The sequence below is a fragment of the Bos taurus genome, chromosome X, assembly GCF_002263795.3.
Source record: "Bos taurus isolate L1 Dominette 01449 registration number 42190680 breed Hereford chromosome X, ARS-UCD2.0, whole genome shotgun sequence".
In the NCBI taxonomy this organism is placed as follows: Eukaryota; Metazoa; Chordata; class Mammalia; order Artiodactyla; family Bovidae; genus Bos; species Bos taurus.
The window spans coordinates 52,212,350-52,284,438 of record NC_037357.1 but is presented as its reverse complement, the minus strand read 5'-3'; the positions used below and the strand labels follow the sequence as shown (position 1 = coordinate 52,284,438).

The 72,089-nt window shown below is 40.6% G+C and overlaps 1 pseudogene; it reads right to left on the bottom strand.

The window, feature by feature from the left end:
* Window positions 1-19,577: 19,577 nt before the first annotated feature.
* On the bottom strand, window positions 19,578-20,315 carry LOC511130 (protein phosphatase 1 regulatory subunit 14B-like; annotated as a pseudogene).
* Between the last annotated feature and the right edge of the window lie 51,774 nt (window positions 20,316-72,089).

The following is a 72,089-nucleotide window of genomic DNA, read 5'->3' as shown; positions in this document are numbered from 1 at the left end:
AAAGCATAAAAACATTGATGCTAAACTTTCACCCCTGAGCATGTTTAGTGTGACTGGTCATGCAAGCATCTATAGTGCTATGCTCTTCAAGCCTATATTTTCTGATAGAAATGCCCTATTTGTCTTCCTCAGTATATAGTGTTTTTATTTTATTGAGGGTGGGATCCAATACCTGCCATTTAACAAAATGAAGACAAAATAGAAAAAAGGAAGTGTGGGGGAAAAACTAGTGCACAAGAGTTGGGCCAGTCAAGTCCAGCACCACACTGAAGTAGACTCCGTGGTTTAGGAGTGAAGAAGACTTAACTCTCGAATATTCGCTCATGCTCCCACAAAAGTCCAGCAACAAATGTTCTCAAGTTCCTCTTGCCTTGCCATGGGGACTCAGGAGTTGACCAAGAAAAACTACTTGGCCCCATGAAGAAAGGCACTGTCAGTGTCTGTCCTGAAAGGAGCCTAGTCAGGAAGCAGTCTCAAAGTATACAGTCTTGATCATCTCATGACGATGTGTGGCAAGTGGCTCTCAGGAAAGATATTAAGTTTGGATCAACCACATGGCACCTTTGCATGGGAACATGGTGGCTCTTAACTGGAACTGAACTGCCTTCTACTCACTTGACCAAAGCAATGAGACTGACCAGTATGGGTAAAGTGTGTGTGTGTGTGTGTGTGTCTGTGTGTGTGTCTGTGTGTGCGTGCGCGTGTGCCCACGTGCATGCTGAGTTGTGTCCCATTCTTTGCGACCCCATAGACTGTAGCCTGCCAGACTCCTCTGTCCATGGAATTTTCCAGGCAAGAGTACTGGAATGGGTTGCCATTTCCTACTCCAGGAGACCTTCCTGACCCAGGAATTGAATCTGTGTCTCTTGTGCATCCTGCATTTGAAGGTAGATTATTTACCATTGTGCCACCTAGGGAGCCCAAGGTAGGTTTAAAGAGAAGGAGTGTTTTCTAATTTCCTTTGTCCTTGAGGGCTCAATCTGAAGAATATGTAACCACTGCTTTAAAGGAACCAGCTCCACTTGGCTGGATTGGATCAGAGCTCATGTCATCCTAAGTCTTGAGTGCCTTTTGGTCTGGAAAAGTGGCTTGTCTCCTACTATAAGCCTACAACTACAATGTCCTACAACTGGGACATTCCCTCTGTAATCATGAATTGTTTTAAATAAACTAAAAGAGAATATCTTTGATCACTAGAGTTTATCAGTGTTGGATTGTTTCCACTATGATGTTCTGAAACTTTTTCGTCTCGAAATATTAAAGCAGCTCATGTTAGAGACACTTTATCATGAATGTTTTATAGTTGAGACATTACATATATTTTACTGTTTATAATAAATGCCATCTATACAAAAGCCTGGGTGTTAATTTTAATATTGGCACAAGATCTGTTTTCCATGATATGTTAACACCTGCAATTTCACTAACTGTTGAAGCTATTTTTTATTGAGATTCTGAAGCCAAAGGAGACTTGTGTTCCTTTTGTTCATTGTTCCTATTTCCTTGAAATAAGAGATTGTGTATGGGCTTCACTGTGAAGACTTCAGATTAATTTCTGTGTTACACTTGGTTATCTCTTAGCTATATAACTTCTGAGTGTAAATCATTGAACTCTTCAGAGAAATATTATAAGGAATAAATCATAATAGGTGTGAAGGAAAGCACAGTGTTGGGATACACCTCACTGAGCTGATGAAAGGGGTTGAGGCAACAAAGGAGGACAAAAGCCTGAGTGATCTCAGGGACGATGCAGAGATGGAACAGACTAGAACGTGGGGAGAGCTAATGAGTGGACAGAGTGTTCTGGTTAGGAATGTGACCCCAGGAGGCAGACAGGACCTCACTGGCAGATGGAGTCCATAGGACCTGGGGTCAGAGAGAAACTAAAGAGAGTGTTATGGTCTCCAGGAGGTGTGGGGGACCCCTTAGTCATGAATCCTTCTGCTTTATGCCTGCTTCATGCCTGCTTCCTACTTTAAAGGAGGCTCTGGGAACTTAGCATCAGCTCAGCTTCCCTACTGTCAGAGGACCTGGTCCTTCTCTGCCCTGTAGACCAGTGACAGACACGGGGCACTTTACTCCTTACCCACGTTGTACACCATATCAGTGTATAAAGGGGCAGTGTAGTGTCCCATGGAAGCAACTATGGTCCTTCCCCAATCAGTCCTACACCTGGATGGCCTCAGATCCCTGGAGTGTCCCATCAGTTGCCTCTGAGCCCTATCTGCTCACCTGGTACCCCCACTCTTCACTCCAGTCAGGATGGACTCCCCATCCCCTCCTTTCCATCTAGCCCCCTTAGGTCCTGCCCACTATCCCAGGCCCAGCTCCTCTCAGGAATTTCTGATGACTCCAGTGAGCCCTTCCTCCTCTTTTTAAATTAAGAGGGTTCTATAGAGGTATTGGCACCCTACTCCAGTACTCTTGCCTGGAAAATCCCATGGACGGAGGAGCCTGGTAGGCTGCAGTCCATGAGGTCGCTAAGAGTCGGACACGACTGAGTGACTTCACTTTCACTTTTCACTTTCATGCACTGGAGAAGGAAATGGCAACCCACTCCAGTATTCTTGCCTGGAAAATGCCAGGGATGGGGGAGCCTGGTGGGCTGCCGTCTATGGGGTCACACAGTCGGACACGACTGAACCGACTTAGCAGCATAGAGGTGACACTGGAGAAGAAAACGGCAACCCACTCCAGCATTCTTGGCTGGGAAATCCCATGGAAAGAGGAGCCTGACGGGCTACCTTCCACAAGGTCACGAAAGAGTCGGACACGACTGAGCGAGTAAACAAAAACACACACTTCTGCCTCTTTTGTACTTTTTATGTTTTTCTTGGGTAACCTCTTCCCTCTCCCCCAAGTTCCTCTTGTCCCTGTTCCTCAGTTATCCTTTTTTATTTTCCTATTACAAAATGGGAAGTAGTAACAATGACTACCTCACAGGGATGCTGTGAGCACTGAAAGTGACAATACATTTTATAAACCCTGGTAATGAGTAATGTTATCTATATTTATTTCTACTTATAAATCTTTATTGCAATTTCTCTCACAGTAGGCATGAAAAATATAGAATGCATTGTCTTGATTATTTACAAGAACATTTGGGGATGCTGTTAGTGAGCATATTAGCTCCTGAAGACTGTGTAACAAAACTCCACAAACTATGTTGTCTGAAATGTAAAAAATGTATTCTCTCATAATTCTGGAGACATAAAGCCCAAAATCAACGTGTTGGGCATGACCGTACTTCTTCCAAATGCTCTTGGGTAGTATCCATTCTTGCCTCTTCTTGGGTCTGAATGCTTCTGGAGCCCCTTGGTTTGTGGCAGCAGGGCCCCAATCTCCTCCTCCATCTTTACATGGCCTTCTTGCCTGTGTGACATCTCTCTCTCATTCTCTTTTTAACAGTTATTTTCATTTCCAGATTCTCAAGCTCTGCACAGTTTTAGTACTCCCTGAGAAATAAAACACTGTCATATACCTTCCATAAAAATGGGAGGAAAAGCATCAGTATATACTAATGACTGACACAAAACATTTACTAGTTTATCACAAAAATGCATTTATGGTAGGAGCATCAGAAAGAGTAACTGAAAAATTAAAATTTACCTTAAAAAAGATGTTAGAAAACTTTCAAATAAGCGGCTATATATGTAAATCCTAAATACATTACACTATTTTATATCCATTTTGGTAATGGACTACTCTAGGAAGATGTAATTACAAAACTTTAAATTCAAGGAGTCCTTAAAATGTAAAGCAAAACAGGTCTTAAAAAATATTGGTTTGATGAAAAGAGAGATTTTAGTCTATTTTAGACAAATTTGGTTAGTTTCTAACTACATTTCAGTACAATCATCACTCAGGGGACAATCATTTATGAGAAAGGGGAAATTAAAGTTTAAATTACCTTCAGAATTCTACCCATTATTACCCAATCAATACTGAAGTATATGTCATCAAGTATGCAAAATTACAGAATTTCAGTTATGAAATTTGGAGGCAAAAAGCATAATTATGTAAACACAATCTGTTTGGGTCCAGTTTTTTTTTAATTATTAAGATTTGGTTCTTGACTCAGGATATAGTCTATCTTGGTGAATGTTCTGTGTGCATTTGAAAAGAATGTGCATTCTGCTGTTTTGGGGTGCACCACTCTATGAATGTCAATTAAATCTAGTTGGTTGATGGTGGTGTTCAGTTCATCTATAACTTTGCTGATTTTTTGCCTACTAATTCTATCTATTAGTGAGAGAGGAATATTGAAGATCCTAATAATAATTGTGGATTTGTCTATTTCCCTTTCAGTTCCTTCAGTTTTGCTTCATGTATTTTAAGACTGTTGTTAGCTATAATACATATTTATAATTATTGTATCTTCCTGGTGAATTGACTGCCCCTCTTTAACCCTGGTAACTATGTTTGCTTTCAAGTTGACATTGTCGGATAATATAATTTATAGATTCTCCTGCTTTCTTCTGATCAGTGTTTGCATGGTGTGTTTTTATTCATCGTTTTACTCTTATGCTACCTATGTCACTATATTGAAGTGAGTTTCTCATAGCCAACATATATTTGCAGCATTATTTGTGTTTCTCATTATTGTTTTTTAAATCCATTCTGACAATCTAGTTCATTTAGTTATGTATTTAGGCCATTGACAATTAATTATTGGTAGTACGTTTTGATTTAGATCTACCACTATTTTTCATGTTTCGTTGGTCCTCTCTGCTTTTCTTTACCCTGTTTCCCCTTTCTTGCTTTCCTCTGGCTTATCTGAATGCCTTGGAGTACTTCATTTTAATTTTTTTACTCTGATTTTGAATATCTCTCTGTGTATAACATATTTGTGGTTACTCTGTGGATTATAAACTATCTACTTAACTTTTTACAGTCTATTCAGAATCAGTATGCTACCACTTCAATTGATATGTAGACACCTCACCTTAATAGGTTCCTGTTACTACCCCCTTTATGATATATTTGCCTTATGTATTATATATACATTGAAATGTACATAGATATCTACTATAGCTTCTTTATTGAAAACTCCATCAGTCAGTGTTATGTTTTTCTGTGGTTTTCCACTACTTACCATGCTTTTAGAAACCCACTCAGTGGCATCTTCATATTCACTTCCTCCCTAGATCTCTGTGAATCCCAAATTGGGGGAAGAGGCTGTGGGAATAAAAAATTGCCATTCATAGTGTTTTCAAATGTGTAATTATAGCATAATTTAAAAGTAATATATAGGTCATTATTCATACAAATGGCCAATTGCACATGAAAAGATACTTAACATCACTAATTATTGGAGAAATGCAGATCAAAACTACGATGTGGTATTACCTCACAGCGTTCAGAATGGCCATCATTAAAAATTCCACAAATAACAAATGCTGAAGAGGGTGTGGAGAAATGGGAACCCTCCTACACTGTGGGTGGGAATTGGTGCAGCCAAGAGGGAAAGTAATATGGAAGTTCCTTGTCGTTGTTCAGTCACTAAGTCATGTTTGACTCATTGCAAACCCACGGACTGCAGCATGCCAGGCTTCCCTGTCCTTCACTGTCTCCCAGAGTTTGCTCAAACTCATGTCCGTTGAGTCTGTGATGCCATCCAACCATCTCCTCTGTCACCCCCTTCTCCTCCTGCCCTCAAGCTTTCCCAGCATCAGGGTCTTTTCCAATGACTTGGATCTTTGCATCAAGTAGCAAAAGTATTGGAGTTTCAGCTTCAGCATCAGTCCTTCTAATGAATATTCAGGGTTGATTTCCTTTAGGATTGACTGGTTTGATTTCGTTGCTGTCCAAGGGACTCTCAAGAGTTCTCCAGCACCACAATTCAAAAGCATCAATTCTTCGGTGCTCAGCCCTCTTTATGGTCCAACTCTTACATCCGTACATGACTAGTGAAAAAAAACATAGCTTTGAATATATGAACCTTTGTCAACAAAGTGATTTCTGTGCTTAAGTTAATATGCTGTCTAGGTTTGTCATAGCTTTTCAAACAAGGACCAAATGTCTTTCAATTTTATGGTTGCAGTCACTGTTCACAGTGATTTGGGAGCCCAAGAAAATAAAGTTTGTCACTGTTTCCACTGTTTCCCCATCTATTTGCCATGAAGTGATGGGATTGGATGCCATGATCTTTGTTTTTTGAATGTTTAGTTTTAAGCCAGCTTTTTCACTCTCTTCTTTTACCTTCATCAAGAGGCTCTTTAGTTCCTTATCACTTTCTGCCATTAGAGTGGTATCATCTGCATATCCAAGGTTGTTGATACTTCTCACAGCAATCTTGATTCCTGCTTGAGCTTCATCCAGCCTGGCATTTCACATGATGTATTCTGCATAGAAGTTAAATAAGCAGGGTGACAACATACAGCCTTTTTGTACTCGGTTCCCAATTTGGAACCAGTCCGTTGTTCCATGTCTGGTTCTATTGCTTCTTGCCCTGCGTACAGGTTTCTCAGGAGACAGGTAAGGTGGTTTGGTACTCCCATATCTAAGAATTTTCCACATTTTGTTGTGATCCACACTGTCAAAGGCTTTAGTCAATGAAGCAGATTTTTTTTTAATTCCCTTGCTATTTCTATGATCCAACAGATGTTGCCAATATGATCTCTGGTTCCTCTGCCTTTTCTAAATCCAGCCTGCACATCTCGATGTTCTTGGTTCACATACTGCTGAAGCCTAGCTTGAAAGATTTGGAGCATTACCTTGCTAGCATGAGAAATAAGTGGAACTGTGTGGTAGTTTGAATATTCTTTGGCAGTGCCTTTCTTTGGGATTGGAATGAAAACTGACTTTTTCCAGTCCTGTGGTCACTGCTGAGTTTTCCAAATTTGCTAACATACTGGAAGTTCCTTAGAAAACTAAAAATAGAGTTGCCATGTGATTCAGCAATTCCACTTCTGGGCATATATCTTGAAAAAAACTCTAATTTGAAAAGATACATGCACCCCAATATTCATAGCAGCACATTTTACAGTAGCCAAGACATGGTAGCAACCTAAGCATCCATCAGCAGATGAATGGATAAAGAGTATGTGGAATATATATATATATATACACACACACAAAATAGAATGCTATTTGGCCATAAAAAAGGATAAAATAATGCCTTTTACAGCAACATGGATGGACCAAGCGATTATCACACTGAGCAAAGTAAGTCAGAAAGAGAAAGGCAAATGTCATAGGATATCACCTATATGTGGAATCTAAAATACATAAGTGACCTTATTTACAGAACAGAAACACACTCATAGACACAGAAAATGCATGTACAGTTACCAGAGGAGAAAGGGGGAGCAGGGAGGGATAAATTAGGAGTTTGGGATTAGCAGATACACACTAACATCTATAAAATAGATAAACAACAAGGACCTACTGTATAACACAGGCAACTATATTCAGTATCTTGTAATAAACCATAATGAAAAAGAATATTAAAAAGGATATATGTATATACATGCATAACTGAATCACTTTGCTCTATACTAGAAACTAACATATTTTAAATCAATTATACTTCAATGAAAAAGTAATATAGATCATTATTAACAAATTGAGCAATACCTTGGGCAGCACTGAATGCCAGTGTCAAGAGAGAAAAGAACATTTAGAGCCCTGGTAGCTCCAGGATCAGACACGACTGAGTGACTTCACTTTGACTTTTCACTTTCATGCATTGGAGAAGGAAATGGCAACCCACTCCAGTATTCTTGCCTAGAGAATCCCAGGGATGGGGGAGCCTGGTGGGCTGCCATCTATGGGGTCCCACAGGGTCGGACACGACTGAAGTGACTTAGCAGCAGCGGCAGCTTCAGGATATAATGGGAAAAGTTTTAGGGTTATTTCAAGTTCAAGTACTGTGCAGGCATTCAAAGCAGTTTCCCTGGTTTACTTCACCTCTCCTAACTTCTTACCCTTATCCGAAGTATAGGATTAAACAGGTAACTGAATAAGTGTTAAGTTTAAAGGAAATACAATTTAGAGTACCACTTGTCAACATTAATTTTGTAAATATTAATTTCCTTTAACCTCCATATCATCTTTCATAGGGGAAACATCTGTTGTTAATTCACATAATCCCCATATTCTATTCTCTTGACCTTAGGGGTAGGATTCCATTGCTTTCATCATTATCAATCATCATTACCATCATCAACACCGACAACAACAAGAGTGTTGTTGAATGAGTACCTATGGGGAATTTTAAATGACCTGTCCTTAACTCCTGATGGCCTATCACCTACGTAAGAGGACACTGTGTATATGCAGTGTTTGTCAATCTTCTTTCATTGTCAGGAGCCTTTTCAGACTTTTTTTGCCTAATAACCTCTAATCCCACTCCCCAGCAGAATGTGAAATTTTTAATACTCCAGATGTAGTTGATCTGTTTGTGTACTGTGGCTGTGGTCCTTTGGAGGTTCACAGACCATTGTGGGTTTTGTTTTGTTTTTTGGTCTTTACCACACAGCTTGTGGGATTGTAGTCCCCTGACCAGGGATGGAACCTGGGCCCTCAGCAGTAAGGGTGCAGAATCCTAACCACTGGACTGCCAAGGACTTCCCCCACAGATCATTGTAATATCTATCAAACCTGACCCTCAAGAACCCATCTTCGATCCCTTGGGCATGGTGTCATCTGTTGAGAATGCATGGTATATTGTGATTAGGGCAAAAGCTGGAATCCCATTCCTCCTACATCCACTTCTCGATTCACACTATAAAAATGTCATGATCAGATGCCAGGCCTTGATGAACCATCCATGGAGCCACCCCAAGCATTGATATGGAGCAGTGCTCAAGTCTGAACTCTTGGAGGGACCTGTAGACCTCCAGCCTCATCCCTCTCTGGGAGAAATCTCACTTTCATCTCTATTACCTGAGATCTCCTTTCTCCCTACCAGGTACAAGCAGCCTAATCATTTCCATGCATGCATGTGCCTGCTTAGTCGCTCAGTCATGTCCAACTCTTTGCAACTCCACAGACTGTAGCCTGACAGGCTCCTCTGTCGAAGGGATTATCCAGGCAACAATACTTGAGTGGGTTCCCAGGCCCTCCTCCAGGGGATCTTCCCGACTCAGGGATCAAACTGCATCTCCAGTCTCCTGCATCGCAGGTGGATTCTTTTCCATCTGAGCCCCAAGGGAAGTCCAATCATTTCCATAAGTTTTCACAAAGGACAGAAGGAACACTAGCTTCAGACAACTTCTGCTTCCAGCTCTATTATAAACCTCCCATGCAGCAAGGGGCAGAAGCCCAAGGCCTGGCTTCCTGTTGCAGGGAGGGTAAACACAGGGAGAGCAAAGATTAACCAATTCGGAAGTACATGTCCTGATACCTTTGCTAAAGCTCTGCCACCAGCAACTAAAAGTGCCCAGGCTGCCTGCTTCCACCCCTGGCTGTGGCAGTTGCCATGGGGAGCAACCTCTTGTTCATTTTTCTCTGTGCTCAGGAGCACATGCTTTGGAGTCACGCATATCCACAAAAAGATGATAATGACACCTCACTAGTAGGGTTGTTGTGATATGAAATCTAGTCACCAACATGAAGAATTTAGATCTGGGTCCCTCTAAGCAATCTATCTCATAAATAGGAGCTCTTTCCTTTGTTGACTAGAGAACTCATGTGGTCCTGACCTGCTCATTCAGTCAGGGTCCCTTACCTAGATTTCAGGCCAGAATCACCTTGGGGATCTTTTCCTAAACCCTCATATGAAATTCCCTTGTTGGTGTAAATAGGGCTTCTGTATCAAAAGCCCTTCAAGTTATTCAGCCATAATGATATGAGCCTTAAAAGATACATATGCCCATTTGGCATGAATAATGTATCAGTCAGTCAGTTCAGTCGCTCAGTCGTGTCTGACTTTTTGTGACCCCATAGACTTCAGCAGGCCAGGCGTCCCTGGCCATCACCAACTCCTGGAGTTTGCTCAAACTCATGTCCTTTGAGTCGGTGATGCCATCCAACCATCTCATCCTCTGTTGTCCCCTTCTCCTCCTGCCTTCAATCTTTCCCAGCATCAGGGTCTTTTCAAATGAGTCAGTTCTTTGAATCAGGTGGCCAAAGTATTGGAGTTTCAGCTTCAACATTAGTCCTTCCAATGAATATCCAGGACTGTTTTCCTTTAGGATGGACTGGTTGGATCTCCTTGCAGTCCAAGGGACTCTCAAAGTCTTCTCCAAAACCACAGTTCAAAAGCATCAGTTCTTTGGTGCTCAGCTTTCTTTATATCCAACTCTCACATGCATACAGGACTACTGGAAAAAGTACAGCTTAGACTAGATGGACTTTTGTCGGCAAAGTAATGTCTCTGCTTTTGAATATGCTATCTAGGTTGCTCATAACCTTTCTTCCAAGGAGTAAGCGTCTTTTAATTTCATGGCTGCAGTCACTATCTGCAGTGATTTTGGAGCCCCCAAAGATAAAGTCAGCCACTGTATCCACTGTTTCCCCATCTATTTGCCATGAAGTGATGGGACCAGATGCCATGATCTTAGTTTTCTGAATGTTGAGTTTTAAGCCAGCTTTTTCACTCTCATTTTTCACTTTCATCAAGAGGCTCTTTAGTTCTTCTTCGCTTTTTGCCTAAGGGTGGTGTCATCTGCATATCTGAGGTTATTGATATTTCTCCGGGCAATCTTGACTCCAGCTTCTGCTTCATCCAGCCCAGCGTTTCTCATGATTTACTCTGCATATAAGTTCAATAAGCAAGGTGACAATATATAGGCTTAATGTATTCCTTTCCCGATTTGGAACCAGTCTATTGTTTCATGTCCAGTTCTAATTGTTGCTTCCTGACCTGCACACAGATTTCTCAGGATGTAGGTAAGGTGGTCTACTATTCCCATGTCTTTAAGAATTTTCCACAGTTTGTGATGATCCACACAGTCAAAGGCTCTGGCATTGTCAATAAAGCAGAAATAGATATTTTTATGGAACTCTCTCGCTTTTTCTGTGATCCAATGGATGTTGGCAATTTGATTTCTGGTTCCTCTGCCTTTTATAAATCCAGCTTGAACATCTGGAAGTTCACGGTTCATGTACTGTTGAAGCCTGGCTTGGAGAATTTTAAACATTACTAAGGTGTGAGATGAGTACAACTGTAGGGTAGTTTCAGCATTCTTCGGCATTGCCTTTCTTTGGGATTAGAATGAAAACTGACCTTTTCCAGTCCTGTGGCCATTGTGAGTTTCCAAATTTGCTGGCATATTGAGTGCAGCACTTTCACAGCATCATCTTTTAGGATTTGAAATAGCTCAACTGGAATTCCATCATCTCCACTAGCTTTATTCATAGTGATGCTTCCTAAGGCCCACTCCACTTGGCATTCCAGGATGGCTGGCTCTAGGTGAGTGATCATTCCATCGTGATTATCTGGGTGGTGAAGATCTTTTTTGTACAGTTCTTCTGTGTATTTTTGCCATCTTTTCTTAATATCTTCTGCTTCTGTTAGGTCCATACCATTTCTGTCCTTTATTGTGCCCATCTCTGCATGAAATATTCTCTTGGTATCTCTAATTTTCTTGAAGAGATCTCTAGTCTTTCCCATTCTACTGTTTTCCTCTATTTCTTTGCATTAATTGCTGAGGAAGGCTTTCTTATCTCTCCTTGGTATTCTTTGGAAGTCTACATTCAAATGGGTATATCTTTCCTTTTCTCCTTTGCCTTTCGCTTCTCTTCTTTTCACAGCTATTTGTAAGGTCTCCTCAGACAGCTGTTTTGCTTTTTTGCATTTCTTTCCCTTCGGGATGGTCTTGATCCCTGTCTCCTGTACAATGCCACGAACCTCTGTCCATAGTACTTCAGGCACTCTATCAGATCTAATCCCTTGAATCTATTTGTCACTTCCACTGTATTATCGTAAGGGATTTGATTTACATCATACCTGAATGGGTTTTCCCTGCTTTCTTCAGTTTAAGTCTGAATTTGGCAATAAGGAGTTCATGATCTGAGCCACAGTCTGCTCCCAGTCTTGTTTTTGCTGACTATATAGAGTTTTTCCATCTTTGGCAGCAAAGAATATAATCAATCTGATTTCAGTATTGACCATCTGGTGATGTCCACATGTAGAGTCTTCTCTTGTGTTGGTGGAAGAGGGTCTTTGCTATGACCAGTGCTTTCTCTTGGGAAAACTCTATTAGCCTTTGCCCTGCTTCATTTTGTACTCCAAGGCCAATAGTGTATGGCAATGTCCATTTCCCCTTCATTCTACCACCATCAGTCATTAACAGCTTTTTTCTTTACTTCCAAATATGATCTCTTCATTATTCCCAGACAGGCCCCCAGTAAAGAGTCACCTCAGAAGGTCTGTCCTCAGACTTATAGGTTTACATGCTCCTTTGCTAGGGTTGCCAGATTTAGCAAGTAAACACATAGGATGCCCAGTTGTACTTAAACTTCAGATGAACAAAGAAATATTTCTTGCAACAAATTTACACTAAGAATATTTGTTGTTTATTTTAAATTCAAATTTAAATGGTTTAAATATAATCCAGTAACCCTATGCATGGAGTGAACTGGAGGAGAACCAAGATGCTCCTGTCAACAGCCCCAGCTGATTCCCCAGCAGAAGCCAGCACCAGTGCTCATCCATGTGAATGAGCTTTCTTGGATGTACTAGCCTAGTGGAGCCTCCAGCTGACAACAGCCACAGGTGAGACTCCACATGGAGCAGAAAACCACCCACAGTATCCTGAGAGATTAAAATATGGCTGTTGTTTTGGTGGTGTTTGTCAAACAGAAATGGATATCTGAGCCACATAGTTTTGGTGATTTCTCTTTTTCTACGGTTTGTAACCATTGGATAAGATACGTATTTTCTGATCTTTGAAGGTTTGGTAGGATTTTATAATTTTGGCTATAGTCTGTGTGTGGGTTTATACGTGAGGATAGGTTTTGAACATTTCCTCAATTCCTTTTTGGATTCCCAGGATAAGTTTTCATGATATATGATTTTCATCATACTCTTGGAATTTCAGAAATTTTTTCCAATCCCCTTACCCAGACAAGGCTTTGCTGCAAGTCATGTTTGTGAAGGGAAGAAGAGGGTATTGCTGCAAACTGCTCCCTGAGATGCATAGAAAGCCATATCCTCAGAAGATGGCTTTGTGAGTACACAGTCAGAACAAGCAGTGTTTACCCATTTTGAGGAGAGTTTCTCAAAGAAGGTATCCTGAAACACTTTCTCCTGCTACAAGGATAGACTTGCAAGGAAGCCACTCTTCTTGAGTATGCAAAGGATGCCTTCACTAGGATGCAGACAGATATGCATTGCAGTCCTGGTCCTTTAGGACTGTCCAGATACATCACTGCAGGGTGGATAAATCTGTGCAGTTCTGGGGTTCATGAATACGTAGCCCACTTGCCTTGTGTGAAATCTTAGGCACATTCTACACTATCAGCTTTATAAGGAACAAAGTTGATATATTTTTCTCCTTATTTTTCATATTTCTTATTTGGTTTAGAGTCAAGATGTGGAAGAATGTGTTTTCATGGCCTCTTAAAAACTCAACCATATTGGAGCAAAACCGTAAGAATAGTTTGGGAGTCAGTGAGACAGAAAAGAGAAGAGCTGTGGATCTGTTTGTAGACCCACTCCTGAGGGCAGAGGAAACATGTGCTCTATAAGGGCAGCTTGCTTCAAGAGTTTGATGGAAGAGGGCCTCTGCTGTGCAACTTGTTTGTTCATTCAACCTCACTAATCAGGGAAATGATTTTCTAGTTAAAGGAGTGAGTGTATATAGAGAGGCCTCATGGGTTTGGTCATGCCTGTTCCTCCACATATAAGATAAAATATCAGGAATGGAGGATAAAAATTCCCTAGGAAAAACCAATGTATGGTTTAAATGGCTTAGTTTTCTGCCTATTAAGTGTTTTAGGTTTGCCTCCCTGAAATGACTCTGAGATTTCTTCATTGACATTTTTCTGCATGTATCTAGATCATTCAGTCATGTGATCAGACAGTTTATTTCTTTGCAGATGGCTAACTGCTTAGTATGGACTGTGATAGCGTATGTTTACCCTCAGAGGGAGGGCTAACTCATCTCCCCAGAACCTTAGGATATTTCTCTGGGTCTCCACGTTCTAATAATACGTCCCCAGTGGTGGTTTAGTGGCTAAGTCGTGTCTGACTCTTGAGATCCCATTGTCTGTAGCCTGCCAGGCTCCTCTGTCCATGGGATTTCCCAGGTTAGAATACTGGAGTGGGTTTCCTTCTCCAGGGGATCTTCCTGACCCAGGATCAAAACCCTCCACCCTTCCCCTACATTGCAGGCAGATTCTTTTACCGCTGAGCCACCAGGGAAGCCCCCTACTGTCTCCTTAAGGCAAATGCAGTTCCTGACCACAAGTACGTAATTTGTCGCACCAAACTGGACAGAAGATTTTTGCTAGTTGCTGGGGTCCCAGTCTAGTGGCTCTAATAAGTATGTTTTCTCAGTTTCAGCCTGAAGAAATGAGGTGTTTTACTTTAAGCTAAAGACAAGGGGGTGCAGGAGGGTGGGAAGGTATTGGTGCTTAAGGTGGTGGAGGATCTGCCTGCTCCTGGCGGTTGCTATAGAAACGTGACGTCAACGAGGCGACCTTGAAGACTTTTTAATGGAGACAGAAGCGCCTGGAGAGGAGAGAAGGTTTCGGCCTTAGGTGTTTGGAACTGAGTTGGGAGAGTGAGTTCCTGCCGTGGGCGCTGGACCCCCCTGGGGCGTGGGGAGACAAAGTTATCCACACTCAAGTGGCTGCTTTCCCGCTCTGGGTCTCGGTGCCCCGCTGTCTCGTAGGTAAAGCATTGGGGTCCCGCCGGGCCCCAGTGAGTGCGGTGCGCTGCGCCAGGGCTGTCCTGGAGCCACTTTCCTCCTAAATGCAGGAGCTCGGGAAGTGAGACAGATAGCGACTCTCTCTGAGCCTCAACTTTCCCTTCTGTAAAATGGGGGTAAGAATGCTTTCCCCACAGGATCTCTGAGACCATTCAATTCTAACACATGAGTAAGCTGATGGCCCTGTGGTTATTGCGGGATCATGAATGTCTGTATGAATCCAGGCCACTTCTTACTCCTTGTCAACTTTGTTGTTAAGGGATAGATGCGAAAAGGAGAAGAAAAAGGCCACGGTGGGAAGCTCATTGTAACATCTGGTTGTTACTATCCAGTTGTTTCAGTGGCATTGTAACTACCCAGTGACTAGCATGGTTGTGGGGCACAGTTACACTGATAAACCGTGGTGATTGCTGGATGTGTCTCTCCCTGTGCAGCCCTCATGCCAGTGGCCTTTCTCATCAGGTGTCTGAAGGAGACAGCTTCTGAGGATCAGTGTCCTGTTGACTGATAGAGCTTCTACTCCAGGTTCAAGGGCAGTGGTCCTCAGGAGACCCCAGCAATTCACATCTTCAGTTGGATATGACGCCTGACTCAAGTGAGTTCATAGATCTGATAAAAGCACGTTGTGGGCTATCTCTGTAAGGTTCACAAACTAGACTAAAAGTAGCTACTTTGATCTCATCATGGAAATGAGTTTGGCAGGTGGGATTTCATTCCATCAGCTGCTACATGCTTTTTAGTAACTCTTGAGGCCCATCTGAGAGAAGACTTTTTCTTTGTGATAAGAAGCAATGGATTGTCCAATTGGGAAGGCAGTTTATCTTTAACATTCATTTGTAATAAATATAGTTAAATTAAATAAATAAACATACCATATAAATAATAATAATCAGTGATTCCCTTGTGTATCTCAGATGGGTATGCAAATATGCAGTTGTTAGATCTTCCTAACAATTTGACATTGTAATGTAGATTGTTCCCTGTTGCAAATTGGTTTTATTCCCTTTTATAATGACATGTTTTTAGAAAAACAGACAACTTCCAAGTGCTGGTTTAGAATGTCAGCCATAGAATTTATTACTTAAAAGTAAGCAGTTTTGCTTTAGAGTTTGTCCTAACATAATGATACTCAGCCACATTCCCTGAAATAACCAATTCTGCTAAATATCAATATGATTTCTGTGGGATGTAATATTTTTATTTCTATACTTCAGAAAGAAATGAACATCAACTTACCCTAAATATTTGGGTATATTTTATTGCATATGATTATTTTGTTTATATGGAGCATACCCCATTTGATAAGATATAATGTGGATGTGTTAATACCACAAGAGCACAATTGTAGGAATTTTTCACCTGATTAATTGCATCAGAGAATTATGAATATATAAATATATTTCAAATGTTTTATTGAGGTAAGGTCAACGTACAATAATACTGTGGATATTTAAAATATATGCTCTGTTTTGATATATGTATGCACCTGTGAATCTAATACTACAGTCAAGATAATGAACATATCTATCATCTCAATAGGCTTCCTTGTGCTCCTTGGTAATATGCCCACTAAGCTCTCCTCTGCCTCTTTCTCTACTTCAACCTACCTCATTCATAGGTATCCACTGACTTTTGTCACTATAGATTAGCTTTTGTTTCCTGTAATGTGGAACTATCCCATTATTTGGATATATAACAATTTATTCTGTCCATTCACCTGTTAATGGATATTTGGGTTATTCCCAATTTGGGGCTTTTGGAAATAAACCTTCTATGAACATTTGTATATATAATTCTTTCCTGGGACATATATTTTCTCTTTCTATGTAAGTACTTACAAGCACAATGGTTCGGAGTAGGCAATGGCACCCCACTCCAGTACTCTTGCCTGGAAAATCCCATGGACGGAGGAGCCTGGTGGGCTGCAGTCCATGGGGTCACTAAGAGTTGGACATGACTGAGCGACTTCACTTTCACTTTTCATTTTCAGGCATTGGAGAAGGAAATGGCAACCCACTTCAGTGTTCTTGCCTGGAGAATCCCAGGGACGGGGGAGCCTGGTGGGCTGCCGTCTATGGGGTTGCACAGAGTCGGACACGACTGAAGTGACTTAGCAGCAGCAGCAGCAGCATAGGGGTGTAGTGATTTCTCATAAGTTTTCATTTGTATTTTCCTAATGACTGATGATGATGAGCATCTTTTCATGTGCTTGTTTGACAGGTGTATATCTTAGGTGAAATATCTGTTCAAATCTTTTGTTCACTTATTTATTGAAGTGTCTTTGTGAGATTTTTAATTCTGGATAACAAATCTGCAAATCACAAATATTTTCTCTCATTCATTCAATGGCTTGTCTTTTTATTCTCTCAACGGTGTTCTTAGAAGAACATAAGTTTTAATTTTGTGGAAATTCAGTGCATCAATTTGTTCATTTATGGTTTGATTTTGCTTTTGATGTCATATCTAAGAAATCTTTACCAAACATAAGGTCACAAGAATTTTCTACTGTATTTTTCTAGAGTTTTAGAATAGTTTTAGCTTTTATGTTCACATCAGGGATTCTTTTTGAGTTACCTTTTGTATGTAGTGCATTATATAGATCAAAGTTCACACTCAGATGCTCAGTTGTGTCCTGCGACCCCAGTGGACCATAGCTTGTTAGGCTTTTCTGCCTGTGGGATTTCCCAGGCAAGAATACTGGAGTTGGATGCCATTTCCTCCTTCAAGGAATCTTCTCTACCCAGGGATCGAATCTGCATCCCTTGCATCTCCTGCATTGGCACGTGGATTCTTCACCACTAGTGCCACCTGGGAAGCCCCATCGATCACAGTCTATATTTGTGCATATTGCTATCCACTTGTCAAGTTCCATTTGTTGAATAGACTCCTTTTTCCACTGAAGTGCCTTTGTAGCTTTGTTGAAAATCAGTTGCCCATGTATGTGTGGGTCTATTTCTGGAATTTTAATTTTGTTCCTTTGATATACATTCCTACCTTCATCCCACTACCACAGTGCCTTGGTTACTATAGATTTATGAGTTTTGAAATAAGAAAGTGCTTATCCGCCAACATTTTCCTTCTTTTCACAGTTGCTTTTTGTAGACTAAAGTGAAAGTGAAAGTGAAGTCGCTCAGTCATGTCCGGCTCTTTGTGACCCCATGGGCTGTAGCCTACCAGGCTCCTCTGTCCATGGGATTTACCAGGCAATAGTACTGGAGTGGATTGCCATTTTCTTCTCCATTGTAGACTAAGGCCTTTGCATTTTCAATGACTTTTAGAATAATCTCATCAATTTATTTTTTAAAAAAAGAACATTTGGGTTTTTATTGGGATTGAAGGAATCTCAGTTTGGGAAGAATAGACATCTTCACAATACTGAGTCCTCTGACCATGGAGGATGATATACCCCTTCATTTATTTAGGCCTGCTTTAATTTTTCTCAGCAGTGTTTTACAGTGTTCAGAGTTTAGGCCTTGCACATTTGTGGATGCAGATGTACAATATAGATTATCTCTATGTAGTTCATACTTTTTGATGATATTGTCATGGGAATATTTTTATTATAATTTCCAGGTATTATATTTTCACCACATGTGTCCATAGCTGACTATTTCTGGGAAATCTTTGTGGTTTAAAGCACAGGTTACTCTAGGATGGAAAAGATACTTGAGTTTTAATACCTATATTAGAGTTCTCAAAGAGAATGGGATGTATATATAGAGAGATTTATTTTAAGGAAGTGACTTATTAGTTTGTGGAGTCTGATGGGGGAAGCTGAAAGACTGGAAACTGAGGAAAGACTTTTAGTTGGAATCTGGAGGTTGTCTGCTGGTGAGTCATGAGAAGCTGATGATGGAGAAAAAGTCCAAAGGAAGGAATTCCCTGGCAATCCAGGGGTTAGGACTCCGAACTTTCACTGCTAAGGGCCTACGTTCAGTCCCTGGTCAGGGAACTAAGATCTCATGAGCCACGTGGCAGCATGGCCAAAAAGAAGAAGAAAAAAATCCAAAGGAGCTTAATTGTGAACCCATGTGAGAAAGCAATCTGTGGTTGCAGGTGGGAAGGAAGGACCAGTGTATTTTTGAGTAATTCCATTAACAGAGACACATCAGCTATGAGAGACCTCTGTATGGCAGATGTTAAATTAATAGTACACTAATATCAGTTGTGTAGGTCAGGATTTTTCCAAGGGTGGTCCATAGACAACTTCATCAAAACTGCCCGGGGTGCCTGTTGAAACAGCTGATTTCTGGGCTCACCTTGGTGATTTTAGATTCTGCTGTATCTAAAATAGGGAGGTGGATTGGGAGGGTGTGTATGTGTTGAATACTTTCTCCTGTTGGTTGTGATATCATCCAAGTTGGAAAAGCACTGCTGTGGCTTTGCAAGAAGGTGGTTTTACAATTTTTTTTAAAATTTTTAATCCTTTAATGTATAATTTTGGTGTCAACTTCTCCCTCCTACAACTCAAATTTAAATATCTGCATTTGATCCCAGTAGGTAGAAAAGTCTGACAAAGGTCCATGTATTTATTTTTTTTAACTGCACCAAAGGCGTATCCTAGCTTTATTAAAGGGCCCGCGCCACAGTCAATATAAAAACACAAAAAGTCCCATCAGTTTAATAATAATAAAAAACCCCAAAAATGGAAAATGGAGGGGGCAGGGAAGAGGCCCCTGGGGCAGGGGCACGGGGAGCCCTGCTCGTGGCACCAGGCCTGACCGCAGGGCTCCCTGGTATTGCTGTTGCTATGAGGTCGGGGGGGGGGGGGGGGTGGGCAGCGATTGTCCTGTGGAGCCACCGCTCAGCTGGGTCGAGGACCCTTACTTCTTCTGGGGTGTGCTCAGCTTCTGCATGCCCCGGATCTTGTCCAGCAGGTCAGAGATGAAGGCCTCAGTGGGTTTGTAACAGTCAACCAGCAGCTCCTTGACCCTGGCAGCCCGGGTATTATCGCTCTCTGTGACCGGGAGTTCATCCCCGTCGATTTCCAGCTCTGGGATCTCCTCTTCCTGGCAGTCGTAGAGGTGAGTGAGCTGCTCCAGGACCCACTCCTCCAGGATGAGGCGCTTCCGTAGCTCCTTGCGGTCGTACTTGACCGTGACCTTCCCTTGGGGCCTCACTGGGTCCTTGTTGTCCGAGCCGCCCGGGCCCTCGCCTGCAGCCCCAGGGGGGCTCTGAAAGTAGACGCGGGGCCCTGGGCCGCCACTCCCCGGTTCGGGGGCCGGGGCCGCTGTCCGCCACGGCGGCTGCCGGGGCCACGTGCGTGCGTCGGGCCCCTCCCTGTGCCGCTGCCTCCCGCTGGCTCCAGGCCGCTGGTTAGCTCGTGAGCTCGGCTCCGCGTGGCTCCGCGGCGAGGGCGGCAGCGGGGGAGCCCGGGGGCAGCTGCAGCATGCGGAGCCCCCGAGCCTGGCCTGGCCGCGCCCTGCCCCCTCCCCAGTGATCCACCCGCCCTTTGTCCCCCGCGGCGCAAAGGTCCATATATTTAAAGCTATGGTTTTTCCGATAGTCATGTACGGATGTGAGACGGCTGAGCGCTGAAGAATTGATGCTTTCTAACTGTGGTACCGGATAAGACTCTTGAGAGTCCCTTGGACAGCAAAGAGATCAAACCAGTCAATCCTAAAGGAAAGTAACCCTGAATATTTATTGGAAAGACTGATGCTGAAGTTGAAGCTCCAGTACTCTGGCCACCTGATGCAAAGAGCTGATTCATTGGAAAAGACCCTGATGCTGGGAAAGACTGAGGTCAGGAGGAGAAGGAGGCGACAGAGGATGAAAAAGGTTGGATGGCATCATCGACTCAACGGACATGAATTTGAGCAAACTCTAGAGATAGTGAAGGACAAGGAAACCTGGTGTGCTGCAGTCCGTGGGGTCACAAAGAGTCGGACACGACTGAGCGACTGAACAACAACAAGGTAAAAAAGGGAACAATTCCTTCTTTTCAGTAATACTTATTCAGCATTTTATATGGGAGGGACTGCAGTAGTTTCCCAAGGCTGCCATGACAAAGTACTACAAGCTGGGTGGCTTAAACAATAGAAATGTATCGTCTCACAGTTCTGGAGGCGAGAAGCCTGAAATCAATGTGTTAAAAGGGCCTTGAGCCCTCTGAAACCCGTTGGGGAATCTGTCTGAGCTTCTTCCTAGCTTCTGGTGGCAGTCTTTGCATTTCTTGGCTTGGCGCTGTATAACTCCAACCTCTGCTTGCATCATCACGTGATGTTATCCCTGTTCTTCTGTCTTCATGCCGCTATCTTTTTTTTTTTTTTTAATTTAATTTAATTTTTTAACTTTACAATATTGTATTGGTTTTGCCATATATCAAAATGAATCCGCCACAGGTATACATGTGTTCCCCATCTTGAACCCTCCTCCCTCGCCATACCATCCCTCTGGGTCATCCCAGTGTACCAGCCCCAAGCATCCAGTATTGTGCATCGAACCTGGACTGGGGACTTGTTTCATATATGATATTATACATGTTTCAATGCCATTCTCCCAAATCATCCCACCCTCTCCCTCTCCCACAGAGTCCAAAAGACTGTTCTATACATCAGTGTCTCTTTTGCTGTCTCGTATACAGGGTTATTGTTACCATCTTTCTAAATTCCCTCTATATGCGTTAGTATACTGTATTGGTGTTTTCCTTTCTGGCTTACTTCACTCTGTATAATAGGCTCCAGTTTCATCCACCTCATTAGAACTGATTCAAATGTCTTCTTTTTAATGGCTGAGTAATACTCCATTGTGTATATGTACCATAACTTTCTTATCCATTCATCTGCTGATGGACATCTAGGTTGCTTCCATGTCCTGGCTATCTTATAAAGACACCAGTCACACTGTTTCAGGGACCATGCTACTCTAGTATGACCTCATCTTAACTAACTACATCTGCAACAGCCATAGTTCTAAGTGAGGTTATGTTAGGAGACACTGGGAATTAAGACTTCAACATATTTTTGGGGGATGACATTTCAACCCATCACACTCACTGAACTAGTTCCTGGGGATGCAACCCAGTGAATAAGAAAGGGAAATATGCCTAGAACTTTTACTCTAGTTTTAGAAACTGGCAATAAGCAGGGAAACAAATCAATAAGCAGGACCATTTTATATGGGAATAAATGCTTGCAACAAAATAGAATCCATTAGTAGAAAATTACAAGGACAGGGATTGTTGTAGACACAGTTGTCAGTGAAGCTCTTTCTTAGGACGTGATATTTGAGTCCAAATGACAAGCTTTATTAAAGACAAATGGAAACTTTATCACAATTTGCATGTCCTTATGAAAATTCTACCATTTATTGAGCTGATATTGTGTGCCTCATACCATTCCAAGTATTTGCATGTATTAATTCAATTAATTATCAAAACAACAATTCATGATGTAAGGACAGTTGTTCTCCTTAGAGAAGGATACTGAGGCCCAGAGAGGTTCTTTCATCCTCTCACAGTTCAGAGAGGGCCAGCTATGCCAAGGTCTCTGCAGTAGAATTTTTAAAATTATGTAATTCCTCACCGTTTATCCTTGTAGAAATCAAAACACAAGGCAACATTTTTTCTTTGAGCTTTCTTCTATGTCAGTTCTTTTTTTTTTATGTCAGTTCTTTATAATTGCTTTTTTGCAGATGAGGCAGTTGAGTGGCAATGAGGTAAAGTAAAAGTGTTCAAATTCATACCATTTTTAAAATTTATTTATTTTTTATTGAAGGATAATTGCTTTACAGAATTTTGCTGTTTTCTGTCAAACCTCAACATGAATCAGCCATAGGTATACAAATATCCCCTCCCTCTTGAACCTCCCTCCAATCTCCTACCCCATCCCACCCCTCTAGGTTGACCCAGAGCCCCTGTTTGAGTTTCCTGAGCCATACAGAAAATTCCTGTTGGCTATCTATTTTACATATGGTAATGTAAGTTTCCATGTTACTCTTTCTATATATCTCACCCTCTCCTCCCCTCTCCCCATGTCCATAAGTCTATTCTCTATGTCTGTTTCTCCATTGTTGCCCTGTAAATAAATTCTTCAGTACCATTTTTCTAGATTCTGTATGTATGCATTAGAATATGATGTTTATCTCTTTCTGACTCACTTCACTCTGTAAAATCGGTTCTAGATTCATCCACCTCATTAGAACTGAGTCAAATGTGTTCCTTTTTATGGCTGAGTAATATTCCATTGTGTATATGTACCACAACTTCCTTATCCATTCATCTGTCGATAGACATGTAGGTTGCTTCCTCGTTCTAGCTATTGTAAATAGTGCTGCCATTAACAATGGGATACATCTGTCTCTTTTAATTGTAGTTTCCTCAGTGTATATGCCTCAGAATGGGATTGCTGGGTCATATGATGGTTTTATTCCTAGTTTTTTAAGGAATCTCGATACCGTCTTCCATAGTGGCTGTATCAATTTACATTCCCACCAATAGTGCAAGAGAGTTCCCTTTTCTCCACACCCTCTCCAGCACTTATTGTTTGTAGACTTTTTGATGATGGCCATTCTGACTGGTGTGAGGTGATATCTCATTGTAGTTTTGATTTGTGTTTCTCTAATAATGAGCGATGTTGAGCATCTTTTCATGTGTTTGTTACCCATCTGTATGTCTTCTTTGGAGAAATGTCTGTTTAGGTCTGGAGAAGGCAATGGCAACCCACTCCAGTACTCTTGCCTGGAAAATCCCATGGACGAATGAGCCTGGTAGGCTGCAGTCCATGGGGTCGCTAAGAGTCAGACACAACTGAGCGACTTCATTTTCACTTTTCACTTTGATGCATTGGAGACAGAAATGGCAACCCACTCCAGTGTTCTTGCCTGGAGAATCCCAGGAACGGGAGAGCCTGGTGGGCTGCCACCTATGGGGTTGCACAGAGTCAGACATGACTAAAGCGACTTAGCAACAGCAGCAGCAGCAGCAGGTGTAAAGTTAGGTTGTCTATTTGATGTTTTTCTTCTTTCCTGAGGTAGGATTGTATTGCTATAAAGTTCCCTCTTAGAACTGCTTTTGCTGCATCCCATAGGTTTTGAGTTGTTGTGTTTTCATCGTCATTTGTTTCTAAAAAGTTTTTAATTTCCCTTTTGAGTTCTTCAGTAACCTGTTGTTTACTTAGAAATGTGTTCTTTAATCTCCATGTTTTTGTGTTTCTTACACTTTTCTTGTAATTGATATCTAGTCTCATAGCATTGTGGTTGGAGAAGATGCTTGATACAATTTCAATTTTCTTAAATTTACTGAGGTTTGATTTGTAACCCAAGATGTGGTCTATCCTGGAGAATGTTCCATGTTCACTTGAAAAGAAGGTGTATTCTTCTGCATTTGGATGGAATGTCCTGAAGATACCAATGATATCCATCTCCTCTAATGTATCATTTAAGCCTTGTGTTTCCTTATTAATTTTCTGTTTTGATGATCTGTCCACTGGTGTGAGTGGGGTGTTAAAGTCTCCTATTATTATTGTGTTACTGTCAATTTCTCCTTTTATATCTGTTATTGTTTGTCTTATGTTTTGAGGTGCTCCTATGTTGGGTGCATAGCTATTTACAATTGTTATGTCTTCCTCTTGGATTGATCCCTTGATCATTATGTAGTCCTTCCTTATCTCTTGTAATCTTCTTTATTTTAAGGTCTATTTTGTCTGATATGAGGATTGCTACTCCAGCTTTCTTTTGCTTCCCATTTGCATGGAATATATTTTTCCACCCTCTCACTTTCAATCCATATGTGTCTTCAGGTCTGAAGTAGGTTTCTTGTAGACAGCATATATATAGGTCTTGTTTTTGTATCCATTCAGCCAGTCTGTGTCTTTTTGTTGGAGCATTTAATTCATTTACATTTAAAGTAATTATTGATATATATGTTCCTATTGCCATTTTCTTAATTGTCTGGGGTTGGTTTTGTAGATCTATTTTCTTCTCTTGTATTTCTTGACTATGTAAGTCCCTTTAACATTTATTGTAAAACTGGTTTCGTGGTACTGAATTCTCTTAACTTTTGCTTGTCTGAGAAGCTTTTTATTTCTCCATCAATTTTGAATGAGATCCTTGCCAGGTACAGTAATCTTGGTTGTTGATTTTTCCCTTTCACTAGTTTAAATATATTCTGCCATTGCCTTCTGGACTGTGGAGTTTCTGCTGAAAGATCAGCTGTTAAGCCTATGGGGTTTCCCTTGTATGTTACTTGTTGCTTTTCCCTTGCTGCTTTTAATATTCTTTCTTTGTGTTTAGTCTTTGTTAGTTTGATTAATATTTGTCTTGGCATGTTTCTCCTTGGGTTTATTCTGTATGGGACTCTTTGTGCCTCTTGGATTTCGTTGACTATTTCCTTTTCCATGTTGGGAAATTTTCAACTATAATCTCTTCAAAAATTTTCTCATACTCTTTCTTTTTCTCTTCTTCTTCTGGGACCCTTATAGTTCAAATGTCAGTGCGTTTGATATTGTCCTAGAGGTCTCTGAGACTGTCCACAGTTCTTTTCATTCTCTTTACTTTATTCTGCTCTTCAGAAGTTATTTCCAACATTTTATCTTCCAGCTCACTGATTCATTCTTTTGCTTCAGATATTCTGCTATTGATTCCTTCTGGAGCATTTTTAATTTCAGTAATTGTGCTGTTTGTCTCTGTATGTTTATTCTTTAATTCTTCTAGGTCTTTGTTAATTGATTCTTGCATTTTCTCCACTTTGTTTTCAAGATTTTGGATTATCTTTACTATCATTATTCTGAATTGTTTTTCAGGTAGTTTGCCTATTTCCTCTTCATTTATTTGGACTTCTGTGTTTATAGTTTGTTCCTTTATTTGTGCAGTATTTCTCTGCCTTTTCATTATTTTTTTTAAACTTATTGTGTTTGAGGTCTCCTTTTCCCAGGCTTCAAGGGAAGTTGAATTCTTTCCTGGAAGAAGTTTGAATTCTTTCTTCCTTTTGGTTTCTGCCCTGCTAAGGTTGGTCCAGTGGTGTGTGTGAGCTTCCTATAGAGTGAGATTTGTGCTGCGCTTTTATTTGTTTGTTTGTTTTTCCTCTGATGGGCAAGACAGAGTGAGGCGGTAATCCTGTCTGCTGGTGACTGGGTTTGTATTGTTGTTTTGTTTGTTGTTTAGATGAGGTGTCCTGCCCAGTGTGCTACTGGTGGCTGGGGATGCTGGGTCTTGTATTCAAGTGGTTTTCGTTGTGTGAGTTCTCACTATCTGATACTCCCTATGGTTAGTTCTCTGGTAGTCTAGGGTCCTGGAGTCAGTGCTCCTACTACAAAGGCTCAGGACTTGATCTCTGGTCAGGAATGAAGATTCCAGACATGGTTTGTTATGGCATTAAGTGCAATTAAAACAAATATCCAGAAAACGAGAATCCAAAGATGAACCCCAGACAAATGGCAGTTACAAAATCAGGCAATTCAGTTCAGTCGCTCAGTCATGTCTGAGTCTCTGTGACCCCATGGACTGTAGCACACCAGGCCTCCCTGTCCATCACCAACTCCCGGAGTTACTCAAACTCATGTCCATTGAGTTAGTGATGCCATCTAACCATCTCATCCTCTGTCGTCCCCTTCTCCTCCCACCTTCAATCTTTCTCAGCATTAGGATATTTTCCAATGAGTCAGTTCTTCGCATCAGGTGGCCAAAGTATTGGAGTTTCAGCTTCAGCATCAGTCCTTCCAATGAATATTCGGGACCGATTGCCTTTAGGATGGACTGGTTGGATCTCCTTGCAGTCCAAGGGGCTCTCAAGAGTCTTCTCCAACACCACAGTTCAAAAGCATCAATTCTTCGGTGCTCAGCTTTCTTTATAGTCCAACTCTCACATCCATACATGACTACTGGAAAACAACAGCCTTGACTAGATGGACCTTTGTTGGCAAAATATTGTCTCTGCTTTTTAATATGCTATCTAGGTTGCTCATAACTTTTCTTCCAAGGAGTGTCTTTTAATTTCATGGCTGCAGTCACCATCTGCAGTTATTTTGGAGCTCCCCAAAATAGTCTGTCACTGTTTCCCCATCTATTTCCCATGAGGTGATGGGACCAGATGCCATGATCTTAGTTTTCTGAAAATTGAGCTTCAAGACAGCTTTTTAACTCTTCTCTTTCACTTTCATCAAGAGGCTCTTTAGTTCTTCTTCACTTTCTGCCATAAGGGTGGTGTCATCTGCATATCTGAGGTTATTGATATTTCTCCCAGTAATCCTGATTCCAGCTTTTGTTTCATACAGCCCAGCATTTCTCATGATGTACTCTGCATATAAGTTAAATAAGTTGGGTGACAATATACAGCCTCGACATACTCCTTTCCCTATTTGGAACCAGTCTGTTGTTCCACGTCCATTTGTAACTGTTGCTTCCTGACCTGCGTACTGATTTCTTAAGAGGCAGGTCAGGTGGTCTGGTACTCCCATCTCTTTAATAATTTTCCACAGTTTGTGGTGATCCACACAGTCAAAAGCTTTGGCATAGTCAATAAAGCAGAAATAGATGTTTTTCTGGAACTCTCTTGCTTTTCTGATAATCCAGTACACGTTGGCAATTTGATCTCTGGTTCCTCTGCTTTTTCTAAAACCAGCTTGGACATCTGGAAGTTCACGGTTCACGTGCTGTTGAATCCTGTCTTGGAGAATTTTGAGCATTACTTTACTAGTGTCAAAATCAGGCAAATAATAATTAAAATAATGGAATATATACATAAACAAAGTGAAAACAGTCCAACAAAAATAAAGTATAATAGATTGACCTGGTGAACAAAGGAAATGAAAAATTGTATTTAACAGTTAAGAACAAAACTAACTAAAGCAGAAACTGGAAAATAAAACTAAAGCAAGGTGCCAAGTAAGGAATAAAGCAATGAAAAAAAATAACAAATATGTTGCGAGGAAAGGAAAGAAAGATAAGAAAGAAAGAATAGTTATGCAAAGTTAAATAGAGGTAGATGAAGATTTATATACATTAAAAATTAATTACAAGGGAAAAAGAGCAGTAGGAAAGGCAAACAAAGGAATAAATGTAGAAAACAATATAATAGGTTTAAAAAATTAGTAATAAAAATTATAGAAAAGAGACAAGAAAAACAGACAAAGAAAGGAAAAAGGAAAAAAAGAAACAAAACTCCACAGAACTGCAAAAGCCCAATGTAGAAGCAGAGGTTTATAACAATAGAAAGTGTGACTGAATATACACATATACATATATACCCATAAGCAAAATCAAAGCAGTCCAACAAAAATAAAGTAGAACAGATTGATCTGGTGAATAAAGGAAACCAAAAATTATATCTACCAGAACAAAACTAATTAAAGCACAAACTGGAAAAGAGAACTAAAGCAAGGTGTCAATTGGGCAATAAAGCAATGAAAATAAAACTAACAAATATGTTGAGAGGAAAGGAGAGAAAGTAAGAAAGAAAGAATAGATATTCAAAGTTAAATAGAGGTAGATAAAGATTTATATATGTTAAAGATTAACTTCAAGGGGAAAAGAACAGTAGGAAAACCAAACAAAGGAATAAATGTAGAAAAAGTAATAATAGGTTTTAAACAGTAAATATTAAATTTAAAAAAGAGAAAAGAAAAAAAAGAGGAAAACTCCACAGAATTGGAGTTTTTGCACAAAACTGCAAAAGCCCAATATAAAGGCAGAGGTTTATGACAACAATAAAAAATGTGACTGAGAAAGAAAAAAAAGCTCCAAAGCTTAATTGGATTTCTTAATGCCAATAAAATCGACCATTACAACAGAGGGTTGGGGAAAGGGGAGAAAAAAAGAATCCAAAAGAATCTACAAAACAAGTCAAAACATAAGAATAATAAATGTTTCTCTTGAATCACTGCTGTCAGTGTCCTTTCCCTTGTGGGGAGTCATAGTCCACCTTACCTCCCTAGGATGCCCTCCAAGTCTGTGCTGATTTCTGGACCTGCTATGGGGATAGCTCAGGTTCTAATCTGGTCCTACCCCTGTGTGTTCTTGCCTCCAATGTCCACAGCTATCAGAACTAGTGCGTTTTCTTTTGTGAGAGCTCTCAATGGCCTTTTATATGCCACAGACACAGAGTCTGCCTAGTAGATCATGGATTTAATCTGCAGGTGTACAGCTTGTGGGAAGGTTTTGGTCTTCTTCCTTTGCCACACTCCCCCTGGGTTTCAATTGTGGTTTTAGTTCCACCTCTACATGTGGGTTGTTCACTGGGGTTTAGCTCCTGAGGCTGCCCTGTAGGACTTGGGTTTGCCTCGTGAGGGCCAGGTGTGGAGGTGGTGCAGTTGCTTGGGTCACAAGGGTTCTGGCAGCACCAGGCACTCAAGGGGGTTGGCAGCTAGGGCACCAAGGAATATAGTGCTCCAGAAGGGTATGGTAACCAGTATTGGCCAATACACTCCAGTATTCTTGCCTAGAGAACCCCCTTTCTGACAGAATCCTGGCAGGCCACAGTCTACAAGGTTGCAAAGAGTCAAACACGACTGAAGCGACCCTGTGTGCATAGACACAAGACTTTTTTTGTCTGTGGCAGCTCTGCCCCAGTGAGAGTTGAGCATGAAGATGGCACAGCTGCTTGGCTTGTGGAGACCCTGGTGGTGCCAAGTGTACAGGGACATGGAATGCCTCTGCCACAGGAGTTATGGTCCAGTCAGAGTCTTTCTTGAGCCTGTTATAGCTGGCGATCAGGCCTCTTTGGCCAGTCGTTCTCTGTAGCTCTGCCCATTCAGTCACTTAGAGGGCTCCTTTGCCTGGGGTCCTTCTCTGTTGTTCAGCGTGTCAGGCACATAGAGGGGCCCCCTGGCTGGGGTCCTACTCTGTCGATCGATGCATGCGTCAGGCACTTAAAGGGGCATCCTGAGTGGGGCCCTACTGTGTAGTTCAGTGCGTCAGGTGTTTGATGCGCCAGCCTCTCTACTGTTCAGCTGCTGATGCTGGCGTGTGGGGAGAGAGAGGCTGTGGTCATGGCTCCATCCCCTGTGTGACACAGCAGTATCGCCTTGCTTCCATGGCCGCCTGGCTTTAATCCACTGGCATTTTTCTCTACGGTCTCCTCCCTCACATCCCCTCAGTCCATCTTTCCACTGTCAACATCAGCCCTCGCCCTGGGATTGCTCCACAATCCCTAAACTCCAGCTCCCAGCTGCTGCTCCTTCCAGGGGGCCAGCGTTCCTATCCAGGGTATGTATGGTTGCGGCAAGGACTGTCTGATTTTCATTACATTTAGGCTGCCACAGATCAGCTGTTTCACTCTCAGCCTTAAAAGTTTCTCCTCTAACTCAAACAATTGCCCTGATGTGGGGATCACACCCCTGCTTCAGTTCCCCCACCCGCCAAGGGCAGGTCCAGTCCTACTAACACTCCTGTTTTTTCCCCTAGTTCCTTCTTCCTACCAAGTTTTGTGTGGTTCTATATATTCTTTTCTTCTGGTCAGGTATTCCTGTCTGCTCTCAGTTGGTGTTCTGCATGCATTTCTGTGTCTCAAGGTGTATTCCTGATGTATCCATGGAGAGAGATGTACTCCACATCCACCTGCTCCTCTGCCATCTTGTTCTCTTAAGTTCATACCATTTTTATAAGTGGTAGAATGACGGTTTGGGCCTTGTCTGTCTCCAGAACCTACACTCCTAGCCATTATACTTAGGAAGAAGAAAGAGACATTTGTTGAACTATGTCAGCCCCTGTTAGGTGATGTTAGGTGAAAACTATGCTTCAGTAGGCATTTTTGCATATATAGACTGTATTTAACAAAAATGTAAAGATGATGACTGTAAAAATTAGAAGATAATATTCATCACAGGTACTACACCGTAGACAATGTGATATTTTCCATCTTTCTTCTTTTTGCTGTTCTTATAGTTACGTGGTAGTAGCTCATGGTGGTTTTAAGTGTAATTTCTCTGAAATCTTGACCTCTTTTCATCCAAATATCCTTTTTAAAATCTCTATTTATTTACTTATCAAGCTGGATCTTTTTCCTGGGGAGTCTGCATTCTGGATTATACTGATTATGTCTCTGTTGTGCTGTTGGTTTTATTCTTCTGGCTCATCCTATTTCCTTTAAATTGATAATAACTGTACATATAGAGGCTTGCTCAGATTCAAATTTGTGGAAAGAGTACCTTAGATGTGGTGGTGTACTTCCTATAGCCCTATATCAGGAGGCTCTTCATTTCTGGTTGTCTTTCCTCCTGTGTCCTTGTGACTGATCACTTGGGGGGTGTTGTCAGTCTGATCCACCCATATGACATTTTCCATCTGCCTTTTAACTCATGTTTTCTTAGCCTCTTGAAATTTATGGCCTAGATCTATATTTCATTAATGGTTGCAAATGATAATGTTTTAATTCTATAATTCTGTTTCCATTTATTAGCTGGAATTCTTCTAAGACAAACTTCCCCTCATCAACTATGAGGTTACACTGATGTCTGATTGACACAGAAGAGAAGAATTAACACTTAAATCTTTTGCAGTAATTCTGATTTTCAAGATAGTGAGTTGTTTCTGTGGGATCCTCCAAAAGTGAAAATTGAGTTCTTTTTTTTTTTTCTTTTAGAGTATCATATGATCTAGATGTTTAAATCCATTGCAGGTATTAACATTTTTTATGTTCAAACTGTTCTATTTTTGGACAGTGAGAGCCTTGTGGTTGGCTCATGAGTCTGTAGGTTGGCTGTTGTCTCTTTAACATGTGTTCTAATATGATAGTTTGGTTCAGACTCATCTGCTACAATCCCCACTTAGTCCTAAAATCAGCCTTTTCTCCAAAGAAAGCCAGTTCCTTTTAGTGTGAAATGTGTCTAATTCAATCTGAGCAAGTAGAGTTGCTCTTTACTACTGGGTTGGTCATTGTTTCTTGTCCTTTTTAGTACATGGAGTCAGTAATTATGTATTGTATTTTTAATGAGAATATATATCATCTTCCATCCTGAGCTGCTCCTCTGTTATCTTATAGGTAATCATTTTTATGAATTTGAGTTTTAACTTTCCATTTTAAAAAGTATAATCAATTACAATACATGTATTTATTTCTCTCACATTGCAAGGTAGATTGTTAACCACTGGACCACCAGGGAAGTCCCTAACTCACATTTAATAAAGAAATGTGATGTAGATGCTGGAGTAAGCAGGAGATGAAAACTATCTAATTTTCCTTTCATTCTCTTTATACACATATGATGGAGAAGGAAATGGCAACCCACTCCAGTATTCTTGCCTGGAGAGTCCATGGACAGAGGAGCCTGGCAGGCTACAGTCCATGGGGTCGCAAAGAGTTGGACATGACTGAGTGACTGAGCACAAAAAGTGTGTGTGTGTGTGTAAAATTAAAATCAGATACTCATTTTAAGGGATTTTAAATAAATCAGGGCAACAACTTCATTTTCTTAGGATCAATAGTTAACTCTGGAATTGTTTTACAGTTTTTCACTTTTCATCTTGAATCTTCCTGGGCTCTGCATGATCTAAAGTCTAAGGCTGACTTATTTGCACTTAGAGTGTTGTTCACTGTACTTTCAGAGTTGTCAGCTGCATAATTTTGAAGTTGTAATATTATTGAGATTTAAAACACATTCTATGTGGAGAATATCTGAAGAATTGTTTGAAAACAAGAGAGACAGCATTTGCAAACTACCACTCAGCTACTGGGTTAGTATCCCTGGTTTGTGATACACATTCATTTATTTATTTATTTTTAAATTTTATTTTATTTTTAAACTTTACATAATTGTATTAGTTTTGCCAAATATCAAAATGAATCCACCACAGGTATACATGTGTTCCCCATCCTGAACCCTCCTCCTTCCTCCCTCCCCATACCATCCCTCTGGGTCGTCCCAGTGCACTAGCCCCAAGCATCCAGTATCGTGCATCGAACCTGGACTGGCATCTCGTTTCATACATGATATTTTACATGTTTCAATGCCATTTAATAACAAGCAAAAAGATTGGCCCATGATTTAAACAGCGAATTCATATAAAATTACAAATGAACAATAAACATGTCAAAATATGCCTAAGCCACAGACAAGATGCAGATATAAATCTTGAGAATTCATACTGAGTGGAAAAACAAGATGCAAAAGATGAGTAATGTGAGTCTTATTTTGGAAGAGATTCTGTGTGTGTGCAGGGTGTCAGGTGCCTTCACCATAGGCACACATCTGGCCGGGAGGCATCATTCAATGATTATAGACTCTTTTGGGTCAGGGGGTAGGGTCATACCACTAAGACATACAGGAGAATTTCATTTTATAGATGTACTTTCATACATTGCTTGAAATACTGTGTATTCAGGGAGAGTCTTTTAATAAAAATTTGAAAGCTGAATATACTTGCAAACAGATTCAGGAAAGTAATGTACACATGCATTTATTACTACTTTGGAAAAGCTTTTATTTTATTCAGTTATATGGAAAATGAAGTAGGAAAAAATAGAATTGAAAATGTCTCTGTGTGCACACATGTGTGTTTCGAGGTCTCCTCCTGCTCTATCACCCTATGTACTGACACTCACAGCTGCAGCTTTATCTTCAGTTCAAAGCAAAGCTGGACTTCCAATCTCAGCTTTAGATTTCCTAGAAAATGATGGAAATAGGTAGATGACTGCCAGTAGGTTAAAAAGTTCCATAAAACTCTAGCAGAAACCATTAGACCAATATCTTCACCTCCATCTGTCCCTCCCTCTTGTTGAGCCTCTGGGTCTGGAACTCTCAGAGCTAGCTAGCATCCTGGATCCTGCTACCTGAAAACAGCCACCTCCACTTTTCTTTTTCATTTTTAAGGAAAGTGAGTACATGTACCAAAAGGGAATAAATGTCATCAGATAGTTTGTTTACAAAGATACCAATTCTATTTGGAAAATTCACATCTCTTAAGAGCCGTCCGATTCGCTGGTGACTCTACATCGTGTTCAGTATTGCTTTCTTTCTTGTCGGTTGGCGGATCCCCACTGTAGAGCGGTCCCTCTCAGAGGGCAGGGCAACCATCCTCCCATTACCCCACTTCTGTAGAGACAGCCCAGTCCATCTCACACCCCGTGTCAGCCCTATATTCCTCTGTCCAGGACCCTGGACACAGCTGTTGATATCCCTCTCGGATGCTTCATCGTCTCCCCACTACCCTTTTGCCCACCCACTGCCCCACTGCCAAGGCGCTACTGCCACCTGGTGTTTCATCATGAGAAGTTCTTATCAGAGTCGTAAAGAGTATGTTTTTACAGTCTGTGCTTAGAGAATTCCATGCCTGGCGGGCCACAGTCCATGGGCTCACAAAGAGTCGAACATGACTGAGCGACTAACCCTTTACACTTCCAATTTGTTTTCAGACAGAATTATAATAATTTTGTGCATAGGTTCAAAAGCTATGTTTTGAAAGAATTTGGAGTTTTTGTTTTTGATTTGTTTTGGCCCAAGGTGACCCTTTTTTGTCAGGAATTTTGACGATGGCGGTACATTGTTGCCACCTCGTGACAGAAATCTGAACTGCAACTTGAACACCCTGAAGCAGAAAGATGGGAGGGAGGGGCTATGACCCAGGCAAGCGGCGCAGAGCTTTCTGGAAGTCTTGGTGGAAAGTGGACAGTCCCAGATATCCAGGTGGAAAGTACAGCCTTCTATGGTGAAGAAAATTTTCATGTGAGTGGAAGTAAAAGATTATTTAAACATATTACTCTTTGTTTAAAAAAAATAAAATTGCACATATTACTCTTTGAAACCTCTGGATAAATAGCTTAAGATCTTCTTAGCCAAAGTGGAAGAAGTCCACGTATAACCTTTGTAATCTTCTTTTGCACTTTTATAGCCATCTTTTCATATAAATATATTTCTATGATATATTTTTAATATTTTTATAAAATTTCATTTTTCCTATAGAGCACATTACTAGAAAAAATATTTTATTTTTCAAATACATAATGGATTCTTTACCCTCAATTATTTCTTTTATCTTTTTATTAAGACTAAATATATATAAATATTAATAATTTCATCTTTTCTCAAATTAATGACAATGGTATAATTGTGATTATCTTTTAGCAACCAAAGTCTATTTCCAGAGGTTTGAACTTGATATGAGAAAAACACTGTATCAATTCCATTGTACCTGATTTGGTGCTGAGGTTGAACAGTGTAATGGTTTGCTCCAGGATCTAGAGGCTATTGTAAGCTTGAAAGCAAAGTGAAACCCTTAGGTTGACCTTGGCTGCATAAAGATCCTATGGATGGGGGTGAGGGGTGCCTGATTCTGTTTTGCATAGGTCGGCTCATCCTCAGGCTAAGCTGGAATCTCTGGGAACAGTGTGTGTGTGTGTGTGTGTGTGTGTGTGTGTGTGTGTGTGTGTGTGTTAGTTGCTCAGTCGTGTCTGACTCTTCGTGATCTCATGGACTATAGCCCACTAGGCTCCTCTGTCCATGGGATTCTCCGAGCAAGAATACTGGAGTGGGTTGCCATTTCCTTCTCCATAAAATTTCATTTTTCAATATTGATTATTGCATCATATGATGCTCTAAACTATTTCACTAGTACCCAAGTAGGGGAAATTTAGTGCCCTGACCGTACTTCCTGTGACAAACAATAGTATACTTAACACCCTTACCTATATATATATACCTATATCTTTGAGATATTTTATAACGTTTTGAAAATGTCCTTTATAAACCAGGAAAAATGTAATATTTTATATTTACATAACACTGGAAATATTCCTAACATCATTGTAAGAAAATGCTTGTTTCTCCACACATTAGAAATCCTGTGAATCATTGCTTTTTGTATAGGCAACGAGCCATCTCTCATTTTTTTGATCATCACTTGTTTTTGCCACTTGTCTAGAATTCCATCATAATGTTGGTGAAAATAAGCAATACACAGCCTATAATGGAAACAGAAACGAGGTGTTTTTTTTTTTTTTTTTTAATTTTGAGCCAAACTGAGGACTGTCCAAAATCACTGCAGATGGTGACTGCAGCCATGAAATTAAAAGATGCTTACTCCTTGGAAGAAAAGTTATGACCAACCCAGATAGCATATTGAAAAGCAGAGACATTACTTTGCCAACAAAGGTCCGTCTAGTCAAGGCTATGGTTTTTCCTGTGGTCATGTATGGATGTGAGAGTTGGAATGTGAAGAAGGCTGAGCACCGAAGAATTGATGCTTTTGAACTGTGGTGTTGGAGAAGACTCTTGAGAGTCCCTTGGACTGCAAGGAGATCCAACCAATCCATTCTGAAGGAGATCAGCCCTGGGATATCTTTGGAAGGAATGATGCTAAAGCTGAAACTCCAGTACTTTGGCCACCTCATGTGGAGTTGACTCATTGGAAAAGACTCTGACACTGGGAGGGATTGTGGGGGGAGGAGGAGAAGGGGACGACAGAGGATGAGATGGCCAGATGGCATCACCGACTCGATGGATGTGAGTCTGAGTGAACTCCGGGAGTTGGTGATGGACATGGAGGCCTGGTGTGCTGTGATTCATGGGGTCACAAAGAGTCGGACACAACTGAGCGACTGAACTGAACTGAGGACTGTAGCACAGAGGACAGTTTCTGTTCTGATAAACTGCTCTGGAGAAGCATAGGTTTTGGCACAGATTCATATCTTGTCAGAACAAAAAACTTTAAATAACTGAGGGATATATTCCTTCAAGATTTCAAAGAATAACAAAGAAAACAACAACAAATCAGCAGATATTCAGCAAGTCAGTATGGCCTTGGCACCTGGGAAGGGAGTCTTAGCATCAAAGGAGTACCAGCATTAACATCCCAGGAAGGGAGGCTTTGAATCTTTATTTTTAACAGGGATATTCGTTACTTGTGGTCAGTGTATCTTTTTGTTTAATAATTAAAGCAGATGTACAATGTTTGTTTGAAAGGCCACAAAGGCTGTTTTAGTTAGCGCAAAATTCAGATTAACTAATGTATACGTGAGAATGACTTCCCTATACCTTAATATATGAGAATTTCTTTTTTTTAATATAAATTTATTTATTTTAATTGGAGGCTAATTACTTTACAATATTGTATTGGTTTTGCCATACATCAACATGAATCCGCCATGGGTGTACACATGTTCCCCATCCTGAACCCCCCTCCCACCTCCCTCCCCATACCATCCATCTGGGTCATCCCAGTGCACCAGCCCCGAGCATCCTATATCATGCATCAAACCTGGACTGGCGATTCGTTTCACATATGATATTATACATGTTTCAATGCCATTCTCCCAAATCATCCCCCCTTGCCTTCTCCCAGAGTCCAAAAGACTGTTCTATACATCTGTGTCTCTTGCTGTCTCGCATACAGGGTTGTCGTTACCATCTTTCTAAATTCCATATATATGCGTTAGTATACTGTATTGGTGTTTTTCTTTCTGGCTTACTTCACTCTGTATAATAGGCTCCAGTTTCATCCACCTCATTAGAACTGATTCAAATGTCTTCTTTTTAATGGCTGAGTAATATTCCATTGTGTATATGCACCACAGCTTTCTTATCCATTCATCTGCTAATGGACATCTAGGTTGCTTCCATGTCCTGGCTATTATAAACAGTGCTGTGATGAACACTGGGGTACACGTGTCTCTTTCAATTCTGGCTTCCTCAATGTGTATGGCCACCAGTGGGATTGCTGGGTCATATGGCAGTTCTATTTCCAGTTTTTTAAGGAATCTCCACACTGTTCTCCATAGTGGCTGTACTAGTTTGCATTCCCACCAACAGTGTAAGAAGGTTCCCTTTTCTCCACACCCTCTCCAGCATTTATTGCTTGTAGGCTTTTGGATCGCAGCCATTCTGACTGGTGTGAAATGGTGCCTCATTGTGGTTTTGATTTGCATTTCTCTGATAATGAGTGATGTTGACCATCTTTTCATGTGTTTGTTAGCCATCTGTATGTCTTCTTTGGAGAAATGTCTGTTTAGTTCGTTGGCCCATTTTTTGATTGGGTCATTTATTTTTCTGGAGTTGAGCTGCAGGAGCTGCTTGTGTATTTTTGAGATGAATTCTTTGTCAGTTGCTTCATTTGCTATTATTTTCTTCCATTCTGAAAGCTGTCTTTTCACCTTGCTTAGAGTTTCCTTTGTTGTGCAGAAGCTTTTAATTTTAATTAGGTCCCATTTGTTTATTTTTGCTTTTATTTCCAATATTCTGGGAGGCGGGTCATAGAGGATCCTGCTGTGATTTATGTCAGAGAGTGTTTTGCCTATGTTCTCCTCTAGGAGTTTTATAGTTTCTGGTCTTACGTTTAGATCTTTAATCCATTTTGAGTTTATTTTTGTGTATGGTGTTAGAAAGTGTTCTACGTTCATTCTTTTACAAGTGGTTGACCAGTTTTCCCAGCACCACTTGTTAAAGAGATTGTCTTTTCTCCATTGTATATTCTTGCCTCCTTTGTCAAAGTTAAGGTGTCCATAGGTACGTGGATTTACCTCTGGGCTTTCTATTTTCCATTGATCTGTATTTCTGTCTTTGTGCCAGTACCATACTATCTTGATGACTGTGGCTTTGTAGTAGAGCATGAAGTCAGGCAGGTTGATTCCTCCAGTTCCATTCTTCTTTCTCAAGATTGCTTTGGCTATTCGAGGTTTATTGTATTTCCATACAAATTGTGAAGTTATTTGTTCTAGCTCTGTGAAAAATACCATTGGTAGCTTGATAGGGATTGCATTGAATCTATAGATTGCTTTGAGTAGTATACTCATTTTCAATATATTGATTCTTCCGATCCATGAACATGGTATATTTCTCCATCTATTAGTGTCCTCTTTGATTTCTTTCACCAGTGTTTTATAGTTTTCTATATATAGGTCTTTTGTTTCTTTAGATAGATATATTCCTAAGTATTTTATTTTTTGTTGCAATGGTGAATGGAATTGTTTCCTTAATTTCTCTTTCTATTTTCTCATTATTAGTGTATAGGAATGCAAGGGATTTCTGTGTGTTGACTTTTTATATCCTGCAACTTTACTATAATCATTGATTAGCTCTAGTAATTTTCTGGTGGAGTCTTTAGGGTTTTCTATGTAGAGGATCATGTCATCTGCAAACAGTGAGAGTTTTACTTCTTCTTTTCTAATTTGGATTCCTTTTATTTCTTTTTCTGCTCTGATTGCTGTGGCTAAAACTTCCAAAACTATGTTGAATAGTAGTGGTGAAAGTGGGCACCCTTGTCTTGTTCCTGACTTTAGGGAATTGCTTTCAATTTTTTACCATTGAGGATAATGTTTGCTGTGGGTTTGTCATATATAGCTTTTATTATGTTGAGGTATGTTCCTTCTATTCCTGCTTTCTGGAGAGTTTTTTTTTTTTTATCATAAATGGATGTTGAATTTTGTCAAATGCTTTCTCTGCATCTATTGAGATAATCATATGGCTTTTATTTTTCAATTTATTAATGTGGTGTATTACATTGATTGATTTGCAGATATTGAAGAACCCTTGCATCCTTGGGATAAAGCCCACTTGGTCATGATGTATGATCTTTTTAATATGTTGCTGGATTCTGATTGCTAGAATTTTGTTAAGGATTTTTGCATATCTATGTTCATCAGTGATATTGGCCTGTAGTTTTCTTTTTTTTTGTGGCATCTTTGTCAGTTTTTGATATTAGCATGATGGTGGCCTCATAGAATGAATTTGGAAGTTTACCTTCCTCTGCAGTTTTCTGGAAGAGGTTGAGTAGGATAGGTGTTAGCTCTTCTCTCAATTTTTGGTAGAATTCAGCTGGTGAAGCCGTCTGGTCCTGGGCTTTTGTTTGCTGGAAGATTTCTGATTACAGTTTCGATTTCCGTGCTTGTGATGAGTCTGTTAAGATTTTCTATTTCTTCCTGGTTCAGTTTGGAAAGTTGTACTTTTCTAAGAATTTGTCCATTTCTTCCAAGTTGTCCATTTTATTGGCATATAATTGATAGTAGTCTCTTATGATCCTTTGTATTTCTGTGTTGTCTGTTGTGATCTCTCCATTTTCATTTCTAATTTTATTGATTTGGTTTTTCTCCCTTTGTTTCTTGATGAGTCTGGCTAATGGTTTGTCAATTTTATTTATCCTCACAAAGAACTAGCTTTTGGCTTTGTTGATTCTCGCTATGGTCTCTTTTGTTTCTTTTGCATTTATTTCTGCCCTAATTTTTAAGATTTCTTTCCTTCTACTAACCCTGGGGTTCTTCATTTCTTCCTTTTCTAGTTGCTTTAGATGTAGAGTTAGGTTTTTTATTTTACTTTTTTCTCGTTTCTTGAGGTATTCCTGTATTGCTATGAACCTTCCCCTTAGCACTGCTTTTATAGTGTCCCACAGGTTATGGGTTGTTGTGTTTTCATTTTCGTTAGTTTCTATGCAAATTTTTATTTCTTTTTTGATTTCTTCTGTGATTTGTTGGTTATTCAGCAGTGTGTTGTTCAGCCTCCATAGGTTGGGATTTTTAATAGTTTTTCTCCTGCAATTGAGATCTAATCTTACTGCACTGTGGTCAGAAAAGGTGCTTGGAATGATTTCAATTTTTTTGAATTTACCAAGGCTAGATTTATGGCTCAGGATGTGATCTATCCTGGAGAAGGTTCCATGTGCGCTTGAGAAAAAGGTGAAATTTATTGTTTTGGGGTGAAATGTCCTATAGATATCAATGAAGTCTAACTGGTCTATTGTATCATTTAAAGTTTGTGTTTCCTTGTTAATTTTCTGTTAGTTGATCTATCCATAGGTGTGAGTGGGGTATTAAAGTCTCCCACTATTATTGTGTTATTGTTAATTTCCCCTTTCATACTTGTTAGCATTTGTCTTACATATTGCGGTGCTCTTATGTTGGGTGCATATATATTTAGAATTGTTATATTTTCTTCTTGGATTGATCCTTTGATCATTATGTAGTGTCCTTCTTTGTCTCTTTTCACAGCCTTTGTTTTAAAGTCTATTTTATCTGATATGAGTATTGCTACTCCTGCTTTCTTTTGGTCTCTATTTGCATGGAAAATCTTTTTCCAGTCCTTCACTTTCAGTCAGTATGTGTCTCCTGTTTTGAGGTGGGTCTCTTATAGCCAACATATATAGGGGTCTTGTTTTTGCATCCATTCAGCCAGTCTTTGTCTTTTGGTTGGGGCATTCAACCCATTTACGTTTAAGGTAATTATTGATAAGCATGATCCCGTTGGCATTTACTTTATTGTTTTGGGTTTGAGTTTATACACCATTTTTGTGTTTCCTGTCTAGAGAAGATCCTTTAGCATTTGTTGGAGAACTGGTTTGGTGGTGCTGAATTCTCTCAGCTTTTGCTTGTCTGTAAAGCTTTTGATTTCTCCTTCATATTTGAATGAGATCCTTGATGGGTACAGTAATCTGGGCTGTAGGTTATTTTCTTTCATCACTTTAAGTATGTCCTGCCATTCCCTCCTGGCCTGAAGAGTTTCTATTGAAAGATCAGCTGTTATCCTTATGGGAATCCCCTTGTGTGTTATTTGTTGTTTTTCCCTTGCTGCTTGTAATATTTGTCCTTTGTGTTTGATCTTTGTTAACTTGATTAATATGTGTCTTGGGGTGTTTTGCCTTGGGTTTATCCTGTTTGGGACTCTCTGGGTTTCTTGGACTTGGGTGATTATTTCCTTCCCCATTTTAGGGAAGTTTTCAACTATTATCTCCTCAAGTATTTTCTCATGGTCTTTCTTTTTGTGTTCCTCTTCTGGGACTCCTATGATTTGAATGTTGGGGCATTTAACATTGTCCCAGAGGTCTCTGAGATTGTCCTCATTTCTTTTAATTCGTTTTTCTTTTTTCCTCTCTGATTCATTTATTTCTACCATTCTATCTTCTACCTTACTAATCCCATCTTTTGCCTCTGTTATTCTACTATTTGTTCCCTCCAGAGTGTTTTTGATATCACTTATTGCATTATTCATTATATATTGACTTTTTAAATTTCTTCTAGGTCCTTGTTAAACCTTTCTTGCATCTTCTCAATCCTTGTCTCTAGGCTATCTGTGATTCCATTTTGTTTTCAAGATTTTGGATCATTTTCACTGTCATTATTCAGAATTCTTTATCAGGTAGATTCCCTATCTCTTCCTCTTTGCTTTAGTGGGCGTTTATCCTGTTCCTTTACCTGCTAGGTATTCCTTTGTCTTTTCCTCTTGTTTCTATTGCTGTGTTTGGGGTGGCCTTTCTGTATTGTGGCAGTTTGTGGAGTTCTGTTTATCGTGGAGTTTCCTCACTGTGGGTGTGGTTGTACGGGTGGCTTGTCAAGGTTTCCTGGTTAGGGAAGATAGTGTCAGTGTTGTGGTGGGTGGAGCTGGATTTCTTTTCTCTGGAGTGCAATGAAGTGTCCATTAATGAGTTATGAGATGTCAGTGGGTTTGGAGTAACTTTGGGCAGCCTGTATATTGAAGCTCAGGTCTGTGTTCCTGTGTTGCTGGAGAATTTGCTTGGTATGTCTTGCTCTGGAACTTTTTGGCCCTTGGATGGTGCTTGGTTTCAGTGTAGGTATGGAGGTGTTTGATGAGCTCCTGTCGATTAATGTTCCCTGGAGTCAGGAGTTCTCTGGTGTTCTCAGGATTTGGACTTAAGCCTCCTGCTTCTGGTTTCAGTCTTATTTTTACAGTAGCCTCAAGACTTCTCCATCTATACAGCACCGTTGATAAAACATCTAGGTTAAAGATGAAAAGTTTCTCCACAGTGAGGGACACCCAGAGAGGTTCACAGAGTTACATGGAGAAGAGAAGAGGGAGGAGGGAGATAGAGGTGACCCGAATGAGATGAGGTGGAATCAAAAGAGGAGAGAGCAAGCTAGCTAGTAATCACTTCCTTATGTGCACTCCACAGTCTGGACTGCTCAGAGATGTTCATGGAGTTATACAGAGAAGGGAAGAGGGAGGAAGGAGACAGAAGTGGCCAGGAGGATAAAGGGGGGAATCAAAAGGAGAGAGACAGATCCAGCCAGTAATCAGTTCCCTAAGTGTTCTCCACTGTCCGGAACACACAAAGAGATTCAGAGAGTTGGGTAGAGAAGAGAAGGGGGAGGGAGGAGATAGAGGCGACCTGGTGGAGAAAAAGGAGAGTCCAAAGTGGGAGAGAGCAGTCAAACCTGTAATCTCGCTCCCAAGTAAAAATGGGTACTGAAGATTGGGTTCTTAAAGGTATAAAATTGATAAGAAATACCAAAAAGCAAAGATTAAAAATCTAGAGTAGAGGTTGGATTTTCAAAACTACAATATTAAAGAAAAAAAAGTCACAACATTATAAAATATGTATATATATATTTGAAGTTTGCTTTAAAAATAGGGTCTCTCTCTTTTTTTTTTTGCAAAGTAATAGTAGGTTAGAAAAATTAAAATTAAAGGAGTAATAGAGGACTTAAAAATTTTTTTAAATTAAAAAAAAATGAAGAATGATAGTAAAAATAGTAAAAATATATCTAGGACTTTCTCTGGTATTGTTGTGGACAGTGTGGGGTCAGTTCATTTTCAGATAGTTCCTTGATCTAGCTTATATTTCTCCAGATCTGTAGGCCCCTTCTTATGTAGTTGGTACTAACTACAGGGTTTTAATCTATTGCACCTGTCCCGTCCAAGGAGGTTCACTCTGTTTTAGCTTCTTCTGTTTGCTGGTCTCTTCAGTGTCTAATTTCTGCCCTGACACAAGGGGGCGGTGGTGGACGCTTTTTTAGGTTCACTTGTTTAGTCTTGCTGTGGGGAGGGAGGGAGGCCACCAACAGATAACACTGGTGTGTGCTCTCAGTGTCTTGGCCACACTGGGTTTTCCCCTGCTCACGGCGTGTGTGCTTTCCCTGTCAACACTGCTTAGGCTCTAGGTTGCTCTGCCAGGAGCTGTCTGAGGCCGGCCCTAGGTTGTATGTACTTCCCAGGTCTAAGCCACTCAGGTTCAGGTACTCAGGAAGTCCTCAGAGGCACAGACTCGGTTGGGCCTGCCTTTTGTGCCCTTCCCAGGTCCGAGCAGCTCACGTGACCAGATGTTTGGCAAGCGTGATCGCTGCGACTTATTGCCACCCCCGTCCCTGCCGCTCAGTTTTCTGGGTGTACAACCGGTGCACCTTCTCAGGCGGTTGTAGACCGTCCAGAATCCCAAGAAGTCTTAATTAACAATGAAGCCTGCTTGCAGTTTGGTAGATAATGCCTCTGTGGGGCCGCGATTGCCCCCTTCCGGCTCTGGCTGCCTGTCACCAGAGGGGGATGGTCTGCAGCCGACTAGCTCTGCTTAGTCCTTTGTTCTGTGTGCGGGCCTGCCGGTGTCTTAGGTTAGGGCTTTTCATGTGGTAACTATCCCACAGTCTGGTTTCCTAGCCCAAGTTAGTTCATTCAGATTGCCCTCGGGGCATTCAGACCCGGTCCTTACTCTAAGCCATGCAGCCCACGCCTCCCTGCCCAGCCCCCGCTTGCTAGTGGTGGATGCAGACATCTGCGGTGCTTCTCTGGTGGGGGAGTTACTGCCGTTGGGCACATAATCTGTGGGTTTTAATTATTTATTTATTTTTCCTCCTGGTTACGTCAAGGCTGGATATTGTCACCCTGCTTATTTAACTTATATGCAGAGTACATCATAAGAAACTCTGGGCTGGAAGAAGCACAAGCTGGAATCAAGATTGCTGGGAGAAATATCAATAAACTCAGATATGGAGATGACACCACCCTTATGGCAGAAAGTAAAGAGGAACTAAAAAGCCTCTTGATGAAAGTGAAAGAGGAGAGTGAAAAAGTTGGCTTAAAGCTCAACATTCAGAAAACGAAGATCATGGCATCTGGTCCCATCACTTCATGGCAAATAGATGGGGAAACAGTGGAAACAGTGTCAGACTTTATTTTTTGGGGCTCCAAAATCAGTGCAGATGGTGATTGCAGCCATGAAATTAAAAGAAGCTTGCTCCTTGGAAGGAAAGTTATGACCAACCTAGATAGCATATTCAAAAGCAGAGACATTACTTTGCCAACAAAGGTCTGTCTAGTCAAGGCTATGGTTTTTCCAGTAGTCATGTTTGGATATGAGAGTTGGACTGTAAAGAAAGCTGAGTGCTAAAGAATTGATGCTTTTGAACTGTGGTGTTGGAGAAGACTCTTGAGAGTCACTTGGACTGCAATGAAATCCAACCAGTCCATTCTAAAGGATATCAGTCCTGGGTGTTCTTTGGAAGGAACAATGCTAAAGCTGAAACTCCAGTAATTTAGCCACCTCATGCGAAGAGTTGACTCATTGGAAAAGACCCTGATGCTGGGAGGGATTGGGGGCAGGAGGAGAAGGGGATGACAGAGGATGAGATGGCTGGATGGCATCACTGACTCGATGGACGTGAGTCTGAGTGAACTCCGGGAGTTGGTGATGGACAGGGAGGCCTGGCGTGCTGCAATTCTTGGGGTCGCAAAGAGTCGGACACGACTGAACGACTGATCTGAACTGAACTGATGTTGCCCTCTGTGGTTCCAAGGCTCGCCACAGACTTGGCAGTGAGAGTGTTTCCTGGTGTTTGGAAACTTCTCTCTTTTTTTAGACTCCCTTCCTGGGATGGAGCTTTGTCCCTACCTCTTTTATCTTTTATATTTTTTCCTACCTCCTTTTGAAGACAATGGGCTGCTTTTCTGGGTGCCTGATGTCCTCTGATGGCATTCAGAAGTTGTTTTGTGTAATTTACTCAGCGTTCAAATGTTCTTTTGATGAATTTGTGGAGGAGAACGTGGTCTCCCCGTCCTATTGCTCCACCATCTTAGGACCTCCTCGAGAATTTATTTTATCATTATGGATGTGACATAATTCTCACAACCTTGTGTTACATAGAGTGTTTCTGATATTCCCTACTAATACTGGGGATGATATCTTTTCAGTGTCTGTATACTGCTACAGGACACATTTCCTCATAGATAAGTGCACAGTGAGCTGACTGTGTTTTCTTTGAGTCTAGAAAAGCATCTTGGGACAATTCTAGTATTATGATAACAGAACCTGTTTGGTATGTGAGTGTGTGTGTGTTTGCGTGTATGTATGTGCACTGGCAGCCACATTTCCTTCTGATTCCTTCTGTGCCTTCATGGCGTTGCTTCCTATTTGGTCTCCCTTTCTATACTCAGACCCAGAAGTGAAGCTAGGGAATTACCAGAATGGATGTCTTTATAACAAATCCTAATCACCATCCTTAACTACATCCTGAATATTCACTTCTGAAAAAGAAATTGTTGGTGCAAAGGGTGTGCAACTCTATGTGCCTTTGAGAAGTCCTGCCATACTAATACCCAGAAAGATAGTTGCAGTGTAATCTCCCCAGAGTGCAATCACGTGAGAAAGGCCACAGTGAAGTGAAGGAAGTAGTAAGGCTGGCACCATGTCATAGAGGCCAGCCCTGGATCCTATCATAAACCCACTTTCAAGTCACCACCACAGTGGGAAGATACAGAGGTGACCATATGTAAATTAAACTGCACACAGTTCAGTTCAATTCAGTCGCTCAGTCGTGTCCGACTCTTCACGACCCCATGCATCGCAGCACGCCAGGCCTCCCTGTCCATCACCAACTCCCGGACACAAGGGTGACCTAAAGTAATATCTGTGGGAGAAAAGCATTGCTTAGAGGAACAGAGGACACAGAGTCAGCAGGCCTGGGACACAGGCACACGTTTATGTAAATTAACATTTATATAAAACGTGACTTATGTAAAACATGTGCATGTAGACCTTTGTATAGAAAAGGTTTGTTGTTACTATGGTAAAACAAGACCATGCCAATACCATTAAATTTTTAAAAAATTTTATTTTATTTTTTGGCTGCACTGAATCTTCATTGCTATGCATGCGTTTTCTCTAGTTGTGGAGAGCAAGGGCTACTCTTTGTTGCAGTGTGTGGGCTCCTCATTAGGGTGGCTTCTCTTGTTGCAGAGCACAGTCTCTAGAACGTGGGTTCAGTGGTTGTGGAGCAAGGGCTTAGTTGTTCTGCGACATATGGGATCTTCCCAGACCAGGGGTTGAACACACATCCCCTGCATTGGCAGGCGGATTCTTAACCACTGGACCATAGGGAAGTCCCAGTATTATACTTTTAACAACATTTTTTTTTTGCAATCTAATTTACAGAGTACAGAGTCCACACACTTTAAACGGTACAGTTTGATGATTTTTAGTAACTGTGTAGAGTTGTACAACCATTATCATAGGTGAGCTTTAGATGTTCCATCACCCCCAAAAAGTCCCATCAGTTTCAGTTTTCAATTCAGTCACTCAGTCTTGTCTGACTCTCTGCGACCCCATGAATTGCAGCACGCCAGAGTCGGACATGACTGAGCGACTTCAGTTTCACTTTTCACTTTCATGCATTGGAGAAGGAAATGGCAACCCACTCCAGTGTTCTTGCCTGGAGAATTCCAGGGATGGGGGAGCCTGGTGGCTGCCGTCTATGGGGTCACACAGAGTCGGACACGACTGAAGTGACTTAGCAGTAGCAGCAGCAGGCCTCCCAGTCCATCACCCACTCCTGGAGTTCACCCAAACTCATGTGTATTGAGTCAGTGATGCCATCCAGCGATCTCATCCTCTGTCATCCCCTTCTCCTCCTGCCGCCAACCCCTCCCAGCATCAGGGTCTTTTCCAATGAGTCAGCTCTTCACATGAGGTGGCCAGAGTATTGGAGTTTCAGCCTCAGCATCAGTCCTTCCACTGAACACCTAGGACTGGTCTCCTTTAGGATGGACTGGTTGGATATCCTTGCAGTCCAAGGGACTCTCAAGAGTCTTCTCCAACACCACAGTTCAAAAGCATCAATTCTTCAGCACTCAGCTTTCTTCACAGTCCAATTCTCACATCCATACATGACCACTGGAAAAACCATAGCCTTGACTAGATGGACCTTTGTTGGCAAAATAATACCTTTGCTTTTAAATACGCTATCTAGGTTGGTCATAACTTTCCTTCCAAGGAGTAAGTGTCTTTTAATTTCATGGCTGCAATCACCATCTGCAGTGATTTTGGAGACCCAAAAACTAAAGTCTGACACTGTTTCCATTGTTTCCCCATCTATTTGCCATGAAGTGATGGGACCAGATGCCATGATCTTTGTTTTCTGAATGTTGAGCTTTGAGCCAAGTTTTTCAGTCTCCAGTTTCACTTTCATCAAGAGGCTTTTGAGTTCCTCTTCACTTTCTGCCATAAGGGTGGTGTCATCTGCATATCTGAGGTTATTGGTATTTCTCCCGGCAATCTTGATTCCAGCCTGTGCTTCCTCCAGCCCAGCGTTTCTCATGATGTACTCTGCATACAAGTTAAATAAGCAGGGTGACAATATACAGCCTTGACGTATTCTTTTTCCTATTTGGAACCAGTGTGTTGTTCCATGTCCGGTTCTAACTGTTGCTTCCTGACCTGCATGCAGGTTTCTCAAGAGGCAGGTCAGGTAGTCTGGTATTCCCATCTCTTTCAGAATTGTCCACAGTTTATTGTGATCCACACAGTCAAAGGCTTTGGCATAGTCAATAAAGCAGAAATAGATGTTTTTCTGGACCAGTATGGAGATTCCTTAAAAAACCAGGAATAAAACTACCATATGACCCAGCAAACCCACTACCTCACATATACCCTGAGAAAACCATAATTCAAAAAGACACCTGTACCCCAGTGTTCACTGCAGCACTATTTACAATAACCAGGACAGGGAAGCAACCTAGATGTTCATCAACAGATGAATGGATAAAGAATTGTGGTACATATATATGATGAAATACTACTAAGCCCCAAAAAGGAATGAATTTGAGTGAGTTCTAGTGAGATGGATGAACCTAGAACTTGTTATTCAGAATGAAATAAGAAAGATATAACCAAATATATTAATGCATATACATGGAATCCAAAAAAGTGGTACTGATGAACCTATTTGCAGGGCAGGAGTAGAGATGGAGAATAGAGAACAGACTTGTGGACACAGGGCAGGAGAGGTAGGATGAGATGAGAGAGTAGCACTGAAATATATACATTTCCATATGTAAAATATATAGCTAGTGGGGATTTGTTGTATAACACAGGAAGCCCAACCTGGTCCTCTGTGACAACCTAGAGGGTGGGATGGGGTGGGGAGTGGGAGGGAGATTCAAGAGAGAGGAGACATATGTATATTTATGGCTGATGTTCATTGTTGTATGACAGAAACCAATTGAACATTGTAAAGCAATTACCCTCCAATTAAAAAGGGAAAAAAAGCCCCATTGTGCTTGAATTCAGTTAAAGCCCATACCCATCCCAACCCCACTTTCTCTCCAAAGACTCATCTATTCTGGATGTTTCATATGATGAAATGTCACACTATTCTCACTTCTAAAGAATAGAGTTATTCTTTATAACAAGCTCCACTTATTTTTCTGATATGTGGTTTCTTTCACTTGATATACTGTTTTCAAGGTTCATCCATTTTGTAGCATGTACCAGTACTTCATTTCTTTTTTGTTGCCAAATAATACATGACATTTGATTTATCTATTCATTAATTGGTAGACATTTGAGTAGTTTCCGCTTTTGGCTGTTATGAATAATGATGCTACATACATTCATGTACAAGTTTTTATGTAGACAAATGTCATTTCTCTTGGCTGTGTACCTACAAATGCAATCGCTGGGTCATATGATAACTGATTAACTGTTTGAGGAATTGACAGACTGTTTCCATGACTTTGACTATCTTGAAGAGTACAGGCATAGTCTGTTATTTTTCTTATGGTTAGACCGTGGTTGCGGGTTTTGAGAAAGAATACCACACAGTTGAAACGTCCTTCTCATCACAGCATATCTGGGAGGACATGGTACCTGCATGACATCACTGAATCACTAGAATTGTTAACCTTCATCACTGGGTTAAGGTGGTATTTGTTGAGTTTCTGCAGCACACAGTAACTGTTTTCCATTTGCCTATTCTACTCCTTAGAAGTGAGTCAGTCACCAAGTCCACCCTGCCCTCAGAGGTGGGAGGCAGATTTCACATTCATTTTATAGAGACAGGGTATCTACATGTACTATTTAGAATAATATATTATACTATATAATATTTAGAATATGTCTCCTCTCATTCATTTCATTATTAATTCAAATATTTATATAATTGTTTCTATCCATATGGCTTCATTTTTTAAAAGTCTGTATTTTTATTTCATTTAGCATCATCCTATTCTTTTGTTTTCCACTCTAGAATCTTTCATTTTTAACCAGAAATCTTTATTACTTATCTTTATGTGTCATTTGACTAATAGGAACCTGCAGTGACGTCAGCCCCCTCCCACCTGCCTGTCCACTGGCCCAGACAATCAGGAATTGCTGCCCTGAGCTACAGCCTTTGACTCCAAGTGTGGGAAAGTCATCTGGACTGAGTCAGTAGAAGACTTTCTGGGATGTTCAGATTTGTGTGGCACTTGTCTCTTGTTTGTTTGATTGCTTGCTTTTAATCATGGATGGGCATGGACATGAATCTAGAGCTGCCAGTGAGCATACCTAGCCTTCCTTGGAGCAAATTACAAAAAGGGTGGTGACCAGATAAGGTCACAGGGTGGTGTTCTTTCTTTTTCCTCAACAAATTTGAGCACTGGGTTTTTTTTTTTTTTTTTTCCACTTTCAAGCACACGTTGGACAGATAAATCCCACCATGTTAGCTTGGCATGATGAAAAGTACATCCCAGTTCAATGCCCAGTAAAATGGAATTGGTCCTTATTCCCTTCTTGATATTTCATCAAACTTTCTCTTTAATCATGTGCATTGATTACCATACTCTAAGGAGCATTAAGCGTGTGTGTGTGTGTGTGTGTGTGTGTGTGCTTGTGCACTCAACAAAAAGCAAAGGTAAAGAAAATTCTAGACACATGGAGAAGAAATCATTGTGTCCCATCAGAACAATGCTAAGTGTGTTTAGAGCTTAATGAAAATGGTCTTTATAACCAGAAAAACATAAGATAGGCAGCAGACATACAAAATTAAGCTCATTTCTAGTAATGAAGCTAATTCTTGTCAGTTCGTATTTTAGAAAAAGTCTTTTTGATAAAGTGTACATATAACAAGAGCCTTTGCAGATTTTAATGATATAAAAACAATAGTTAACAGAGTTAAAACTTGTTGATACAGGAAGTGTTATAGTCTGAGTGTTTGTGTCCCCTCAGAATTCATATGTTGAAATCCTAACCCCTAAGGTGATGGGGGTCTTGGGTTGATTAGGTCGTAAGGGCAGAGCTCTAATGAATGGGCTTAATGCTGTTATAAGAGACTTCAGAGAGCTTCTTCCACCATGTGGAGATACAGTGCAAAACCTGTGACCTGGAGGAGGGCCTTTTTCTGACCGTGTTTGCAACATGATCTCGGACTTCCAGCTTCCAGAACTACAAGAAACATATTTCTGTTGTTTATAAGCCATGTGGTTTTTGGTATTTTTCTTATAGCAGCATGAATGGAATAAGACAGGAAATGATGCTTCATACAAGAATGAAAATGGTTTCTGTTAAAAATGAAAAGCCAGAGATTAAGTTAGTTATTTACATCAAAGGAAAGCTCAAAAAAGAACAGGCAAGGGAATTTCAAAATGAATAAAACCCAATCATTTGGCCACAACTCACTTTTTGTTTAGAGATTTAAAACAAGAAAAATCTAGGGAATTTCCTGGCAGTCCAGTGGTTGGTACTCTGTGCTTTCACTGCCTAGGGCATTGGTTCAATCCCTAGTTGGGGAACTCAGATCCCACAAGTGGCGCTGCCAAAACAATGACAACAAATCTATCCTCATAGTTTTGGAGGACAGAAGTCCAAAATGGGTATTACTGGGCTAAAATTAAGATATCACCTAGGCTGCATCCCTTCTGGAGGGTTTAGGGGAGGACAAGTTTCCTTGCCTATTCCAGCTTCAAGTGGCTGACTGCATTCCTAGGCTTGTGGCCCCTTCTGGCTCATGGATTGAGGCTTGTGGCCTCCATCTTCAGAGCCAGCACAGTAGCATCTTCCAAACTTTTCCTCACTTCTATCCTTGCATCTGTCGTAACATCTCTTTCTCTCATCCTTTTGCCTCCTTCTTTCCCTTGAAATGACACTTTTTTACAAAAAACTGTGCTAAAATATACATGATAGAATTCAATTTTAACGAATTTCAAGTATATAGTTCAGTAGCCTTACTTACATTCACAATGTTGTATAAGCATTACCACTATGTATTTCTAGAACTTTCTTATTATCTCGAATAGAAACTCTGTACTGATTAAACAATGACTCCCCATTCTCTTCTTCCCCCAGCCCTTGGTAACCTCTCTTATACGTTCTGTCTCTGAGTTTACCTATTCTAGATACCTCATATAAGTTGAATCACACAGTACTTGTCCTTTTGGGTCAGGATTATTTCACATAGCATAATGTTTTCAAGATTCATCCATGTTGCAGCATATATCAGAATTTTATTCCAATTTAAGGCTGAATAATACTCCATTGTATGTTTATATCAGATTTTTAAAAATCCATTGATCTTACTGATGGACACTTGGGTTGCTTCCACCTTCTGGCTATTATGAATAATGCTGCTATGAACTTTGGTGTGTAGGTATCTGTTTGAGTCCCTGCTTTCAGTTCTTTTGGGAATATGCCTAGAAGTGGAATTGTTAGATAATATAGTAATTCTGTGTTTACTTACTTGAGAACCCAGCATACTGCTTTCTGCACAGGCTGTACCACTTTACATTCCCACCAACAGTGTACAAGTGTCCTAGTTTCTGTATAACCTTGCCAACACTTGTTAGTTTCCATTTTTGAAACAATAATATCCGTACCATTAGCTGTGAAGTGGTTTCTCATTGTGGTTTTGATTTGCATTTCCCTAGTGACTAGTGTTGAGCATCTTTTCATGTGCTTATTGTCCATTTGTTTATCTTTTTTGGAGAAATGTGTATTTAAGTCCTTTCTCCATTTTTGCATTGTGTTAGTTTTTTTTGTTCCTGGGTTACAAAACTTCTATATATCCTAGATATTAATCTGTTATCAGATATTTGATTTACAAATATCTTCTCCCATTCTGTATATTGTCATTTCACTCTCCTGATAGCGTGCTTTGATTCAGAGAAGTTTTTAATTTTGATGAAGCTCAATTTATTTATGTTTTCTTTAGTTTCCTTATACTTTTGCTGTTGTATCCAAGAAATCACTGCCAAGTCTAGTGTCATGAAGGTTCCTCCAGTGTTTTCTTAGAGTTTTATAGTTTTTGCTCTTATGTTTAGGTCTTACATCCATTTTGAATTCATTTTAAAATATGGTATAAAGTAAGGGTGTAACTTCCTTTTTATGTATATGGATGTCCACCTTCCCCTGCACCATTTGTTAAAAAGACTTTTCTTTTCCCATTGAATAGGGTTGTCAGTGAAGCTCTTCAGTTGAGTTCTTATATTGAATCACTATGTTGTACACCTGAAAGTAACATTATATGTCCATTTTTTGTCTGTATAAAACCCCCAAAACAAAAAAGTATGCCTCAGGTGATGAATAGGATTCAGCTACAAGATTATTAGACTTTATTAAAGACACATGAAAACTGTAAAACTATCACAACTACGAAAATATCAAGTTGCTCATATTTATACAAAGTCTAACATTTATTGAGCTGTTACTGTACCTAGCACTGTTCAAAGGGATTTCATCTATTAATTAAATCTCAAAGTAACAACCCATTGGGAACAAGACAAGGATGCCTGTTTTTGCCACTCCTGTTCAATCTAGTATGGGAATTTCATTACACGGTAGGCATCAAGCTAATGGTACAGAAAGAGAACGCTTCACTGACAACCCCATCTATAGCAATCCCTGACCCAGTGTTTTCTGCTCTATTGGTTTGTTTATTTTCTTCAAAACACTCATCCCCATATGAAATTGCCCTGCTTATTCATTTACCTACTTATTGCCAGTTTTCCCAAACTAGAATGAAACTCTAGGGATCTTGCCATGGACCACACTTGGGAAAATTTTGACCAAACTGCTGACATCTGTGTAGCATTAATTTAATGCCTACCATGCAGAGTTCTATGATTTCTTGGATCTCCGTTAATGTAATTACTCAAAAATGCATTGGTCCTTCCCTCCCACATACAGTCACAGACTGTTTTCCTACATGGGCACATACCTAAACTCCACAATACTCCTGGGTGGTCAGAAGCATTGGGTACTGTTATCCTGTTGTATAGAAGACAATGGAGGGAAGGGTGGTGACTTACCTGGAGTGTCCCAACGATGGGGCCCAATCTCTTCACTCTTGATCTAGGAAGCTGTACAGCAGATTCAACATCACAGCTGGTTCTTGTTTACTGAATCCTGTTTCTGGGGCTCAGTGTCCACATCCTTCTGTGATGTCCCACTTTAAGGAAAAGTAAGGAGATAAGACAGCTGCTGCTGCTAAGTCGCTTCAGTCGTGTCCGACTCTGTGTGACCCCATAGATGGCAGCCTACCAGGCCCCACCATCCCTGGGATTCTCCAGGCAAGAACACTGGAGTGGGTTGCCATTTCCTTCTCCAGTGCATGAAAGTGAAAAGTGAAAGTGAAGTCTCACAGTCGTGTCCGACTCTTAGCGACCCCATGGACTGCAGCCTACCAGGCTCCTCCGTCAATGGGATTTTCCAGGCAGGAGTACTGGAGTGGGGTGCCATTGCCTTCTCCAAGATAAGACAGCACATGGAATACAGAGGAAAGTGAGAGGAGGGGAAAGTACATGAAACGCAGGGAAAAGGGTTGGGGACGGTCTGCCTGTCCCCTCTCAGTGAAGCTGTGCAATGATGCTTCCCCAGCTTCATCACACAGCCCCCTCCACACACTGTGAAACTACTTTGCAAAGAGTAAAAAATGTCTTTAAATGGTTTGTTTTCATTGATATCAACTCTTTTTGGAAAATTCATATGTATTCAAAGCAGTTCCAAATGCTGTTGACCACAAGTCTGCATTTTTATTCAATCACTTCCCTCAACAGTGTAGGTTGACTGGTCCACACTGTAGAGGGGCCCCTCCCAGAGAGCAGGGTATTCACCCTCCATTACCCCACCCCTGTACAGGCTTCTCAGACTTTCTCCCACCACCTGTCATCCTTTATCCACAACACTGGACACAGCTTTTTAGACCCCGCTCCTATGCCCCCTTGCCCTGTGCTCCTTTTTGCCCACCCACCTCCCACCACCCACTGCCAAGGTACGGCCAACAGTGTTCCACCTTATGCAGGCCCTGGAGTACATGTTTCTACAGTCTTTTACAACTAGCAGTTTTTTTCAGACAGAATTAAGAACCATTCTACACAGACATTCACAGGCTGCCTTTTAAGAGAGGGTATTGCTTTTTGTTGTTTTTTTGTTTCTAGTTGACCTTGTTTGTCATTTGACGATGGCGATACGTTGGCGCCACCTCGTGACAGAAGCCTGAATTGCAGCTTGAAAAACTGCCGCGGAGCAGAGGAAGGAGGGAGGGAGGGGCTGCAGCTCACACAGACCTGGCAGAGCTCTCTGGGAGCCTGAGTGGGGAGTGCGGGCAGATTGCCATGGTAGAAGGATATTGATGGCCTCTAGACCGGAAGTGCAGACTCCGTCTACCTTAAAGAGAAAGGTCAATGTGAGTACAAGAAAGGTATTATTTTAATTTCTATTTTACTGGTTCATAAATTGAAAAATTAATGAAACAATAGAAAATAGTGATATAGCCCCAGTTATAATTAGAAATTTAGACCATAACAAAAGCAGCATTATAAATCAGTGGAGGTGTGATGGAGGATTAAGAAGTGGTTTTGAGATAACTAGATAACCATAAGGTTAAAAAGATAAAAAGGGATCCATTTCTATATCTTGTAGCAGGATACATTCCAAAATGGTTCTGAATGAAATATAAAAGAAATGTCCATACAAGTATTAGAAGAAAAATAAAAGAATATTTGTACAAGTATTGGAAGAAAACAGAGGGTAATTCTGTGATCTGGAAGCAGAGGAAATTTTCCTAAGTATAAATCAATATCCAGGAGCGTTAAGGAAGAAGGTTGACATATTTGAGGACATAAGAATAACAATGACAACTCTGCATGGCAAAAATACACTAGCCAATTAAAGACACTGGGGAAAACATTTGCAGCTAACATCTTTAACAAAGCATTAATATCCCTCCAATATAAACACTTATCAATAGAAAAGCATGAAAAAACCCTATCAAAGTTAACAGAAAAAAATAGATTGTCTTTAAACATATGAAAAGTCTCTGGCTTGTTTTAAATAAGAGAGATGTAATTAACACTACACTAAGATACTGTTTTTCTACTCTTAGATTAGCAATGATCCAGATGTTTGTCAACACAGTGGTTGAGGATGTGGAAAACCATTTCCTTTTGCACCCTGCTCACAGGGATGCAAAATGGTATGCTCACTGTATTAGGCTTAATGGTCTCTGCAAAGAGAGCAGGTTTTAACCCCTGGAACCTCTAAATATTGCCTTATATGAAAAAGGGTGTTTGTAAAATTAAGGATCTTAAAATTGGGAGATTAGATTTTTCACATGGGCCCTAAAGGCAAACCAAAGTGTCCTTATAAGAGAGGAGCAGAGGGACAGTTGACACAGAGAGAAGAGGAGAAGGCAGCGTGGCCAAGGATGCAGATGCTGGAGTGATGGAGCCACACACTAAGGAGTGCTGGTAGCCAACAAAAGCTGAAAGAGGCAAGGAGGCTCCCTTATAGTCTCAGAAAGAAGTTAAGTCTGCCAAAACCTTGATTTTGGCCCACTGAAACTGTTTTTGAACTTCTAGCCTCCAGAACTATGAAATAATATTTCTGTTGTTTAAGGACACTAAGTTTGTAGTAATTTATTTTAGTAGTCATAGGAAACTAATGCACTCATTCTGGTGGGGAATTTTCTGATATGGTGGGGAATTTTATATGCCTTTACCCTTTGACTCACAGGTCTTATATAGGAATATCCTCATGATACATTGGCAGTGACAGAAAAAGATTTTAGATATAATAAAAATATAGATATGGATATTCACTCTGGCACTATTTGAACAGCAAAAGAATGGCAACAACTTAAATTTCATTAGTTATGTGACGGATGAATAAAGTACCAAATAACCACACAAAGGTGTACACTAAGTAAGGTGTAAGGAATGATGAAAATTTCCACATAGGCTATGGAAGGATCTCCAGAAGATAATGTTAAGTGAAAAAGTCAATGTAAATAAAGGTCCAAATGGATGTATTGTTTACTTACGTTTTGAATATAGTAAAGTTGCAGGATATAAAATTAATACCCAGAAATCCCTTGCATTCCTATGCACTAACAATGAGAAAACAGAAAAGGAAGTTAAGGACATAATCCCATTCACCATTGTGATGAAAAGAATAAAATACTTAGGAATAAATCTACCTAAAGAAACAAAAGACCTACAAAGAAACAAAAGGCGAGGGTGGGATGATTTGAGAGAATAGCATTGAAACATGCATATTACCATATGTGAAATAGGTCACCAGTCCAAGTTCGATGGACCCAGAGGGAGGGGGAGGGGGATTCGGGATGGGGGACACATGTCCACCTGTGGCTGATTCATGTCAAAGTATGGCAAAAACCACCACAATATTGTAAAGTAATTAGCCTCCAATTAAATATTTTTTTTTAATTAAAAAAAAGTAGATGGAAAGAACTTCTGTTTTGGAGACCGGAAGGAGTAGGTACACTTCTCCTTTTTTTTTTCAGTTTACTTTTTTTTTGGCTGTGCTGGATCTTCATTGTGGCATGCAGGCTTTCTCTAGTTGCAGCACGTGTGGGCTTCTCTAGTTGCAGTGCAGGTTTAGCTGCTCCATGGCATGTGGGATCTTGGTTCCCCAATTGGGGATGGAACCTGCGTCCCCTGAATTGGAAGGCTGATTCTTAAGCACTGGACCACCAGGGAAATCCCTACACTTCTCTCTCTTTTTTCTACAAGGTGCAGCTAGAATCTCTGGATATTACAGATAAAACAAATATAGAACTCTGAAAGGTGGAAAGAAAAAAGAGAGTATCTTGGGACTTGGGGACCCAGGGAATGACATGCATTGAATTCCTTTGGTTTTATTTCTCTCTTGTATGTCCTAGGTGGGGTGCTGGAAGAGCAAGTGACTCAAAAATGTCAACAGGAAAAAGCAAGACTAGCTCCAGACACAGAACCAGAAAAGAAAGAAAGCTTTTAGACAACAACTGCCCTAACATCACAGAGTAAAACACAGCTGTGACCTCAGCATGGCAGCAAAGACTGAGTGGGAGATGTGGATTCCACGTTCACTTGATTGTAACCAGGTACCCCTCCCCCACTCTTTGGGATGGTATCAAAGAAGACCCCATGGGAAAGAGGGACTGTCATCCCCACCTGGTAGAAATGAGCACCCACCTTATGGCCCTGCACAGTGTCGAGGGAGGCCACATAGAGAGCAGTAAGGAAGTGTCTTTCCCTACCTTCCAGGGTGGCATCAGTGGAAGCCTGGTAGGGAGTGAAATTCTACTTTAACCAAGCAGTAGTAACGAGGCACCACTTCCCTTCCACTCCCATCCCTGTCTCTCCCCATGTTAATAAAGATTGAGTGGGAAGCCTGGATTTTTCTCTTCTTTGCCATCTGTGTCTATGGTTAGGAATACATGCTTGGTGACATTAACATCCATGGAGAGGATCCTAATACCTCACTAGCAAGGTTGTGGTGAGGAATAAATTCAGCCAACAAGGTGAAAAACCTATCCCTTGGCCATGAATTTTTTTAAGCTTCATAAATATTAGCTGTCTGTCTTCCACAGATCACAGAACTCATGTGGCTTCTTTATCTGGGCCTCCTCAACTAGGGCCCTTTAACCTGGACACAGGTCAGAATCACCAGCATTGAAACATGTATGTTACCATATGTGAAATAGATCACCAGTCCAAGTTCGATGCATGAAACAGGGCACTCAAAGCCAGTGCACTGGGACAACCCTGAGGCATGGGATGGGGAGGGAGGTCAATGCATGGCAAAAACCACTACAATACTGTAAAGTAATTAGCCTCCAATTAAAATGAATAAACAAAAAAAGAATCACCTTGGGAATCCTTTCCTAAACCCTCCCTCATCTCAAATTCTCTTGTTGGTGGAAATAGGATTTCTGTATCCAAGGCCATTGAAATTACTCTGCTGTAATAACATGGGCATCAGAGAGTGGATATGCTCATTTGGCATCAAAGTGTATTCTAGTGTCCATTGCCCCTTCATTGCTCCAACACCATCTATTACCATCCTATGTCTTTATTGTGAATCTGCTCATTTCCCCAGACCTGGCCTATAGGAAGGATCATCTAAGATGGCTGGTCTGAAGCGGGAAGGTGTTTCATTCTGATGAAAAGGGACATAGTGGTGGCTCAGACAGTAAAGAACCTGCGTGCAGTAAGGGAGACCTGGGTTTGATCCCTGGGTCAGGAAGATCCCCTGGAGAAGGGCATGGCTACCTACTCCAATTTTCTTGCCTGGAGAAGCCCATGAACAGAGGAGCCTTGGTGGGCTTACAATCCATGGGGTCGCAAAGAGTTGGACATGACTGAGTGACTAAGCACACATGGTGCCTGGGCACACACTTACAGCCTGGCAGTTACTATAGAAACGTGACGTCAACAAGGCGACCTGGACGACTTTTTAATGGAGACAAAAGCACCTGGTGGCAGCAAGGAAAGCAGGTTTTACCTTCAGGTGTTTGGAACTGAGTTGGGAGAGTGAGTTCCTGTGGTGGGCGCTGGACCGCCCTGGGGTATGGGGAAACAAAGGGATCCACACTCAAGTCACCGCTTTCCTGCTTTGGGGCTCAGTGCCCCGGCTGTCTCGTAGGTAAAGCTCTGGGGTCCCGCCCAGCCCCAGTGAGCGCAGTGTCCTGCTTCAAGGGTGTCCTGGAGCCACTTTCCTCCTAAAGGCAGGGACGCGGGAGGTGAGACAGGTAGCGATTCTCTCTGGCCTCAGCTTTCCCCTCTGTAACATGGGGATAAGAATCTTTCCCCACAGAATCTCTGAGAACATTCAGTAATAACACATGAGTAAGCCTATGGCCCTGTGGTTATTGCGGGATTATGAACGTCTGTATGAATTCAGGCCACTTCTTACTCCTTTTCCACTTTGTTGTTGAGGGATAAATGAGGAAAGGAGATGAAAAAGTCCATGGTGTGAAGCTCATTGTAACATCTGGTTGTTATTATCACTACCCAATTGTTTCAATGAAATTGGCACTAACCCAGTGCCTAGCACAGTGTGGGGCACACAGTTACACTGGTAAACCATGGTGATTGCTGGATGTGTCTCTCCCTGTGCAGCCCTCATGCCTGTGACCTTGCTCATATCAGGTGTCTGAAGGAGACAGCTTCTGAGGATCAGTGTCCTGATGGCTGATGGAACTTCTACTCCGTTCAAGGGCAGCAGTCCTCAGGAGACCCCAACACTTCACATCTTCAGTTGGATATGAAGCCTGACTCAAGTGAGTTCGTAGATATGATAAAAGCATGTTGTGAAATAGCTCCTGTAAGCTTATAGCCTAAAAGTAGAGAAGCTACTTTGATCTCATCATGGGAAAGAGATTTAGCAAGTGGAATATCATTCCATCAGGTGCTAGCTACATGCATAGTTGTCGTCCTGAAGCCCATCTGAGAGAAGACTTTTTTTTTTCTTTTTGGTTGAAAACCAGTGAATTGTCCAGTTGATGAAGAAACTTAGTCTCAAACAAGCATTTGCAATAAATATACCAAATTGTTTTCACTGTACAAATAATAATCATTTTCCATGTATCTCTCAGATGAATGTGGAAATATACAGTTGTTAGCTCTACTAGCAATTTGAGATTGTAATATAGATTGTTCTCTGCTGACCATGTTTTTTTGTTCCATTGTATATTGAAATTTTTCAGAGGCAGAAAATTTGTAAGTGTTAGTGTATTTATTTATTGTTTGGCTACACTTCATGGCAGGTGGGAATCTTAGTTCCCCAACCAAGAATCGAACCCATGCCCTCTGCAGTGGAAGTGCAGTCTTAACCACTGGACCACCAGTGAAGTCCAAATGTTAGTCTAAAAATGTCAATTATTGGAACTTAATATTTAAAAATAATCATCCTAGAGTTTACTCTCTTATAATGATACTCAGCCTCATTCTCCAAAAGAACCAGTTACTCTTAAATACCATTATGATTATTTTCGTAGAATATAATATTTTTATTTCTGTATTTCAGATAGAAATGTATATCATCTTTCACTAAATATTTGGATACATTTCATTGCAAATGATTATTTCTATTTTGGTTATATGTTGTGTGGACCAATTTGATAAAATATAGAGTGGACTTGTTAATACTGTAAGAGATAATTGTGGGAATCTTTCAACTGATTAATTGTATCAGAAGTTTAAATATATAAATATATTCTAAATACTTTATTGAGGTATGGTTAACATGCAATATAATGTGCATATTTAAAGTATATGCTTTGATGTTTTGATATATGTATGCACCTGTGAATCCAATACTGCAGTCCAGATAATGAACATATCCATCAACTTAAAAAGCATCCTAGGGCTCCTTTGTTATCTACCCACCTCTCTCTCTATATCACCCTACTCCTTTCCCAGATAGCTAGTGATCTTCTGTCACTATAGATTAGTTTTCTTTTCCTATAATTTTATGTGAATGGAATAATACAATGTATATTTTTTGTCTTCTTTCCTTCAACCTAATTATTTCTGGATTTATCCTTCTGTTACACATACAAATACTTCTTTCTTTTTAATGTTGACTAATATTCCATTATATGACTATACCACAATTTGTTTTATCCGTTGATCTGTTAATGGGTATTTGAGTGGTTTCCAATTTGGGACTCTGGTAAATAAAGCTGCTACTAACATTTGTATATTAGTCTTTGTATAGACATAGACTGACTTCCTCTAGGATAAATGGCTGGATAATGTGATGGATGTGAAGTTAATGTTATAGGAAACCACTAAACTTTTCCAAAGTGGCTGCACCATTTTTCACTGCCAACAGCAGTGTACGAGAGTTCCATCCTCCACAACCTTGCCAAGACTTTGTATGGTCAGTCTTTTAAATTTTGGCCTTTCTCAGAGAGGTATAGTGGTATCACATAGTTTTCATTTATATTTCCCTAATGACTTTGAATATTTGACAAAAGATGATTAGAATCTTGTCATGTACTTATTTGACATTTGTGTATCTACTCTGGTGGAGTGTCTATTCAAATATTTTGCCCATTTATTTGTTAGAGTGTCTCTTTTCCTATTTACCTTTGTGAAATTTTCTATATTCTGGGTACAAGACTTTTATCAGATACATGATTTGCAAATATGTCCTCCCAGTGAGTGGCTTGCCTTTTAATTCTCTCAATAGAGTCTTTGGAATAGGAGAAATGTTGAAGTTTGGGGGATCCCAATTTATTTGTCCGTTCACTTATGGATTGTAGTTTTGGTTTTGCATCTATGGAATCTTACTTTACCTAAGGTCACAAGGATTCTCTCCTGTGTTTTCTTCTAGAAATTTTATGTTTTTTATTTGGGTCTGTGCTCAATTTTGAGTTGACTTTTGTATATGGTGCATTACACAGATCAAAATTTATATTTGTGCATGTGGATATTCATTTTTCCCAGCCCCATTTGTTGAAAAAACTATCTTCTCTTCACTGAATTGCCATTACAGCTTTGTCAAAAATCAGCTGAGTCCAGAAATGGACTCCTTATTCTATTCCATTGATATCCTTGTCTTCCTTGATGGCAGTAAGTACCACACTGTCTTGATTACTGAAGATGTATAATGATTCTTTAAGTTAGGTAGTTTTGGTCCTCCAGCTTTGTTCTTTTTCAAAGTTGTTTTTCATTGTCTAGGTCCTTTGCATTTCAATGCGAATTTTAGAATCAGTCTGTCACTTCATGGCAGATAGATGGAGAAACAGTGGAAACAGTGACAAACTTTATTTTGGGGGACTCCAAAATCACTGCAGATGGTGACTGCAGCCATGAAATTAAAAGACGCTTGCTTCTTGGAAGAAAAGCTATGACCAAACTAGACAGCATATTAAAAAGCAGAGACATTACTTTGCCAAGAAAGGTCTGTCGAGTCAAAGCTATGGTTTTTCCAGTAGTCATGTATGGATGTGAGAGTTGGACTATAAAGAAGTCTGAGCGCCGAAGAATCGATGCTTTTAAACTGTGGTATTGGAGAAGACTCTTCAGAGTTCCGTGGATTGCAAGGAGATTCAACCAGTCCATCCTAAAGGAAATCAGTCCTGAATATTCATTGGAAGGACTGATTCTGAAGCTGAAACTCCAACACTTTGGCCACCTGATGCAAAGAACTAACTCATTTGAAAAGACCCTGATGCTGGGAAAGATTGAAGGCACGAGGAGAAGGGGACGACAGAGGATGAGATGATTGGATGGTATCACCGACTCAATGGACATAAGTTTGTGTAAACTCCGGGAGTTGGTGATGGACAGGGAGGCCTGGCGTGCTGCAGTCTATGGGGTCGCAAAGAGTTGGACATGACTGAGCGAGTGAACTGAACTGAACTGAGAGAAGAACCAGTTGTGATATTGAGTCTGCTAGACACGTTCCTGGAGCAAGAATGAAAGATTGGGCCCCATCATTGGGACACTTTAGGTAAGTTACTACCCTTTCCCATGCCTTGTCTATACAACAGGATAATGCGCCCAACCATACAGAATTATTGTGGAGTTTAATTGTGATCATGTGAGAAAGCAATCAGTAGTTGTAGATGGGAGGGCAGGACCAGTGTACTACATTAACAGACAAACCCCAGACATTAGAACTCTACATGGCAGACATTAAAGTAGTGCTACACAAATGTCACATGTTTAGGTCAGGATCTTTTCAGATGTGGTCCGTGGACCACTTTATCAAAATTGTCAGAGGTGCTTATTAAAATTGCCAATTTCTTGGCTCAGTCTAGGTCTGAGGGGATGTGGGGTGGGAAGTGCCAAACAATTGGTTCTGGCTTCAGTTCAGTTCAGTCGCTCAGTCGTATCTGACTCTTTGTGACCCCATGAACTGCAACATACCAGGCCTCCCTGTCCATCACCAACTCCCGGAGTCCACCCAAACCCATACCAATTGAGTCGGTGATGCCATCCAGCCATCTCATCCTCTGTCATCCCCTTCTCCTCCTGCCTAAATCTTTCCCAGCGTCAGGGTCTTTTCCAATGAGTCAGCTCTTTGCATCAGGTGGCCAAAGTATTAGAGTTTCAGCTTCAACATCAGTCTTTCCAATGAATACCCAGGACTGATCACCTTTAGGATGGACTGGTTCTGGCTTACCTCAGTAAAAAACACTGCCGTGGGTTTGCAACAAGGTGTTCCTAAAACTTTGAATCTTCTGATGTGTATTTTCAGTTTCTTCTGTCACTCAGGTTTTTTTTGGTAGCTTAAAAATGTTTATTGAAGTATAGTTGATTTACAGTGTTGTGTTAAATTTCTTCTGTCTAGCAGAGTGACTTAGTTTTATATATATATATATATATATATATATATATATACATACACATATATATGTATGGAGAAGGCGATGGCACCCCACTCCAGTACTCTTGCCTGGAAAATCCCATTGATGGAGGAGCCTGGTAGGCTGCAGTCCATGGGGTCGCTAAGAGTCGGACACAACTGCACGACTTCACTTTCACTTTTCCCTTTCACGCATTGGAGAAGGAAATGGCAACCCACTCCAGTGTTCTTGCCTGGAGAATCCCAGGGACGGGGGAGCCTGGTGGGCCGCAGTCTGTGGGGTTGCACAGAGTCAGACACGACTGAAGCGACTTAGCAGCAGCAGCATGTATATGTATATGTATATATATATATACACACACGTATTCTTTTTCATGTTCTTTTACATTATGCTTTGTCACAGGATACTGAATATAGTTCCCTGTCTTATACACTAGAACCTTGTTGCTTATCCCTCCTGTATATAATAGTTTGCCTTTTGCTAATCCCACACTCCCATTTCAGTTTTTAATATCTGTATCTACTCCTGTGTTTCAGATAAGGTAAAATTCCTTCAAACTTTTTTTATTGATTTATATGCAGGGCATTGAACTAGGCACAGGGGGACACAGCACAGAGAAACAAGATAGACAGAGTCCTTGAATCTTTCATTCTAGTTTGGGAAAACTGGCAATAAGCAGGCAAGTCTGTAAGTGGGGCAATTTCATATGGGGATGAGTGCTTTGAAGGAAATAAACACATAAATAGAGTAGAAAACTTTGGGTCAGAGGTTACTGTCCATGGGGTTGTCAGTGAAGCTCTTTCTTAGAAAGTGACATTTGAGCTGAGCCCTGAAAGACAAGCACATGCCAGCCCTGAGCAGGCCTTTTTGTCAGCAGCCTTTCACTGTGTGTGCGCCAGTTATTCCTGGAGGAGATGATGAGCTTGAGTGATTGGAGCCTGGCAAAGTGTGGAGTGGTAGGAGATGAGGTCAAAAAGCCAGACAGGAGCCGATCCAGTGACTGTAAGGTGAAGTGAAAGTATTTACACTCACACGTTTTATAAGTGACAGATCTTGCATTTGGCCCTGGTCTGTCTCCAGAGCCCACACTCCTAAAAGTGAAAGTGTTAGTCGCTTCTGTTGTGTCCAACTCTTTTTGACCCCATGGGCTGTAGCCTGCCAGGCTCTTCTGTCCATGGAATTCTCCAGGCATGAATACTAGAGTGTGTTGGTATTCCCTTCTCCAGGGAATCTTCCTGACCCAGGGATCAAAACTGGGTCTCCTGCACTGCAGGCAGATTCTTTACCGTCTGAGCCATCACACTCCTAACTGGTACACTTATGAAGAAGAAAAAGACGTGTTGAGATATAACAGCCCTTAGTGAGTGATGTTAGGCCGAGACCGTATCTGTTTGGATGAATACTATGTTTCAATAGCTGTTATCCATTTATAGAGGGTATTTATTTAAGAAAAATGAAAAGATAATAATTATAAAAACAAAAAAGTAATAATTATTACAGTTACTATGCATTAGACAATTTGGCTGTTAAAATAGTTATTTGGACTCCCGTGGTGAATTCCTTTCTTTTTATGATTTCAGAGTGCTTTTCAAATAGTGATCTTATTGCTCTATGTCCGAGGTCTTCCTGGTTGGGCATCAGGGATAGTCTGATTCACTTGATAGGTGAGACCAGAGGAAGTGTGGTGACCTACCCAAAGTCACATAGGGTTAGTGGGTTAGGTCTTCCCCTTGAATGACTCCTGTCTATCACCCAGTTTTTTGTCCATCAGACATGGCACTAGCCTGTGTTCCTATATGTAGTAAATCACTTCTTGACTCAGAGGATACATGCTTCTTTGAGGTTAACCTGTAGGTAACATAGAACAACACTAAGTGCCTTCAATTAAAAGGTACTTCTTCTTCCCCAAACTCAGGTGGAAGATTAGAAGAAAAATTCCTGAAATCCTATGGCATATACTCTTTTGTATCTGGCTCTTTTCAGTGAACATAATGTGTATGTGATTTACATTACTGTTGTCTGTAGTGGTAGATCATTCATTCTCGGTGGTGTACAGTATTATATTGTGTGGATATTTCACAATGTATGTGTTTATAATGGAGGTTTGGGTATTTCCAAGTTTTTGACTTACTGTAAATAATGTTGCTATGAATGATCTTGTGCATAGCTTTTGGGTAAATGTTTATTTTCTTTCTCTTGGGCACAGACCTAAGAGAGGCATTTCTATATCATAGGACTGAGCTCAGTAGGAATTGCAAAGTGGTTTTCAAAGGGTTCTTTTCAGTCTATAGTCCCTATCATCGGCAACACTTGGTAGTTTCCATGTTTCTCATTTTTGTTGTTCAGGTAAGCATGCTATGGTTTTAATTGTGATTTCTCTGAAGTCATAAGTGTCATGTATATAAAAAAGGCTTCCTTGTTTTTTAAACCTTCCACCCATTTGCTTAAGAAATTGCATCTTTTGTCCTGTGGAGTTTATATACCTCATTCAGTTGATTATATGCTTATCGTTGTGTTGTTTGTATTCCTGCCTTCCTCCTCCATTACTATAAAAGTGGTGATTAGATTTAGAGGCTTGATCCAGTTCACATTTTTTGGTAAGAATGCTTCAGATTTAATGTTGTACATCTTTTAATCTTACACCAGGAGGCTCATTCTGTCTGGCTGTCTCTTTGACACTAAATTGATCACTGGATTCAGGTGTTATCAACCTGATCTATCCATTAGAAAGTATCCCATCTGCTGCTTACCTCATGTTTTCTTGTAGCCTCCCAATATAGTTGCCTAGATCTGCTTGTCATTAACGTCTGTAAAAAGGTGATGTTCAAGTTCTGTGATTTCTTAGGCATTTATTAGCCAGAATTCTTCTATAAAATGACTGAACTGAACTGAACTAGTTGAAGTCATATGGGCTTTTTGAATTTGGATGTCCATTTTGTGAAATTCATGGCCATTATTTCCTCAAATCAACTCTCTGTCCTCTTCTCTCCCTCTCCTCCTTCTTGGAGACCTATAATGTATATACTGATCTTCCTGGTGTACTATGAATCTCTTAAGTGTTCTTCACTTTTCTTCATTTTTTTTTTTGTTCCTCTGACTCCATGCTTTTAAATGACCTATATGCAAGTTTGCTGATTCTTCTGCTTGATCAAGTATTCTGTTGTTGTTGTTCAGTCACTAAGTTGTGTAGACTCTTTGCGACCCCACAGACTGCAGCACGCCAGGATTCCCTATCCTTCACCAACTCCTGGAGCTTACTCAAACTCATGTCCATGGAGTGAGTGATATCATCCAGCCATTTCATCCTCTGTTATCTCCTTCTCCTCCAGCCTTCAGTCTTTCCCAGCATCAGGGTCTTTTCCAGTCAGTCGGCTCTTTGCATCACGTGACCAAAGTATTGGAGCTTCATCTTCAGCATCAGTCCTTCCAATGAATATTCAGGGTTGATTTTCTTTAGGATTAACTGGTTTGATCTTCTTGCAGTCCAAGGGACTCTCAAGAGTCTTCTCCAACACCACAGTTCAAAAGCATCAATTCTTCAGTGCTCAACTGTCTTTACAGGTCAACTCTCACATCCGTACATGACCAGCTTTCTTTATGGTCCAACTCTGACATCTGTACATGACTACTGGAAAAACCATAGCTTTGACGATATGGACCATTGTTGGCAATGTCTCTGCTTTTTAATAATACACTGTGTAGGTTTGTCATAGCTTTTCCTCCAAGGAGAAGTGTATTATTTTAATTTCATGGCTGCAGTCTCTATCTGCAGTGATTTTGGACCCCAGGAAAATAAAATCTGTCACTGTTTCCATTGTTTCCCAGTCTGCTGCTGCTGTTAAGTCGCTTCAGTCGTGTCCGACTCTGTGTGACCCCAGAGATGGCAGCCCACCAGGTTCCCCTGTACCCGGGATTCTCCAGGCAAGAACGCTGGAGTGGGTTGCCATTTCCTTCTCCAATGCATGAAAGTGAAAAGTGAAAGTGAAGTTGTTCAGTCGTGTCAGACTCTAGCGACCCCATGGACTGCAGCCTACCAGGCTCCTCTGTCCTTGGGATTTTCTAGGCAAAAGTACTGGAGTGGGGTGCCATTGCCTTCTCCAGCTTCCCAGTCTATTTGCCATAAAGTGATGGGACCAGATGCCATGATCTTCATTTTCTGAATGTTGAGTTTTAAGCCTGCTTTTTCACTCTCCTCTTTCACCTTCATCAAGAGGAACTTTTCTGCCATAAGGCTGGTGTCATCTGCATATCTGAGGTTATTGATATTTCTCCCAGCAATCTTGATTCCAGCTTGTGCTTCATCCAGCCCGGCATTTCGCATGATGTACTCTGCATACAAGTTCAATAAGCAGGGTGACAGTATACAGCCTTGATGTATTCCTTCCCCAATTTTGAATGAGTCCATTGTTCCAGGTCCGGTTCTAACTGTTGCTTCTTGACCTGCATACAGGTTTCTCAGGAGGCAGGTCAGGTGGTCTGGTATTCTCATTTTTTGAAGAATTTTCCACAGTTTGTTGTGATCCACACAGTAGAAGGCTTAGTCAATGAAGCAGGTGTTTTTCTGGAATTCTCTTGCTTTTTCTATGATTCAACAGATGTTGGCCATTTGATCTCTGATTCCTCTGCCTTTTCTAAATCCAGCCTGTACATTTGGAAGTTCTCAGTTCACGTACCGTTGAGCCTAGCTGGAAGGATTTTGAGTGTTAACCTAGCTAGCATGTAAAATGAGTGCAATTGTGCGGTAGTTTGTACATTCTTTGGCATTGCCTTTCTTTGAGAAATGAATGGAATGAAAACTGACCTTTTCCAGTCCTATGGCCACTGCTGAGTTGTCCTAATTTGCTGTCCTACTGAGTGTAGCACTTTCATAGCATCATCTTTTAGGAATTGAAAAAGCTCAGCTGAAATTCCATCACCTCCTATAATGAAATTTTCAATTCAATTATTGTATTCTTCAGCTACATAATTTGTTTGGTTCTTTTTTTAGAATTTCTATCCCTGTTAATATATTCATTTTGTTCATGATCACTTTCCTGATTTTGTTTTGTTGTCTTTGATGATAATTTTGAATTCTCTGTCACATAATTTTCGATCATTTATTTATGATTCATTTCTCTAGATTTATTTTGTTCCTTTGATTGGGCCAGGTTTCTCTATATGCCTTTATTACTTCTTTTCTGGGATTTGAAAAAGCAGTCTTATCTCTTAGTCTTTTTTAAAAACTATTTTTTTTTCTTTGGCTCTGTCAGTTCTTAATTGAGCATACTAGATCTTTGTTGTGGCGCTCGAGCTTAGTTGCTCCATGGCATGTAGGATCTTAGTTCCCTGACCAGGAATCGAACCCACGTTCTTTGCATTGCAAGGTGGATTCTTAACCACTGGACCACCAGGGAAGTCCCCGGCTCCCAGTCTTCATGGACTAGTTTTATACAGGGTAAGATCATCTCCAGCCCAACCTGGCTGGAAATTCTGGGGGCCTTACAACACGTTTTTGAGGATGCATATTCTTCAGCTTTGTTCAGGTAACTTCCCAATTTGAGAGATTTGCTGGACTTCTTTTCTTCCTTGGAGTTTGTAATCTCTTTCTCTCTCTGATGTCTGTGGTCCTGCAGGTTCTCTGGTTCCACAATAGGCTGCAGAGCTCTCATTTGTTCTCAGTGGCCCCCAGGCATCCAGAGTAGACTGATTCCCTGTCAAAAACTAGTCCCTTGGGAAGTGCCTGAAGAGACACCATGTTTGATGTATAAATCACTCTTCACTTTTCCTCCTAAGAGAAAAGCTGCACTTGGCTAACTGGTTGGCAGAACTGGTGAGCATGCTTTCAACTTAAGGAGCTTTATTTGGAGGGAACAAAAAGCCCACACAATAATAACAATGACTGTAGAAATAATAATGGTCAATTTAGGTATGATAAGGATGATAAGAATGATAAATATTTATTGCTGACTTCCTCAGTGCCCACCAACAGTGGTATAAGTGCTAACAGTATACTTACTTGTTTCATCCTCACTATAACCTCTGAGGAGACTTTAAGCTTGAGGGAACTGAGGCACAGTGAGGGCAGGGCTAGCAAGTGGTGGGGCTTTGATTTGAATACAGGTTTGTAGTTCTGAGCCCTTCATCTAAGCAGTGTATGCTACTGCTTTTCAGATGATAAGACCCTACTTTTTCAATCAAGGTAAAGCAAAATGAAACACAGTAAAGTACCATGTTTTTCTTCCTAATTAACTAAGAAGAGATTTAAATATTGATAATAATCAATGTAGTGTAGAATTTGGGGGCCTGTGACCTGTCCTACCGGTAGGGGCTTCCCCAATGTCTCGTCTCCCATCCTATGCCTCTGAGTGTTCCTTTTCTAAAGTTGAGTTGATTTCTTGTAGATTTCCTGTAAGGCTAAGAATGCTTAAATTTCTCAAAATTAATTAAATTTCTTAAAATTATTATTTTAAATAATTGAAACAGTGTGTACTGTGGGGTGTTTAGTAGAGTAAAAAATTAATTACTAAAAAAGGAAAGAAAATATCCTGAAACATATCATGAAAAGAAAAGCCCCGCTAAGATTTTTGTTTGTATTATGTCCTGTTTTTAAAAGAAAAAGTACTTGTCATTGAAATACAGTTGATTTACAGTTTTGTGTTAGTTTCAGATGTACAGCAAAGTGAATCAGTTATTTGTACACATTGCTCATACTGTAGAAATTTTCTTTTGCTGTTATTTATACATTTGTGCATGTGTGTCTGTATTTACATATTTATGTACAAAAGATAAGTTCTCATCATACACTGAGTTTTGTGACCCACTCACCTTCTGTCAGCATACCTCTAGAGTCAGTGATTAAAAATCAGTTTATACCACAGGGATGGTAGAAATGCTCATAGCCAGTGAAGATATAAACAAAGAAATAAAAATGACTAAAATGCATTTAACCAAATGCTTTTTATGTATTGACTCATTGTGCTCACAACAGTATTATGAATTAGATACGGTGTTAACCCACATTTCATAGATGAAATGATAAGGGACAGAGACATAAGGACTTAGCTCAGGACTGCACAGTTTGGGAACAGAGTATTTTGGGTTTGGACCCACTTTCTCATGCTCCAGAACCTGGGAAAATGTCAAAGATTTGTTAGGAGCAGTCCATGCAAGTGTACATATTTTAGATGGTTATTAAAAAGTTATCGTATTTGTATATTAATATATTTATAGAAAGCATTGGACTTAGTGACCAAGAGGTAGCTTGTGACCTGGTGAGTGCACGTTCATTGCAATCATGGGGGCAGAAGCTACAATGCAGTAAGATGAGGAGACAGTGGGAAGTGAAGAGTGTTAACAGGGAATGCAGAAAATGCTTCCTGAAACTTCTGATGAGAGAACAAAGAGAGATTTTTTTATAAAAATCTTCAAATCCTTGAAACTTCAGCAATTTTAAAAGTTAATGTGAAGCTCATCTCAGAAATAACCCTTGAATTTGTCCTTTCTACACTCTTATTTGCACTGTGGAATTAATAAGACACTTCCAATGGAATAGTATGGGCCCTAAAGCTCAATATATATTAAAGTATCTGTGAATGGAAGAATGGATGATTGTCTGTCAAGAAATGGTAGTAATTTGTGGAATTTTGCCTCTCAGGAGGCAGCACATGGCTGAAATCTTGGTGTGATGTGGCTGGAAAATGTATGATCTGAGAGCCCCTGCACTGGTGACTATGGGGTGAGTCCCAAATTTTCTTACCAATGTATTAACATAAGGAGCAGTCCAGGAGCAGAAGTTAGACAAACACCACAGCCCACTGCCCTGGTGCCATCTCTCACTGAGCTCACCAGGTGAGTCAAAGGCT